General features: G+C 37.1%; 7 protein-coding genes across 12 annotated transcripts in view; 4 read left to right on the forward strand and 3 right to left on the reverse strand.

Annotated features, from left to right (window-relative positions):
• Positions 1-970: 970 nt before the first annotated feature.
• On the forward strand, positions 971-1884 carry LOC133716814 (DNA topoisomerase 6 subunit A-like). Its single transcript, XM_062143470.1, has 2 exons — positions 971-1203; positions 1428-1884. Exons 1-2 carry the CDS (start codon positions 971-973, stop codon positions 1882-1884), a joined length of 690 nt encoding a protein of 229 aa, XP_061999454.1.
• Positions 1885-6942: 5058 nt separating this feature from the next.
• On the reverse strand, positions 6943-7849 carry LOC133716815 (F-box/LRR-repeat protein At3g26922-like). The gene is made up of 2 exons (XM_062143471.1): positions 7820-7849; positions 6943-7722 (listed from the first exon to the last, which is right to left on the reverse strand). The coding sequence occupies exons 1-2, from the start codon at positions 7847-7849 to the stop codon at positions 6943-6945; spliced, it is 810 nt and encodes a 269-aa protein (XP_061999455.1).
• A 767-nt stretch (positions 7850-8616) lies between these two features.
• Positions 8617-12865, reverse strand: LOC133713646 (BTB/POZ domain-containing protein At5g03250-like). Its single transcript, XM_062139681.1, has 4 exons — positions 12505-12865; positions 11263-11332; positions 9705-10928; positions 8617-9171 (listed from the first exon to the last, which is right to left on the reverse strand). The coding sequence occupies exons 1-4, from the start codon at positions 12561-12563 to the stop codon at positions 8626-8628; spliced, it is 1899 nt and encodes a 632-aa protein (XP_061995665.1). The 5' UTR covers positions 12564-12865; the 3' UTR covers positions 8617-8625.
• Positions 12866-14712: 1847 nt separating this feature from the next.
• LOC133717316 (dolichyl-diphosphooligosaccharide--protein glycosyltransferase subunit 1B) lies at positions 14713-19637 on the forward strand. Of its 2 annotated transcripts, none has more exons than XM_062144002.1 (9): positions 14713-14924; positions 15016-15060; positions 16015-16646; positions 16853-16994; positions 17226-17405; positions 17523-17591; positions 17771-17860; positions 19123-19270; positions 19368-19637. In XM_062144002.1, exons 1-8 carry the CDS (start codon positions 14805-14807, stop codon positions 19243-19245), a joined length of 1401 nt encoding a protein of 466 aa, XP_061999986.1. In that variant the 5' UTR covers positions 14713-14804; the 3' UTR covers positions 19246-19270; positions 19368-19637. The 2 variants fall into 2 exon arrangements, with proteins under 2 accessions (XP_061999986.1, XP_061999987.1); XM_062144003.1 differs by having other exon boundaries at positions 19373-19637.
• A 2308-nt stretch (positions 19638-21945) lies between these two features.
• LOC133715896 (protein ENHANCED DISEASE RESISTANCE 2-like) lies at positions 21946-28215 on the forward strand. The gene is made up of 21 exons (XM_062142586.1): positions 21946-22441; positions 22809-22883; positions 22999-23052; positions 23132-23197; positions 23280-23344; positions 23971-24098; positions 24171-24217; positions 24303-24403; positions 24872-24967; positions 25042-25106; positions 25199-25270; positions 25497-25643; positions 25738-26048; positions 26316-26379; positions 26474-26649; positions 26865-26966; positions 27088-27138; positions 27245-27388; positions 27476-27571; positions 27654-27755; positions 27920-28215. Exons 1-21 carry the CDS (start codon positions 22289-22291, stop codon positions 28010-28012), a joined length of 2208 nt encoding a protein of 735 aa, XP_061998570.1. The 5' UTR covers positions 21946-22288; the 3' UTR covers positions 28013-28215.
• A 21902-nt stretch (positions 28216-50117) lies between these two features.
• On the forward strand, positions 50118-53464 carry LOC133714389 (GATA transcription factor 8). Of its 2 annotated transcripts, none has more exons than XM_062140497.1 (3): positions 50118-50238; positions 51324-51569; positions 52228-53464. In XM_062140497.1, exons 1-3 carry the CDS (start codon positions 50188-50190, stop codon positions 53029-53031), a joined length of 1101 nt encoding a protein of 366 aa, XP_061996481.1. In that variant the 5' UTR covers positions 50118-50187; the 3' UTR covers positions 53032-53464. The 2 variants fall into 2 exon arrangements, with proteins under 2 accessions (XP_061996481.1, XP_061996482.1); XM_062140498.1 differs by lacking the exon at positions 50118-50238 and adding an exon at positions 50530-50764.
• Positions 53465-69598: 16134 nt separating this feature from the next.
• The window catches only part of LOC133715664 (uncharacterized), a 3698-nt gene continuing 2702 nt past the window's right edge, over positions 69599-70594 (reverse strand). For 3 of the 4 annotated variants that reach the window (XM_062142267.1, XM_062142266.1, XM_062142265.1), the window contains one exon: positions 70050-70239. The gene's annotated coding sequence lies outside the window, so the exon portion shown is untranslated. The other variant, XR_009849153.1, reaches the window with a different exon arrangement.

Consider the following 70594-nt stretch of genomic DNA (forward strand, 5'->3'; position numbering starts at 1 on the left):
TAAATTACATTATTACTTGAGAAAGACTAATGGTTTGCTTGATTCCCTTGTTTTTCAAAGCGTAATGAGTCTTGCATGTTAAATTTATATCTGAGAAGGATAAACTGCATAGTTAGGATATAAGATCTTTACCCGAGAGGGAGAGCATCATACACTTAAGGAAAACTATGGTCTAGAGTACCTGAGAAGGACTTAGATACGAGAATTATCATCTAGAGAAACAAAAGAATATGTTAATTGCATTGAAACATAAATAGGATTGTTAGTGGTTGATTCGAAAACCCTAGGTTTATCATTATTTGTTTGTTTCTTTAATTCTCAAATTATTTGTTTATTGAAAAAACCCAAAAATCAATATCTTCTTTAGTTTGATTGTTTATGTGTTTTTGTGTTTGGATTAATTAGGTTAGGATTTAAATTGATTATCAATCCTCAGTTGGAACGACCTCGTACTTGCACACTATACTAACGACGATTCGTGCGCTTGCGAGTTTTAATTAAAATTTCACAACATTTAGGTATTCTGCTGGAGTAGAATTTTAACCTAAAATTAGCTAAATATTAAATTTATTTTGAAATAAGTAGTTTGTTGGAGATGCCCTTATGGCTAAGAAAACATTCAAAGATTCACATATAAGTGATTAACCCATTTTTTTTATTCCAAATAGTACCTCAAGTATTGCGTTGTTACCAAATATAATACTTATGTTCTTCTCAAAAAAAAAAAAAATATAATACTTATGTTACTTTCCCATTAAAATCATCTGCGTTACATGTATTTTTTTTTTATAAAAACTCCAAATTATACCCAACTATTGCAAAATGTTATTTTTGATACTCATAATTTTTTTGTTATTATTATTATTATTATTTTTACCCAAATGGTACCTCAAGGAGAGTTAAACGAGTTACCCCGCCCCTCTCCCTCTGTCATTCTTAGATCTTGGAAGCCAACATGTTGGCCGGAGACATGGAGAGGTTGTACCTATCTGACGGCGAATCTTACGAAGGAGTCGAAGACGATGAAGATGGCATGGAGTCTGACACTGAATCTTTCGACGAAGTCGAAGACAGTCATGGAGGCGCGCGTGCACGCAGTAGTATGGAGGCTACCATTCAGAAAATTAAAAACGACAAAGAACAAGCCTATGCTCTTAAGGAGAGTCTTGATTCTGATGAGGCCATTATTGGAAGGCTCAACAAGTTTGCTGCTTCTCCCTCCTAACTACCAAGCCAGATCTCGTGTGATGGCACCTCCTTTGGTACTGTATATGGGAGGCTTGATTTCGTATATGATGGGATGAAGATGAATTGTCGGACATCTAGGGTTACCATCCCCCACGACCTTAATATGGTTAGTGAAATAAATAGTGATGCATTGTTCATCTTGTTGATTGACCATCCTCTAATGCTTATATACTGGAAAGAGAGGCTCGGTTTGCAGAGCGCTTTCCATGCATCATTGTGTTTATCAATCAAGTACATGGACAGCCTGCTAACACTACGGGGCTTTTCTTGATGGAGATGAAGATGAAGTTTCCGAACATGCCGATGCTGGCTCTTGTTAATTCTAGTCCAGAAGGAGTGAAGATGTTACCTTCACTCGAGGGACATGTCAAGTGGTTAGGAATCAGAAGGGACGATTTTGCCAAATATAAAATACCTACCAATGTCGACACGCCACTGACTGAAGTTGACATCAAGTTGGCGAGACATCTCTTGCAGGAAGAACGTGTCCAAAAGAATCCGGTATTGCGTGATGAGCTGAATCACATGGTAGCCACGGAGAGTATGGTAGAATCTGATGCTGTGCTAGCTTTGGGGGCACCCTTCTTGTATCAGGTTTATTTACCACTCAAACTTCAGTATATGGATTGGCAATGAGTTAACGTATTTGAGGTAAGTCACCCCCACATTCTATATCTCCGGCTATCATATATTAGGCTTAAGAATTGATTGCTTAGACTTTTTGGCTAATACTCTTCAGAATTGATCGCTTTTATTTGCCTTGTTCTTGTTTTGTATGGAGCAAATACAATGGGAAAAATTGAAAAACTATAGTTTCTTGTTTCCTAAAGCTGTGATTGTCTACAAGTACACAAGAAAGTGTCTTTTATATATGTACCCTGCTTGATTTTCCAATCTTCGTCCTTACGAATTAAACACGAGTGTTCTTTAGGAATGATATGAAACACTGCATATCCTAATTCTAAAAACTTGTCTTTGTGTCCACCAAGGTTCCTTTTTTTTTATTTTTTTATTTTCCTATTCTCTCTTTATTATGTTAAAGCAGTTAAGTTTGATTGACAATTGTGTTCAAACATTGCGATGGATGCCTAATTATTTGCATGGAACAATAGATTGATACTAGTGCTGATAAGATCCTCTGGTCCAGTGTTTTCTGTTTTCTTAGTTTTGGAACTACAGATTGTGTCATAATGCATATCTAATATACTAAGATACAAATTTATAGATAGATGGATAATGTACATTGATATCCGGATTCACCGAGGACAAGGAGTTTGCTGTTGAATGAAGAATGTCTCAATACAATAGGAGAACACAATATTTCATTATCTCAGAAAACATTCGCTTCTGCCATTCTGCTAGTAACAAAAACACACACGGGCAAGAATAAAGTTATTTAGACCACTCAATTTCTCATTATGTCATCTTTAAGTATTCTGTCTTTGGCTTGTTTGAATTTGTTAGTATTCTGTGTATGTGGTATTGGACATCTAAATCTTTTCTTTAATTAGAAGAAATATATGAGGTCTAGTCTATGAGGTTGAACGGGGTTAAAGATAAAACTATACCCTGGGGGTTCTGATTTGCAAGCTAGACGAGCTTTTAACACTGAAAGAATGCTTTGACATAATTTCAAGACCAAGGTTTCTTGCAGTTTGATTGCCTCGCCTGTTCTGAGCTCACATTCTGGTTTATGTTCAGTAGTTTTGTCTCTAATACTTTTGAAGGATTGTATTGCTCAAGTTTACCCTATGCTTGTAAAGTACACTCCTCTGTCTTTGGCTTGGCTGGACATTGATTGATTATTCTCAAATTTAAAACATAACTCTCCAGAAAGTTCCTCAAATTGGGCGTTTGAGAGTTAAAATTTGATATACATTTGGTATATCGTCTCTATCAGAGATTTAGTACACACTAGGCATTAGATTTGCCAAATGAATATCCATGGGTGCCGATTAGTATTGTTAACTAATCGGAAGAAACCCTTTATGGCTCTGTCCCTCCTCCTAGGGAGAAAACAATGGAAGATTGATAGTAACTGGGTAATCGTCCTATTGTTTAGGTTATGGTGGCCAATCCCCCAAGAATGTGTAATGTTGTCTAACAAATTGAACATGCAAGCACTTGATTCTTTCAATAAGGTGCAATATTGTAGCTTAGAGCTCCCCTAATATGCTAGTATGCAGATTGCTGATGCAAGAATTTGTAATAGATGATAGTTTACTTTGGAATTTAGTATAGAAAAAACCACTTAAGGTGCTTGAATGATCATGCGATTGGTTTCCTTAAGTTATAGCTTCCTAATTAGCTAGCTATATTCTAAAATTACGAACATTTTTAAAACCTAGTCTTTCATGAAACATTGTGTGTTGCAGAAAACTATTCATACTGTTTGACATGCTGTTGAATGAAGAATGTCTTGACTCTTGATACAATAGGAGAACACAATAATTCATTATCTCAGAAAACACTCTGCTAGTTATAAACACACAGACGGCAAAAATAGTCATTTAGACAACCCAGTTTCTCATTGTGTCGTATTGATATATCAGCAGGAGTAAACTATCTTCTATTACAATTTACAAACTCAATTTTTGCATCAGTATTCTCCACACTAGCATGGAGTCACAGAGGACGTTATTCCAAAAAGTAGACATATTAAGGACTCGCTTGGCTTGCTCTAAGCCATCGCATTGCACCTAAAGTGATTGCACATTGGTAACTTGTGCTTCACAACAAAACCAATTAGTATTGGTTCTAGTGACACAAATCCTTAACAAACACACAAGAAAGGTCACTTTCCTGCAGAGATTTAGATTTTGATACCATGATAAACTGATAAAGGAATCTAAGCTTTACAAGAAAAACTAATTGATAATGGTTGGAGTTGCCCAAATCCTTATAAAAATATTTGCAAGGTGTGGGATTCACATTCTCAACATATGCAACATTACACATTCTTCCAAAACAAGATAGTTATCAAAGACGATTATTAGAGCATGAACCCTTACAAGTTACAACATCCAGCCAAGCCATGGAGGCTGTGCTGAAAGCTTGTGTAGCTTTTCAGTAAGAACCCCCAGATTATACATACATAGCTTGACTAGACCTCATAGATTTCTTCCAAAGAAAAGATTTAGGTGTCCAATACCACATACACAGAATACTAACAATTTCAATGAGTACACATAACAATAACAGATCAAGAAGTTCATCATTTACCCTCACCAGATTATATCTCTGTCATCTAATCTCATCACAACTCGTCCTCCTCCTTGTTGGACTTTCCTCACTCTCCGTCTTCCTCCTCCGACATGCAAGACTAGTCGCCCTCCAGACAAGATCCTTTGCCCTCCTCCTCCTCCTCCCTGTCCAACTCTAGAACCCTCACACATAAACCTAGGAATACTAGCAGCAAGCTCGGCTATTTCCTCATCCCCCTCATCGAAACCACTAGACTCCCTAACATCCAAAAGTTGAAGGTCCTTGCAGCCTTGCAATATAGTAACAAGGCCCTGCCTGCCAATTCTGGCCATCCTCAACCACAAGTACTTAATATTCGGCACAAACTTGACAATGGCCGATGCCGCCTTCTTCCCAATATCGGCATCACAGACATTCAACCCACAGAAACTCTTGCATTTCTTACTCACATGTTCAAGTACTTGTTCTAAAGCATAAGACTGATAAGAGCCGGTAGGCAGCTTAAGAAACTTGACGTTTCCCATGCTACGATCAATCACAAACTTGAAAAAACTAGCGGTGGAGAAATCCCGCAAATCAAGTTGAAATTCAATTGCAAATCTTTTTCTTACGAAGTACTCAAATCTATCCTCTTCATCTTCAACATCATAACCGGAAAGATCATCAGTCGCATTAACGTCGAAAGAATCCGTACCTGGGACATCGTCTGGTACAATGAGGCGTTGCCAGCAAGCTGGATCGCGGCTCGATCTGTACCATGACTTGCAGACGAAAGGGACAGAGACTAGAAGTGACCCAGTTCCCACTCTTTCGAAAACGTTGACCAAACAGTCCGGGTTCAAGTCCTCCCATCTAATTCGATCATCACCGCTGATCCTCTGGGGATTGGAACTGAGATCTTCTCCGTCTGATTCCATGGTGGGGTTTTGGTCTTCCGGGGGGGGGTTTGCAGACATAGCTAAGCCCATCTCCAATAAGAGAAGAGGAGGGGCCAAAATCAGATCTCTAGCTCTTTTTATGAACACTCCAAGAACAAAATGGGTCAGGTCCAAAATGGCACCCCACACCCACAGAAGCTTTCCTTTCTGAGTCTCTCTCTTTGAAAAAGGAAACTCTCATTGTGGTCAATAAAAGCTCCTGTTCCTGTCTGATTATTTTGGTCAGTAAACTACAATCTTACCCTACCCTTGAGGGCCTTAACCACACTATATATAAACCCCAATATAAATTTACAAAAAAAAAAAAAGCAATCTTCTGACAAAATATACATCACATGAACAGTTGTTATCCAAATACTTGGCATCAGATTCCGTTACATGTCAATCACGGTTGGGAATGTGAGGCTAGTATATGTGTTCGGCTTTGAGCCTAACTTGTATCACCTTTTTCGGTGGCCATTTGGTCGTGTGCTTCCGGTGTTTGTGCCCAATATGCATATGGTATGAACAGCATAGTTGGTTGAACAAAATGTTTTTAACTAGATTGACAGTTTTGCATCAAAATCTAATCGGGTCATTTTTTTAGAGTTGTTTCCATGAGGTATCAATATATATTATTTTCAGTGGCAGTAGACAAGTTAGTTTACAACAACATGGAGTAAGATCAACTCTGTCTGTTGGGAGCTAGATTATAATAGAGAGTTGGCTAATATAGTGATGCATCAATGCATTATGGAGTAATACATGATTAGCAGCTGTTGCATCTTAATTATTTATTGGTCAAGATGCTGGATTTTATGAATGTGGCTGGTATGAAGTGACCGAAAATTAGGCATGTTGCATCTTAAAGATCCTAACTATTTCATTTTGAACGAGTCTTCTTGCGATGCATTTGCTAGTTTTGGTCAGTAATTTGGACAAAAAAGCAGCACCAAATACCAAGGCAAAACTCTAACCACGAAGGTCTATTGTCACAAACTCAAAATCTCTAGTTATAGTTCCTATCAAAATGGAATCAGCTTAAGTGATGAAATGGAACAGCATTTGAATCAATGAATTGGTCAGAGATTACCCTATTTCTATGAAATTATCAGTACATGCACAGCCAACAATATGCTTGTAAAGAACAGTTACCATCGCCACTGTGTCATCCAATTTACATGATTATAAGATGATGAGCATTACCAAATGCTCCGGCTAAGAATGTAAAAAGGTTGCCATTTATCCAGATTTATAGACATAATTACAATCAGCATGACGTATAGAAATAGCTGTGATCAATTGGCCAAAGCCGCAAAACACCATTTACATATATCTCAGGAAGATTAGATATAGGCATGATGAAGATACTATCTACACATTATGTCTTGTATCAAATCAAATTGAGTATCTGAGTCTAAGACCTCGGTCTAATAAAAAGTTCCACACCTATAATCTGACTTAGACTTACTTGGTCCTGGGGGAAGGGTACTTCACAACTGTCCTCTCAGTCAAAAACAGTAGTTTTAAAGCCATCAACACTAGGCCTTCTGCCCTTTGAGCAAATCTTCACTCATATAGAATATAATAGATCAAGATTTTCAAGCTTTGGGGCATCAACATATAACTGAGGCCCCGGAGTATTATCTGATACTATTTTCAACCGCTTCAGCTCAGGCGCAGAGACCTTGAAATTAAACGCAGCAACTCCTAAAATATGTACGCGCAGATTAACAAGCTTAGGGCAGAAAGAAAAGAGCTTTTCCATTTCGTGCTCAACAGGATCTCTAACTGTAATTTTGAGGGACTCGAGACTGGGGAAACACCCGGATGTAGGAGGATCAAAAGTAATATACCTACCAATGAAGCGCAAAGTCAAAATCCGCAGTGTTTTGCATGTAAAAACACTTCGAGGCATTTGAATACTAGTCCCCGCTATATATTCAAGTCGGAGTGCAACCACATTGCGCCTAACAGCAGTGCAAATCCAATCGGCAGTGCTAGGATTATGACGAAAATGAGCCTTGTTAAAAAGAAGAGTGAACTTCTGGATATCTGATGAGTCTCGAGAAAGAAGTACACGATTAACAAACCTGGTAAACCGATCACGGTCACTGTGAGCAGTCCTAAAATAATCGTTACCCTCATCAAAGTCTAAATTTTGAATAGAAGTCCACTGGTTGTTCCATCTTCTAGACAAAACGGTGGTCCTCACGGCATCTAATGTTGGAAGTGAGGAAAGTATGTGACTAATAAGTGCATCTGGCAATGCACTGATGCTATCGACATATAACTGAGGCCCCGGAGTATTATCTGATACTATTTTCAACCGCTTCAGCTCAGGCGCAGAGACCTTGAAATTTGAATTGGATGGACAAAACTGATTACTTGGTCAGAATATATAGGGGATTAATTTCAGAGATAATTCTAAGCTTAGTAACTGCACGTACATGCATTATATCGAAAACCCCAAGAGTCATACGGGTGATCAATAAACATTAACCATATGCATGTGATAAATACCAAGTACATGAATCTAATAAAAGTATATGCTTATTATTCCAACATCCCTTAAGATTTAAGAATAACTCATGCATCTACAAAATTGTATATGGCTTTCTCATTTTTATAGTTATTCACATTTGACAATAATAACAAACTAGGAATTGGACGGATGATCTTTTATATACATAGAGGCTAAACTGTTTTTTAACTTCATCACCATTTTCTCACCAGCACAATACCTTTTACCTTTGACTTTGTGCCTTTACGTTTCCCCCTACCTAGGTTTTTGGTCAGTAATATACGCTCTTACGACCAAGCTGTATAATCCCCATTAATCCATTATGAAGTTACAAAGAACAAAGCTCAGGAGAAAATATTGACATTCATTTCAAGAAAATGAAGATACTAATTAACTTATAAATATTATGTCTTGTGTCACATTGGATTGGTTGGGTGTATAGCCCCTAGTCAGAATTTTGCTGTGCAAGGAGAAAATCACCTAGAGTAACCTAGTCATAATTCAATTGAAAGATGAAGTTCCCGGGGTGACCTGTGCAACAGATACAATCTGGATGATAAAGACCGGTGCAACTCGTAAGGAATTCGTTACGACTTACGAGAGAGGTGATAAAATAACCATTTATGATATAATCACAACTTCACAAGACAGCCTACAGCAGCGTTAACTAGGTTCTCAAAGGAAACCAAAGAGGGTAAGAAAAATGGAAATGAACAAGAGCTGGGAAGGTTTCTAATCTCTTAATTCTTTATTTTCGTAATTTTCTTTTCCATTCATAAGTGGCCCTATTGATGTTGGTAATTCTTCTGAACCATTGCAGCTAGGCTTTGATGGTTTCTTAGCATCAGGCTTTGACTTGAGCCTCAAACCAAACTTTTTCAAGAAGGAATTCCAACTCCCTTTTGTCTTCACCAGCTTCTCAATCTCTTGTTTCATGCTCAAGCATTCCTTCTCAAGCTCAGAAACCCGCTCTTTCATGTCCTCAACTGCTACAACACGATCCAGTCGTCTGGTGCCAGCTTGAGCAGGTGCTTCATTTCTAACAAGCGCAAGATTTCCACTCAGATTCTGTGAGTTCTCAAGGTTGTCAGATACAAAGAACCAACCGGCAACTGAAGTCCGTAACCGAAGCTGTTCAAAGAATAGAACTTGGACAATGACACGGAGTGGTAACCTCTCATTCTGGGCTGCATGTGTGCTGGCTTCCAATGAGAGCTTCTGGCAGTTCATGAGCCTGCAGATTTGCTCCTTCTCAGAGTCTGTTAGCCAGGGATGGGCCTGAACTTGATCGACAATGCAAGCATTGAAACTTTAAATCAGAACTCGATGTTTTAAGTGATGAAGAAATATGACAAATTCTAATGGCCGCAATATCTATAATGCAATTATCTTATTGAGAACTCTTGATTATTTAGGAAAGTTTCAAGCTTTCTGTAGCTTTCTGACCAGATGGTTTCTTTTTCCAAGTGTTTTGACTAATGTATATCAATTAGTAACTACAGTGATATTTTTATTGCCGCTTCTCTAAGACTTGCATAAAACTGTGCAAGTGGATATAGCTTTTGACAATCCTAAATATTAGTAGGTTAGAAAAATTCAAAAAACAAGCAAGAGAAAGAACTATCAAATACTATAGGGTGATTCTCATCCATATTCTGGAATATAGATCATTTCAACTGTGTTACCTTGTAGGACTCTGAGGCACTACTATATTATAGGAAATGCTTCCAAGTTGCAGAAGCAAGTCCTTTAACCAGATATTCCATAATCATGATCATAAAAAAAGGAAAGATTAGTAGGGAAATATTTACCTTGAGGTATATGTCGATAGAACGGTAAAGTCCATCGTCTAATGGTCTTGCATATTCAGGGATAAGAGCAGCTAGTGACTGAAACTTCTGTAACTTCAAGTTAACATCAGGTGCCACCTCAGCAAGATAGCCATCCACAAGATGAGCCACCATCGTCATTCGAGTCAGCGCATGAGACCCATCACTCAACTGGCCTTCATCAACTATACAGTTAGAAGAATAATCAATTGAATCGCGATCCATTAGCATGAAGTGATCGAGAATCCGCTGAACACAATCAATATCATAGAGGGTCTCCACTGTGTAACCCATGTTTGGTATCAGGAGATCTTCAAGAGCTGCTTGTTCCAACTGGGCCCCAACTCGCTTTTCCAAATTCTCTCGACATGATGGGCTAGCATGCAAAATCATAGATGTCCGCAGAAGCCTAAGCAGGAAGTTGGTTGATGTAACGCCCTTCTGATCAGGTAGTAATTCCACTATCTCCTCAAGAAGATTCCTTTGATCTACATCAGATGGGGCAGAAACAGTTGATGCTGGGGCAGCACGGTTTCCATTTAGGAAACTAGATTGCCTGCCCAACAAGGAAAGATGCTTCTTTGCATAGTGCATAATTGAACCAGCAACCTTCTCTAGATTCATACCACCTGATTCAACAGCCCGAATCAGCCTTTTATAAAAAGGCAATTTCAGGAAGGAGACTTCCTCAAACCACCAATCTTCATTAACTGGATGTGGTTTGGCAGTAGTGCTTATTCCATTCCAGAATGCCACGCCTTCTGGGCTCTTCACTGCACCTTTACCCGACATAGGCCAACTGAATAAACTCGGATCAGCACTAGCTGTCATTGCCAATGAATTGATGCATCTTGAAACAATATGAAGCTCTTCTGCATGAGGCAAGACTTCTTCACAGGTTTCAAGTACTTTAATTGAGTCAGTCCAATTGCCAAGTATATCATTTAGAAAATCTTCTGCTTGCCTGATGAGATTTCCTTCTCCATAGTCTTCATTCATGCGAAGATACTCAGCTGCACACCTCACAATAACTACATTCAGGGCATTGAGTTCAAATCTTACACCATAACAGAATTTGGCAACAAGCAAGAAGGCTTTGGCTCCACCAGGAATGTCGTGCAGTTGCAAACTACATTTGTACTCATCCTCACTAGGAAATTCTGCAATAATGTCTTCTAATAATCCACTTCTTGATAGCAATGGAAACTGGTAGATATATAGAAAAGATGTGAAAAAAGAAAAGGGTAAATAAATATATAAATCAGATGAGAGAGAGTGAGAGTTATAACAAATCATTGAGCAGCGACAAAAATACAACTAAATAAATGGTCAGGCATAATATATTAGTTGCGAAGCAGATGACAAGCACTCTGTTTGTTTGCCTCTCTACACAGTAGAGTAGTGAGCTATTTACTTCACACTTCACCAAACATTGTGTGCCTTACTGCTTCTCAGATCATACTGTCCACATATTTGTGTCGAGTTCATTGTGAGAAACAAAATAACAACACAATTTTAAGCTTGACAAAGTAAAGTTCACCTTGTGGAGATGGAAGGACGTCTCCTCAACTTCAACAATGACATCACTTGAAAGTCCAGTTGAGCAAAGCCTGCCAAAGAGAATATCAATTGTTCCACGATACAAACCAAAATTTCTTTCTTAAGACACTTGGTATATTAAATGTAAGTGTACGACAAGGAATGTGCAAACATTGACATCGTTAAATTTACAACAATCAAAGTTGTCTAGCAAGATAGCTTTTATGTTTTCACATCAGTCTTGTAGCAAATCAGCAGAATACAGATTTTCTTATCTGTTCTCACTTTCGTTAAATTTTGAGAGATCTCTTTCTCTGCATGGTAGTTAATTTTATGATTCGAGGATAGTCCATCTCACCATGTAGCTCGATGAATACCTGAAGTTCATTTGTATCCAAAGGGCTACACATTTTACTCGGAAAACCAAAGGAAGGTCATTAAGGGTCCCAAAAGTAAAAAAGAGGACAACTTGGGTGTACAGATTTTCATGAAACATATCACTTCATGAGGCGGCAGAAGTCGCAACAGGATGTGAGCAATCTTTTACAGCACAGGGCGCACAATTGATTACCTCGAAAGCAATCATGCCACAAAACCCTTTAACAGTTTAACTAAAGTCCAATCCAAACCAGATCAAAGAATCAGTTGAAAGTACATTATGAGTGACTATCCTCTTAAGATGAACAGTTTCCGATGTTCCTTGATTTGAAAGTTTGTGGGAAGATACTATACACCAAAATATGAGTACATAAAGAACTGACAACACAGACACTTTCTTGTTCCATGGATATAAGTTGCAATGTGGAACTCTACGTAGCTCTTCAGTTCATAAACTATGTATTGCATACTAAACACCAACAAGAATACAAAAAATCATCAAATGAATGGCAGTTCAAAATGTCTCTCTATGAACTAAATCATAAACACACGTCTCTTATGATCTTATCCACATTGCATCATTGATATTCTACTATGTGCCCAGATCATATCAGTTAATCATTCACACTGCAACTTCTTATAAGAAATTAAGTAAAGAAATAAGGCTTTCCAGATGATCCATAGGTAAAGACTAAGACCCAATTGAGTAATCTCCTAAACAAACTAAACCAAGAAACCACAATCCAAAAGTGAACATTCAAAACAAACCCTTTTACTCTCTTCCCAATTACATGATAAACCCAACATTCCAAAATCACAATGTAAATCATTGCAAGCATAAATCATTGTAAGCAAAATTACTCACCAAGTTTGGCCATCAAGATGAAAGACCTCGGATTTCGATCCCAGCTTCAGGCACGCCATTTCTAACTCTCTCGCTCACTCAGTCTCTGTCATCCAATATCATTTCAGCTTGAAACGTATGATGAAATGTACGAGAAAGAAACTGACTAAATAGATAGCCAGAAAATTGTGATAAAGATGAGAAAGGCAGTGACTGAGAAATGGGCTCTCTCTCTCTCTCTCTCTCTCTCTCTCTCTCTCTCTCTGTGGTCCCGAGTCCAAAGGAGAAGAAGATCTAATTCAGTTCCTGCTGTTACGCAAACAGCCTCTTTGTTTGGTGATTCCTCTAGAAACTTTATATTTTTCTCATATATTTACTTTTTCGTAACTTCCAACGTTTGACGAACAGAGAGATCAGTCAGTACTATATAGCCGACTTTATGAACTCAATTTAATAACGTTATATGGTGCTTGAAATTCTCTTTGTCAGTTTGTTGTGTGTACTTTAGGGGACGGCATACAACGTGACTAGTCTCTTTGCCTTTGTACTTAGGGTGACGAAGTTTCTAACATTAAATTGTGATTGTGATGTGTTTCTTGATTACTAAATTTGTGAGGGACTTTTCCCATGCCTCAAAGGATTGGAATGTGTTGCTATCAAGGAAAAAGAAAATCTTGTTATGAATTTGATGTGGATGGAGACATGAAGTCCCTCTCCAATAATTATGTTGTAGAGCTCTTCCTAGATATGCATATAGAGGCACACTATATATGTTTATATATCATTGCTAGAACAATATTCTGGTTGGACCCAAATCTAGTGTTGTAAACAGGTCTTTACCTAATTGAATCCCATTATTCAAAGCTAGCTAGAGACTCACATCTTTATCACCCTTTATCTTAATAAAGAATTTCGAGACAAGTCTAGCTTTACATAAAGCTTATTCTTTACAATGGAGACTCTGTAATCTTAGTGGCCAAGTACATTTTGAAGGCCATGACACAAACTCATTCCTAATTTATGAATCCTCTTACTCAAAGCGTCACTTGTCATTTGTCAAAGGAGTTTTGTTATCATAGGACTAAGACAACATCTTCGACTCGATCTTGAGCTACCATAATCCTAATCCATTTTACACACATTGGAAAATGTTAATAACACCATTTATTCAGAGCGCAACTATCTTTTCTTTTTGGGTAAGCCTCTCCAATGTCGTTTTACTTTATTACTACCTGTCACATGGTATTACTCAAATTGTCGATGTGACCTTGATTTTGAGCTTAGTAGTAAAAGTAGAAAAATGAAAAAGGTATCCAAAAAAAATCTAATCTTGTTGGATAATCATATATGTAATCTCCATGACTTTTTTCTCCAACATTTATTATTTATCATTCCCCTAAAAGTTATGGAAATTACAAGATTAATTTTTCTACATTTTATCGAAACATGGCAGACCTTATCAACACTCTTTTTTATTGAAATAATCTCATGTTTGAGTGTCCCTTTTTTTTTTTTTTTTTTGAATCAATCCATCAATGATTGCATTACTCAAGCCAGAATGGTCATTACATACCCCTCCGCTACCATTCAAAGATAGACAAGAGGTTGTGGAGGTAACACACGGTACATAAAACTTAATAGTTTTGTATTTTCTTAGATAGGTTCTACCCAGATTTTCTTGCCGAATTTCTTATTTGAGTGTATGTAGATTCTGGTCTAGCTACTGATTCTAATGATATCAATTTCTATTAAAAAAAATGAAAAATTTAGTTTTTTTTTTTTTTATCAGATAAACAACTCAAATGCTACAACTAGTCTTTCGTGAGTCGAACTCACAACCTCCCACTTATGAAGGGGAGACTATGGTACTGGGCAAAAATTTAGTAGTTTTTAATAACTTTTTGATATTGGGTTCACTTGTATATCAATTCACTTATGTTAGTAAGCGCAAAAGAAATCTTATATCGAAAGCCATCTTCCATACTCTCATAAGTTGTATTTCATGTAAGTAAACGTGTCATGTAACTACCGACCAAGTTTTCCCAGCTAAACCACAAACACTTCAAAACAGTGAAGGAAAGTCAGAAGAAACGATCGGTGAGAATGTGTAACAAGCAAATTGGAAGAGTCCACATTTGAACTCTCACACAGTTAAAAAAAAACACATCAATCCCATAAACAAAAGCCCCTACAAACCCAAAAGGCCCAAACCCGAATGATCCCCAAAGGTCAGAACTTTGAATAAGAGGGAGTGAGCCTTCACCAAAACACAGACACACACACAGCTCAGTCGTCGCAGAGGTCAAGCTCTCCCTTTCGCCATGGAAGCTCTGCCAAGCTTAGCTCGATTACTCCTAGCCTTGACGATCTTCTCCAGTCTCTCACTTCTTGCTTGCTCCTCTTCGCTTCAGGACCTCCAGATCGCCAACGCCGAGCGCAGAGTAAGCTTTTTCCCGTTCCTCATTCCCGATTCAAATTTCTCATTCCCATTGGGATTGTGTGTAATCTTTGTTTGTTAATTTTTGGCTGCAGATTGACGTGACCTCTCATATCATCAAGGTTTTCTTGACGTTAAAGGTAAATTCTTTGTGTTTGATTGGTTGTTTGGTTGCATCCATTAAACTCGTTGTGGAGAAAATTGAACCCAATTTGTGGAAATTGAGAAATTTTGATGGGTTAGGAATAAAGTCTGCATCTTTAACATGGTTTACGATTTTGTGTACATGGTTCATTTTTCATTTGCGGGGTGAATGTAGATGATTGAGCTTAGGTTTGATTTTCAGAGGCTTTGATTTTAAGCCGTAAAGGCCATTTTGTTGACAAATTAACATTGCATTTTGGGCCGGAATCAGGGTTAATGTGGATGATTGAATTTCAGTTAATTTTGGATATCACAGCGTTGGAAGTTATAGTCTTGATGTATTGGCACTAGACAAGAGTTATCTGTGGTCTTTTGGCATTGTTCATTTTGGTACAGTCATGTCATTCTACTATACTGGTCGTTGAGCTTAGGTTCAGTCTTCAGTGTATTAGAAAGTTGAACCTAATTTGTGAATAATTGAAAATTTTGATGCGTCAGGAATCAAGTCCACATCTCTATTCTTTACCATGGTTTACGATTTTGTAGATGTTTTCATTACTCATTTGCCACATAACTGGGTTTAGGTTGGATTTTCAATCTGCAATGTATTGGATTTGACACTGTAGTCTTAAGAAGGGTCATTCTTTTTCAAAAATTAGCCTTGCATAAGGGCCGATATTGATCATAATGTGGGTAGTTGAGTTTCAGTTTATTTTTGAATATCAGAAACTTGAACGTTACAGTCTTGAGTGTCATTATGTTTCCAAATTGGCATGCCATCCTGAAAATTCGGGTGTGCAATGCACCTCGGGTGATATACTTGTAACCTTGACCGGCATGGAACTATTATGGGAATACTTTGTGGTCATATAGCATTAGTTGTTGTAGAAATAGTTTGTCTTTCTATTCCACTGGGATGTGCATTGGAACTTATTTTGGCTGTCTTTCAGGTGGAAAATACTGGCACTTCTCCTGTTTCAGAAGTGCTTCTTGCTTTCCCACCTACACAGGTTGATCACATAGCATCACTCAAAGCAGCTGTTACCATTGGAAAGAAGAAAAAGAAAAGTTATGTGCCTCTTGAAGTGAATCCTACTGAACTACCTGATGCACCAAATGGGACTAAGTACTTTAAAATATTGTTGCTCAACCCATTGAGTGCTGGTGAAACTGCAACACTAGAAGTGCTTTATATATTGACACATTCTCTGGAGCCTTTCCCAGCAGAAATAAGCCAATCGGAGTCACAGTTGGTCTATTACCGGGATAGTGCAATAATATTGTCTCCTTATTATATTAAGCAACAGACTACTTTTATAAGAACTCCTAGTACTAAGGTGGAGTCATTTACTAGAGTAGAACCCACTACACGTGCTGGTACTGAACTGAAGTATGGACCGTACAAGGATCGCCCTGCATACTCATATTCTCCAGTTCTTGTTCATTTTGAGAATAACAGTCCATTTGCTGTTGTTGAGGAACTTGTACGTGAGGTGGAAATATCTCACTGGGGAAGTCTTCAGATCACGGAACATTACACTCTAGCACATGCTGGTGCTCGACACAAAGGTGTTTTTTCGAGGTAGGTTCTCCTGCTGGTCTTATCATCTCTAATTGATTGTAACAATGGAAAAGACAACCTCTACTAATTTTATTCTTGCAATATAAAAGAATGGAAAAGAATAAATTGTATGTTATGCCTAAGAAAAACTTTTCTGTTAAATCCCATATAGAATTTGTATGTTGCTTAGTTCTTAGTACTAATCTTTCGAAGCTTTGTTTTGACAGGGTTGATTATCAAGGTCGGTCTAGTGGTGTCTCTTCATTCAAACATCTCCTAGCAAGACTACCTCCTAGGGTCCATTCAGTCTTCTACCGAGATCAAATTGGGAACATCTCGTCATCACATTTGCGTACAGATTATCGAAGGGTAAATTCTCTCTTGACAATAGAACATTTATATCAAGATGTTTTCCGTTTACATATCTTTTAGCTCTTCAGTGCCATCCTTGTGGAATCTCTCCTTATAGTTGAATTGGAAGCATGATATCAGGATTGTGGCAACTGGGAAAACTATGTAGAATAATATCTCTGCCTTTGCAAATAGATGCTGATTTTGTATATAATAATCATGTCTCTTTCACTACTTCCCTTTTTCCAGTCAGATCTTGAAATTGAACCAAGGTATCCTTTATTTGGAGGTTGGAAAGCTACTTTTTTAATCGGGTATGGACTACCATTGCAAGACTTCCTTTTTGAGTCACCTGATGGCAGGCGATACCTCAATTTCACCTTTGGTTGTCCTCTTGCTGAGACGGTGGTAGACAAGTTAACCCTCAAAGTGCGTGTAGTACCATGTCTTTGCTTTCATACAACTATCTTTGAATTTCTTCAGCTCATTTTGCCCCCCCAGACATAGGAGAATTAGTTTATTGATTCTGGAACCGTTATATTTCAGGTTGTGCTACCAGAGGGATCGAAAGATCCATCTGCTGTGGTTCCTTTTACAGTTGAGCAACATCTAGAGGTATCCCAATTGTAACATTTTTTTCATTCTGCCAGACTATATGATTATGCTGAGCAATTTAGTTCTCCTTGATGCTGCTGATTAATTGCCATAAAAGCAAATAACAAGACTGTGCAGATATAATATTCTTCTATAGTGGTATTGATGCTTGGTTATATTTCATTTCATTCCTTTTGCAGACCAAATACTCATACCTTGATATCGTTGGGAGGACAGTGGTCGTTCTTGAGAAGAAAAATGTAGTTCCGGAGCATAATTCTCCTTTCCAGGTATCACAAACATTGTTTGAGTACTTATATTTTCTCTACTTTAAAACATTGAAGGCAATGAGCTTCTCTAGTCTATAAATTTAGGACTGTTGACTTTGCATAGACAGCTAAGCAAATCATGTCGTTATAATTGATGTTGATCTGACCACTTGGAGAGTTGGAGATGAGCTTGTAATGCAGCAGCCACAACTTGGTTAGAAAAGAAATATCCTCTTTGGAAGCCTAAGACTAAGCCTAGCCTTTTTTGGTCCAAAGGAAAGTCTCCATGGTAGTTTAAGGGTCTTGCCAGATAAATTTTCAGTTTTATGAAGAATAAATATGAGCCTAGTGCTTTTAAGAGTCTATTAAAGTCTTTAAGAGTCTGTACTCAAGGGTCTCGAGTCTTTATTTCTATTAAAGTCTTTAAGTATTCAAGGGTCTTATTATTAATGTGTCTTTAGTAGAGTCTTCTGGTGTTCTAGGAGTAAGGGTTATGTTTTTAAGCCTATAAATATGGGTACCTATTGTAAACCCAAATCAGATTGGAATGAATTAAAATTGAATTTTATTGAAGGCTTGGTGCCCTGGTTTCTCTTCTCCTACCCTATTCTCTGTTCTCTCTCCTAACCTCCCTCATTCCATTTCTCCCTTCTACAGCTAGAAAAACCTCTGTTTCTTCTAAAATCATTCTGCTTTCTTAATCTCTCAACACTCCCAAACCCACCTTAATCATACTCTCACCAACTGTTGCTCTTTGCTGCATCAGCTTGTGCAGTTCTTCCTTTAAATTAATTGAAACTATAATGGGCTTCAGTTTGTTAATTTGTTACCAGCATGGAGTATTTTTGGGATCAGTAATGCTCTCCTGATAACCTCACAATAGACACATGCCACAGAGGTTGGCATATATTTTAGTAGTGCATTCCTGGTATATATTCTAAGAGAAATGTACATCCAATAAGATTAGGGTTTGTTGACCAAGTATTGAACCATCTTAGAGTCCTGTATAGTGAAGGAATTGTACGCTTAATATTTGTATGCATCTCTCTATACCAGGCATGCATCTACATCTCCCTTTATGTTGTGCATTCCTGGTATATATTTTAAGAGAAATGTACATCCAATAAGATTAGGGTTTGTTGACCAAGTATTGAACCATCTTAGAGTCCTGTATAGTGAAGGAATTGTACGCTTAATATTTGTATGCATCTCTCTATACCAGGCATGCATCTACATCTCCCTTTATGGTGACTGAGCCCTCTTTCTGCTTACTTATTTGGCAGGTCTACTACAGCTTCAACCCAGTTTTCATGCTGGCAGAACCGCTGATGTTGATATCTGTATTCTTCTTCCTTTTCATGGCTAGTGTAGCTTACCTACACGTAGATTTTTCTATCAGCAAGTGATATAGTATCTCCTGAATTATCAAAGGTATGGTGTCAACTTTCAAGTATCTGTAAGCAAGCTTGGAATTACTCTACTCTCAAAAAAATAAAATAAAATCTTATGATTCTGTTTTGCTTTGTAGCTTAGATGACCAAGTGGAGCAGTGCAACCAGGACTCTTGAGTGCCAGTCATTTTGGATTTTACTTATTTCAGTCAATCAGATATATGATGTAGCTTACTATGAGAAAATTTTGTTGTGCATTGCCCCGCTTGCTTTATGAAACTGAACCTAAACCCCACACACTATATTGTTGTCTTAGTTTTAGAAACAGAAGGATACTGATGTGTTTTGATAGTGAAACTATGATGTTATAAATGTATCTACATAATATGACAGAGGACTTGAAAGCTCGTTTTGATGTGGCCTAGAAGTGGATGAATAGAACTGCAAAGCTGCAGTTATTATATCTAGAGCATTTCTTGTTCCAGATTGCAGAAGAGAAACTTACCGCAATTCTCCCTTGAGAGAAGCAAGCCTCAATCAACAAAGAGTTCTCATTCTTTCATTAGTACCCAATACCGAAACACAATTTACTTGTACAAAGACAGTGCACAGAACTTGCATTGCTGAATGCTGTGTTATATAACAACACTCCTTTTTGCAGCGTGCATCAAGCTGAGGAAAGAGTTGGCTTCTATTATAGTATCATCCAAATCAAAACAAGCATATCCAAACTGTAACAGTAGGGGTGGGTGGTGTTGATTTACTACAAGGTTGACACTTGAAAATGAAATGCGACAAGCTTTTAATGAATGTTTTGGTTCTGTGAATGTATAACATATCCAGGATACAGATACGCCAAATAGTCAAAAGCTTTCTGTAGAACCTTGTTTGAATCTTAAATCCCACCACCAAGTCAACAACCCAGATAGATAAATCCCAAATTATTGAAGCCAATGTTGAATTGCAACCTCTGCCCATGAAGAAACATCAATTTGTGTTGCTCCTATATTCCAAGTCTTCACCAGCCAACCAACCAACCCCATCTTAAAACTACTAAATGTTTTTATGAGGAAGCATTGCCATAATGAAACCCATAACTTGTGATGATGAGAGCATGGCAAATAACCTATATAAGAGCCTCGGTCATTGTCAAGGTATTAAAATTGTATAAGATCTGGCACTAGAAAAGGGAAAACAGCTTGCATATGCAAATTAGATAGGCTTTGGTTTTTGATAGGACTCATGGGGATGAGGATGGCAATGAAATATCTTTGTATAGGAATAGAAAAGTATTTCATTTTAGGATCTGACATTGAGTTTTAGACTTGCACTATGGATAGGTAGTCAACAAAGATCAACAAAAGACTATGACATCGATGATGTTAAAACTCAAAATTGGGGGGCAAAAGGATGAAATTGAGGACAAGAAAAGGAAATTAGTTATCATAGCATCAGACAGGCTTAGGATAGACTCATATGACTTATGAATTATGATTAATTCCATGCTTAAAGCTAATCTGCAATTATAAGTTTCTTGTCAAAGGGTTCATCATGTGGAGTGAAATCCTCCCATAAATGCATTATTGGGGTTGATAAAATTAAGACACACTTTGCCGACGTATATACAATTGTTAAAATCCTCCATAAAAAAAAATTAGAAAGGTACATAATTTTCGCCAACGAAATATTTGTAAAGATTAAAAAAAAAAATAACATACTTCTGCTAACAAGTATATAATTGTAAAGATTTTCCAAAAAAAAAAAAATTAAGGGGTCAGATTTTTGCCAGTGAGCCAAGGAGAAAGAAGTCGCTTAAAGTATTCTATAAGAAATTAAAATGAAACAGGTCACACCTATATAGACAAAAGTCTCCCATAAAAAAAAAAAAATCGAAAAACGCATAAATGCATCAAGTTGGATATTGATTATAGATGAGATTGAGCATTATTATAGAAATGAAATGATGATATGATTGTTCTATCTACTCTAATACTCTTGTGGCTAGACTTCGAAGTTCATAAAAAGACATAGAGAGAGGATGTTTTTCCTTTTCTTTGCATTTAAAATTGATACAAAGCCAGATTTTGTCAATGCAGTTTGACTTGGTAAAAGAACAAGAAGAAGGAACCAGAGAAGCACAGCATGGATTTTGGCAATCCATGGAAGGACTAGGAATCCATTCATGGGACACCATCCAGTTGGATATGTTTGCCTAAACTGCCCATTCCTATTTTAAGCAAACAACACAAGCATCCTCTTTTCTCTTTGAGCCATATGCTATGGTAGTTATGTTTGTATCCCCAACCAACAACCACCAAAGTTCACATTCTTATGTTCTTCAAAATTCCACATGTTAACCTTAATTATTAGAAGTTAAAGCCTAACAAAGTGGGTGACACATCTACTTAGAACCTTCATTATCAAAGATAGTGATCAAATTTTCCTCATTTTACCTTCTTGCCCTCTAGTTTTCTCAAATACCCACTGATTTCTTTAAAGGGGATGGTACTATTTAATATTTATCTTTGAGAATCAAATGTTACATATATAGTAAACCTCTAATTATGAGAAACATCCATTACAACTCTCTACAACTATGAATATTATAAACTCTATATATGATTGTGATTGATCATCAATCAAGCTTGGGGAAAATAAAGGGGGCAATATGATAATTCCACCCTCAAACCCAGACAGGTATAAATACACCAGAGTCAGTTAATTTAAAACCGGGAGGAGGAGGAACACAGAGACAGAGAGAGAGAGAGAGAGAAAAAAGAGAGAACAAGAGAGAGGATTCATCATCTTCTTTGATTCTCTCAAACCCAGAAACTGAAAACTCCTGTGATTTGATTCTCTGATTCCCTCCAAAGGGATCAGAGGATCATCTTTCCTGCCCCAAGTAGCATGCAGGTTGGGTTCTTCATCATTATGGTAACAAAAGGCTTAAACTTTTGAAACAAGAAACTCAATCACAAACTGTGATTTTGATAAAGAAGACTCTGACTTTTGGGCCTGGAAAGATTAGAAACTTGGGTATTCTGTAACTTTTCTGGAAATGGGTGCCTCACAAAATGATGGTAAAATGGAGGGTTGGCTTTATCTGATGAGGATGAACCGGCTTGGCATGCAATACTCTCGCAAAATGTACTTTATTCTTCAGGGGAATTTCCTCAGGAGCTTCAAATCCATACCCACTTCTGAATACCAGGTATATTTGGATACCCTTTTAGTCTCATTGTGATTTTGCAATCTCTAGAATGCGTAGCATGTGTAAGAAATCAATGTGGCTTGTTCAAGTTTTGATTTTGGATCTGGAATTGGGATTTTTGTAGGCTTTGTTGTTAAAGGAGTAATGGGTTTGTATTCATATTTACTTTTGTGTTTGGCGTACAACTATGCTGACTGTGCTGGCTTTGATGCATAAGTCTTTATAATTAACTTTGCATTTGTTTGTATAATCAACTTTGTCTAGGTTCCTCTCTGCATTCCTTGATGTTGGAATTTTTGAAATGATTGTGATGATATTACTAAAATAAGGTAGAAAATTTGCTCAATGAAAGCTGTTCTTTGGTCAGGAACCGGTTAGGAGTGCCATAATAGACAGCTGCATTCGGGTCACGGATAATGGAAAGGCTAGTGTTCATAGAAAAGTAAGGCTTCAACACACCTATGTTTTTTTTCAAAATCTATGGATCAATGTTTGTTGAACATCAGAGAGATACCGTTTTGAGCAGTTCTATTCATGATGATTTTTGCAACATACAGGTGTTCTTTTCCTTTACGCTTTATAACTCTTCCAATGCCAATGATCAGCTCAAGGTGGGTTGCATTCAAAGCCATATGTCATTAGTTCTGTTTTACAGTATATTGGTGTATAACCAGAATTGAACTTTTATAGTTGGGAGCAAGTAGCCCAGAAGAAGCAGCAAAATGGATTCGTTCATTGCAGGATGCTGCATTAAAGGTTTCAAGCTTTAAATCACAACTAGGCTTCAAGAAAGTAGTTTTTGTTTATGATAAGTACCTAATGTTTTATATATTTTCAGGAATTGCCTAATCCAGCAAAGGATTTTGTGGCTTGTTCTTCCGGGAAGAGGTGGTCACCCTTAAGGTAAATATCAGTTCCAGACCGACATATTTCATTTTGGTTTCCCCTCTCTTTGTATCAGGACTCAGGAGGATGACTGCACACAATTCTTTGACTTATCTGAAGATTACAATTCCTAATTAGTTTCACAAATTGAATAATCCCGGTGGATGGTCAAGAGCTTGAACACATATGCTTGCACAAAAGTCATCATCGCACATGCCTGTATTGTTACATATCTTTTCAGGCTTTTGGATCTTAATCATAAAAGCTATAATTAAAACTCGCAGATATGACAACGGAACCACAATTGCTTGTCTTTTATTTTCTCTCCCCATTCAGTGCTCCCATTCTTATTCATATAATTGTGTAAACCTGAGGTAAAACCTTGTCTATAGTGATTGAATTCTATGCAGTTTTGTATATCACATATCTTGTGAAAACCAAATTTCTGATAAACTAAGAAACAAATCATCATTTTCTGATAAAACTGATGTGGCAGGTAGTAGTGATTAGTGAGTAAAATTAGCATGCTCGTCTCTTAGATCTGAAGCATTCAGCTGAACTTATTTAAGTTAGACTGTCATATATCTATTCCAAATCTGCAGCATTTGCGCTGTTTATCTACATTTTTTCTGTTTTATTGACAGACTGGGTGGTTCCAGAAGCGCCTTGAGAAGTTCTGTTGACTGGACCTTTTGCCCATTGATTCACACTGAAGTAATGACAAATGACGTTATTGCTCCTTCACCCTGGAAAATATTTGGTTGTCAGAATGGTAAGACATTTAGTGCTTATATGCATTTCGAGCAAGGAATGTGTATGTGTTGAAAGCTCATTTCTTACGCAGGATTACGGCTCTTTAAAGAAGCAAAAGATGGGGATTCCCGTGGAAGGGTGAGGTGCTCTTTTGGCAAGCTAATTCTTGATTTTTATTGTTTCTTCTCTTCTCTTTTAAGCTTAATGATGTTTCTAATATCAGCATTGGGATGACCATCCGGCAATAATGGCAGTAGGAGTGCTTGATGGAACTTCAGAGGCCATCTTCGGGACTCTTTTATCTCTTGGTCCATCGAGATCAGAGTAAGATTGGTGACATGTTATTAATCTATTTTAGAAAAGTAGAGCTTTATAATGAAGGCCTCATTGTATTGGTTTATTTATTGGTAGAATAGTCTTGCCTTTTAACTAATAACTGCAGTTTCTTATCAATGTAAGTACTACAATCAGGTAACGAGAAACTTTCTTAACAATAACCATGGCAGCGAGTTACTTCCTGTGCTACAACATTTATGAGTCAAGACATGCAAGTGCTTAATTCACTTGAAAATCTCCTTATATACTAGAAGCTGATTTGGTTTTCCTATATGCAGCTTAACTTGCAGTTGTTGTACTTTTCTTTTTTCTTTTTTTTTCAAAAGTTTTTAAAACTAGTAGCAAAAACAACCAAGTCCTTATTGTAATTTCTTTCTTTGAATATATTATCATGACCTCTTTTCCTGATAATGGATTGTTCCAACTCCAGAGGTTGAATTACCAAGTGTCTTGCAGATGGGACTTCTGTTTTTACCGGGGTACTGTGGTTGAGAACCTAGATGGCCATACTGATATTGTTCACCAGCAGTTATACAGTGATTGGCTACCTTGGTTAGATTTGGAACCTCATTAAGATATAAATTTTTTATATAGATATGCTGTCGTTGACACACAGTGATTTTCAGGGGGATGAAACGAAGAGATCTACTGCTGCGTCGCTATTGGAGAAGAGAGGAAGATGGCACATATGGTATGAAATTCCTCCGGTAAATATTACACATAATACAAAGCTAGAGCCAGAATCAGCTTGCCCCTAACTTTCTTAACCTGGTTTTGTCACAGTTATCCTATACCACTCTGTGTCTCACAAGAAGTGTCCACCAAAAAGAGGATACGTGCGTGCTTGCCTTAAAAGTAATGTACGCTTTGAGCTGGAGATTATTGATTGACTTTCTCATAGGACATGATATATGGAAAATACATGAGAATTATCTATATTACTTCGCGCCAACTATTTTCTACTACTGAATAAATATGGTTATGCATAGTAATTCATTTTTCTTCTTTCTGACTTTGTCCATGTTGCTTTGAATTTGGATGTGAATATGTCCTCTTTCTCCTTGTGTTCTCACATATGCAGGTGGAGGATATGTTATAACTCCCGTGAACCATGGGAAACAATCACTTGTTAGACACATGCTTGCTATTGATTGGAAATTCTGGAAGTTATATCTCCGTCCATCATCTGCAAGATCCATTACCATCAGGATGCTTGAGAGAATTGCTGGTACCGCTTCATTGCTTGCTTAGAATTGAAATCTTTGTTCCCATTCTATGTCCAAATTTTTTGTTCACAGAACCTTCATTATCCTTTATTTCAGCACTAAGAGAGCTGTACGGAACGAAAGCTGGAAATTATTCCACTGCATTCAGATCCGGAGAGTTTTCAAGAGATATTGGATTAGCTCATAGTGAAAAGGAGATTACCAAGACAGAATTTCACAGCCCTTTAGAAGTCAAAAAGAAAGAAGAGGTTAATCCCATGGAAGATGAGGTGGAAAAACCAGGACGTGCTAGTTTAAAGGGAATGCATGATTCTGCAGACGAATTCTTTGATGTTCCTGAACCAACAGATTATGACCAGTTTGAGAATGAGTGGTCTTCAGAGTTTATCATGGAGCAGCATCCCACGGTACTTCACTGATCACCAAGACTGATATCTTTATATACCATATAGTTTAACCTAATGTTGAGTCTGAGTCTTTGCTTCAATTGCTTCTTCTATCATGTTTTATGCGCTCTCATGTAGATGAGATAGATGGACTTCATTTGTGTGGACCTTATTGAAGTTCCAATGGCATATATGCATATTCATGTTATATATGTACTCAAAGAAGTTGTGAAACTCGCGAATCATTCTTAATTTTTTACAATCTTCTCAAACACTTTGGATGTGCAGAACACACACCAGCCCAGAATGTCTAACAGCAGCCGATTTGTGAAGAAATTTCATGAACTTAGAGGTCAGTTTCTGATGTCCCCGTAAATTGCACTTCAGGGATGGGATGTGTACCTGTATATTTCAGTTATATTCTCATCAATCTCTTTATGCTACAGTTCAGAAGAAGGGTTATTTGGACTTACAAGAGGTGGCTAAGGAAGATAACATGTCATGTGCATATGGATCAACTCTTCAAAAGGACCCAAATTGTGCTTTACCTTGTAGCTGGGGAGCAGCTGATCCTTCTTCGTTTTTAATACGTGGGCCAAATTATTTACGAGATCATGAGAAGGTATTTTGTTTTCAGCTGTTGCTACTATTGATCAAGAGACTGAAGTACAAGTAGATTCCTCAAAAGTGCTCAAACATGTGTTGTAAATTTGACTTGCATAGGAAGTGTATAGTTGAATTAAAAATCACGGGTTTATATAGCATTTCCTATTTTTTAGGGAGTGAAAATTTGATGTTTATTATTTCTCATTTCTCAAACGAGCATCTTTTTACCAGATCAAGGCAAAAGACACCTTGATGCAACTGGTTGGGGTAGATTGGCTAAGATGTGACGAGCGAATAGATGATCTTAGCAGCCGTTTTGGTGGGATCGTTCAGGTTTGATCTATCATTTCACATAGTACTTTCAATTTGTAGAAATGATCATTTTGAAAATCTGAATCTACTACATATTTTGAGTGATAAAAAAACGTAATAACAAGCTATTGGATGCATGCAGAAATATGCAGAACTAGGTGGGCCAGAATTCTTCTTTGTTGTTAACATACAAGTAAGTCTCATTCAAATTACATCAATCGAGTAATATCATCAGTATCATCAGAAATTCAGAATCATCAAGATGCAGATTTCTTAGTACATACATGTCCATGAATCAGATCCCCGGCACAACCATATATACCTTGGCATTTTATTACATGTTGAACACTCCTTTGGAGGAAAACCCTTTACTACATAGCTTTGTCAATGGAGATGACGCCTATAGGAATTCGAGGTTCAAGCTAATACCTTACATTTCTAAGGTTAGTAGCAAGCCATTTTGATATACTTATATGTAGATTAAGTACTTATGTGTTTTGTACTTGACATTGCTCGAGTTGTTTTCTCAGGGCTCATGGATAGTCAAGCAGAGTGTTGGAAAGAAAGCCTGCTTAGTAAGTCAAGCACTTGAGGTAAAATATTTCCGTGGGAAGAACTATTTGGAGGTAAGTTACTAAATCCTTTATCATGTTAAGTGAGAGTTTCAACTGCTTACTACGGTTCTAACCTGTGAATTTCTAATGTTAGCTTATGATCGACGTTGGGTCTTCAACTATAGCAAGGGGGGTTGTCAATCTTGTTCTTGGATACCTAAACAATTTGGTCATTGAAATGGCATTTCTGATACAGGTAACAATTTAAATGTCATGAGTTATAGGTACACAGAAGATATGTTGATTATGAGCATAAGAAAAGTAGTTTGAAAGTGTTCGAGTGGATTGCTTGCTAATATAGTGTCAATTTACTTCATGAAACAGTTGTGGATATCAATCTAACTAAGAAAACTTTTGCAGGCCAACACAGAAGAGGAACTTCCAGAAGTCCTCCTTGGAACATGTAGAATTAACCATTTGGATGCATCCAAATCAGTCCAGGTAAAACCATGATTTTCACCCAGAAAATCAGGCCAAAAAAGAAAAGAGCCAAAAAATCTCATATAAGTTCATCAGGTAGATACCCATTTGCTCCCCAGCAAGGAACCAAAAATGATGTAAAGATTCTACCAAAATAGAAAAGAGAAAAAGATGTAAAGAGAGGTGCTCCATGTTCTGGTATCCAAGTGTTTATAGTCATTTTTTTTCCCCATCCAGTCAAAATTAGTTTTTTTTTTTTTTTTTTTTTTTAACAATTCATTGTGCTTCATTCTTCAATTTATCCTTCTGGTTGTCTAGGTTACATCATCACATAATGAATTAGCAGCATTTCGTTTGTAAACCTAAAATAAAAAAAGAGAAAACAAAAAATCATCAACGTAACATTGGTTTATTCTTTTATAGTACAAAATAGATTCATTACTCTGGATCAAAACTGTGACCAATATTTTTGTCAAAACCATCATCGTCGTCGTCCATCACACCACTCTCTATCAATCTGGCCTCGAGTACTGCATTTTGCTTCATGCAGCACAACTCCCTGTGATCATTCAATACCCTTATATAATTTCTATTGCATTGAATTTTCCGTATGCATAGGCCATTGGTTAGAAGACTCAGTTATGTTTGACCAACTCTGAAGGCTCTTCAATATTTGGGGGGGGGGGGGGGGGGGGGGGTGTCTGAGATTACTGTACGTGATTGCATACATTTCCAGAAATAGCATTTTAGGCTTGCAATTTTGGACACGCAACATAATTAGTGGGTTGGGAACTTGGGATGCCATAATTTTGACACGAAAACTGCGAATTTGACACAAATACTCTAGTTAGGTTAATGTCAATAAAGAATGATCAACTTACTTGATAGACACACTTAACTAGAATCGTACAAAGAGATATCAGTTTTGTTCATATCATGACTAATTGATGTATAACTGCGAAGTTTGGTTTAGAAACCAAGAAGATGGACACCAGAAATTGTCGGTTTATAGAATAAACAAGCAGCTCGAACATGAAACTACTATAGACGGGTTGGTTTGGTGTCCGTTGTTCATGCAAGTTGGATATGAAGTAGTGTTTCCACTCGCGGACGGATGAGTAAAGCGTAAGAACAATCTCGAGCACACACAATGGAGCCGTAGACAATCAAGTGAAATCCAATCCATGAAATAAAATTACGATCAATATCGTTGGAGTAAAGGTCGTAATGCCTTTTCATAGGGTGAAAAGAAGAGCAGGAGCCGCATAAAGATCGATTCATGTTAGACCCAATGTAGATCCAACTTTTTATTCACTCATGGGATTATGAGCATTTCTGATTAGTGAATTAGAAAATTGTTACGAGTCCTAACTATTAGTTCTTACCCAATAAGGAACTCTTGAAAGGCGTTTTATTTGCTCGCAGTTCGCGTTTGATAAGATAAAGTAAATCTTAGTTTTCGTTTTCATTTTCCTTTTGATTGATTAATTAAATTAATCACATTGCATTTGACTAATACTTAAGCTAAAACACGAAATGACACGATACAAACATAACTCTACTATGAAAATATTGCCGATAAACACGACGTACTAACTCACAACATACATGAATAACTGATCAATAACACAACTTGAATGCATTACCGACATGGGGTGGAAACAACTTACAGAAAAGCAAGATTGATCGACATGATTGACGTTAGTGAATCAATCATATGGGAAGAAGAGTAGGGTTTCCAAGATATGTCATTTCACAGTTTCACACACAAAACCATTTTGTTTTTCCTTCAAACAAAATCCTTGAATCACCAATCCAGCCAATCATACCAGAGCTCAAACCCAGGTTGAGTTACCATAACTAAAGAGAATTCATTGTCTACTACAGAAACTTGCCGACATGTTTAGGAATCTCATTACAGTCGACACAAAGAGAAAGGGAAAATATGATATATGAAATGGCTGTCTTAGCCTCACTTAGTCACTTACACAAAAACAATGATATACGAATGAATTTAAGCTACCATTTGTGCTCAGAAATGACCAACAAAATAAGCATGCCCTTAAATTCTGTGGGGAACCAATTCCATGCTTTGTATAATACTAGTGGAGCTTGATAGTTGATAGGTACACTGCTCCATATCAATGGCCAGTGAGCAATTAAGTAGAAGCGTGGGATGCCGCTCTCTTTTATTAGAGTTTTAGACACCCTTTTCAGTTGTGGACTGGAATTCAAGTATGTTCCATGCATTCTGATTCTCGAATGTCAATCTCAACCTATCATATTTGTCCGAAAAGGACTGCTAATTGAGATTTGCTACAGGAAGTGTCACATGTAATGTCCGCAAACACAATCTACTATATGAAAATTTAGAGTTTGCTCTCATTTGACTTCAGAAATAATCGAAAAAAATATTATAAATCTTTAAGCACGAGCAACATAGACAACGTATACAGAATCAGCAAACGCAATTGTTATTCTCTAATGTAGAATGTCATCCAAAATGTTTGGAAGAGACTTAAACACACTTGAATGTGAGCAGTGTATAGAGATCATTGAGTTTAAAGTAAGAAGCTATAGCAAAAACAAATGATGAATCAACACATTAAGTGTGCAAGCTTGTCGGTAAACCGTGGCATGTTGGTTTGCTAGCCTAACTAACACTATAGAGGTCACGGGTTCAAATCTCACTGACATCAGGGATGGGATGGGGTGGAGTGAGGAGTTACATTGTCGTCCGAAGAGTAAAATGCGAGATGTAGCATGCTCTAGAGATTAAAATATGGTTAAAAAACCAAAATTAATGATTAAATAACTACCCAAGAACATTAGGGCTGATAAAATGATTAAAATCACCCAACGCAGTCCCCACGTAGTGTCAACCAATTGAGGCACCCACGTGGCACGTGGCAACAATCAACGACTTAATTTTAACCCTTTTTTTTTCTGATTTCTAACTATTTTTGGCGGATATTTTCAAATTTAACTATTCATTAAATTTTCTAATTTTTTTTTTTCTGATAAAAAAGGCTCTCACATGTAAGCATCGCTTTCATGTCTCTGTTCCCGGCGCGTATAACGCTCACCATATTATTTTCCCCGGTCACCATCACCCCCATCACGGCGTTAATTAATATTCCCAAAAACTAATTTATTTTCATAGATATTTCATTCAACGAAATAATTATAATATGACCATTGAAATAGAAAAAATGGGCCTAATTCCACCTAATTTCATCAAATTAGACCAGTTAATATGATATCGTGATTCACCAGAATGTCGGTAACTCTGCTACATTTGCGAAAGATATGCGAGGAACGAAAATGCATTTAATCGAGACATACGGTGCTTCATTCAGTCCAATCTAAATTGTCATACCACCAAATTTTTTGTTCTCGTTGAATTTGAATTGGTTAGAATGTTAGACTAAGTATGGGGCATAATTTGAATTGGTTAGAGTGTTAAACTAAGTTTAGAGCATAATCAGTCAATTCTCTTTCAGATGTAAACAAAATAAGAAAGAAAATATATACAAATCGAGAATTTCATATGTTCATGTAGCCACGTGATAAGAGCCCATGTGGCTGATTTATTCCATATTCCAGCACATACTTAATTGATGTTTTGAATCAGTATATGACAGCATCCATGTTGTTGCTAGTAGCTAGCTAGAATATTTAGATCGATCGGGCCCTGAATTATTGGCCTATTATTTTAGGGTTAGATTGATCTGCAATTCGTTGGTTTTGTTGTATATATTAATCTGACAAAAATGTCTATAACTTGGCAATGACTCCATCATAATATGACAAAATGAGTGTGTTTATATTGTGAGACTTGTGAGGCAGTGGAGTGAGCGAGTGAGAAGAGGCAGCACACCACTCTCTTTCGAATTGTCGTGCCACTGGCTTTCGTTTAAGGTTTGTCAATGTGCTATCGTGATCTACAAGTCCCATTGACTTGGTTCTTTACTCTTGGATGTTGGTGTTCTATAGTACATTATCCTATTGAGTAATGGAAGAGTTGTGTGAGAGGTTAAAATACAGAACACCCACCACGATATTGTCCTAAATAGGTTGTATTTTAAACGATATTATGGTTATTGAGGATCCTAATTGAAGAAAACAATATATATATATATATATATCAGTCCTTTTTGGCTAAGGACATCCTTACCTAAGCTTAGGTACGGATTTCCAGTTTTTGGCAACTTTTCGATCATATATTCACATCTTAACCATTCAGTTAGGTCCTAATGTATAGATCATCTCTACAAAATTTCAGCCAAATTGATGATCGTTAAGGCATTTACAACTGCAATTTACAACAATGTACATGAACGGTTCCGGTTTGACAGATTCGGTTCGTTCGTGTAAATTGCAGTTTTGGATGCCTTAACGATCATCAACTTGGCTGAAATTTTGCAAAAGTGATCTATACATTAGGACCTAAAAACTGAACGGTTAAGATGTGAATATGTGATCGAAAAGTGGCTAAAAACTGAAAATCCGTTCCATAAGCTTAGGTAAGGATATCCTTACCCGAGAAAAGTTATATATATATATATATATTTTTTTTTTTTTTTTTTGAGGAGCAAAACAAAAATTACAACCGGAAGCCTCTAGGTCAACCGAAACTAAAAGAATCGAAATTGAAAGCTGAAAGGGCCGAAATGGGGAGTTTCCCTTTCCAAGTAGCAGGAGTCTTCAAATGGTGTCCTTGATTCGCCATCGCATCCGCCACAATATATATTGATCAATGTAAGATGACATTTTATGGTCCGATATGATCAGTTTTTAAGTATTATTCAATGATCATCTCTAATGCATGGCTCATCCGGAATATCATTTTAGTTTCAACACCATGACTATACCGACTTATTCATAATATGTTTGACTTATTACGTTGATTATATACTTAATATGGGAAAGAAAAAAGTTCAAACTTATAATACGTGTTTTCTCTTTTCAATTATCATTCTCTCTTCATAAGTTATGGATCTTCCATAGTCCTACGCAATTTGAACTAATTTTTAATGATGATTTTATTGACAAAAGTTGGTTTGGTTCGTAGAACTGATAGTGCAATTATTAAGTGTTTAAATTTCAAATTTAAAAACACGCTCGCTCATATGTCTAATAAAAAGAACGAAATAATAAAATTGAAACTTCCACCATTATTAGAGAGATGATCACAACACATTCAATCATCTAATTCAAATAGTTTTGTTCAATTCACTAAACAGTTTAAACTAGACAAAGTGAGAGATTGTTCTTGTGTGCCAAGAAAGACAGATACTTATTATTTCAGTGAGTTAAATAAAATATATTTTACTGTTAGTAAAACACCAAAAACAACCGAAAACCGTTAGTGTGTGGGTTATCACCAGTGTCAAAAATAAACGCACCGACGCGTTTGAGGATCGCCGTGTATGGGTTTCCGGTCCAGTTACCTTCCTTATCCGGTAACACAAACCCCGTTAGGCCCCGCCACCTTCCACACCCGGTCACCCAGCTTCTATTCCCCACTGTCGGCACCGACACGCCACATTCATTCCCGGTAATTTAAATTTAAATATATTCTTCCTTATTTATTTTTTAATTAAAAAATAGAAACATGTCCGGATGAGGGTACCACTGTGCCTTCGTTTTCGTTAGTTTCTGAAAATCGTACGACTTACAGAGAGTCACAGAGATGATGAGAGAGATGGAACTTTTCTTGGGATTCGAGCTAGGGATACAAGTACAAGGATTATAGTTCTGTGCGGTTCGGTGTAGGGTAATACGGTGGGTGCGGGTAATTAATGCATTGATTGGTGGTGTGTGGGGGACCATGATTCCGCACGTGACGTACAGCCAAAGAAAAGGGACATGCACTTTTGTATTCTTTTTGGGGGGCTTCAAGAAGGAAACAAAATGAGGGAAAATGTTCTTCTACGGTGCTACTGCAAAGATTGCTTCTTTACAAGAAAAGTGAGGATAGAGTGGCTTCACCACATTGTTGCTGGTTTTAAGAAATTCAACTCTAGTTTTGTTTAATTCAATCGACCTTATCCCGCATATAGTCTGTAACGAGTTGATAATTTTAAAATCTAAATAATTATTGAAATTTTTTATTCTAAATCTCCACTTAATGCTCATAAATCTCATCCCGAAACAACTAAATTAAAGTGATTTAGGTAAAGACTCATAAGCGTAGCATTGCAATCTTGTTTGTATTCAAGCTCACCATGTCAATTTATTGGCATCAGTCCTTGTTTATTAGAATAGTGTGTTTCTATTTGTGTCGGCTATGGAAATTGGAAAGAGTGTTGTTTTCATAGCATGTATATTGATTTTTGCTATTGTGATCACAACTCTTGTCAGCATTTTTGAAATGAAATAATATTCCTTTCTGATAGAGATTGTGAAACATAATGACTATTTTCATTAATTTCTTTATTGTAGAATGCAGGCACCATTGGAATAACGAATCAAAACATGCCCCTGGTTGGATAAATAAGAAAGAAAAAAAAAAACATTTTCAGAATCCTATTTATTTATTTTTGGGAAAATATTATAATTCTTCAAGATTGTGCACTGATTCTTGGACATGGTGGCCCTCGTCGCATTTAGTCCTCGTCAAAAATTATCTCAATATTGTAAAAAAAAAAAAAAAAAAAAAAAAAAGAGGAAATAAAATATTCCAATGTGGACGCTTTTCAGTGAGATCGTGCAACGTGGCGGGAGGCTATTAGTCCAAGTAAGCCAAAGTAAGTGAGTGTAAGTGAAATCGAATCCCGAGGCAGAGTCACGTGACCTCCGCCCCCACCTTCTCGTGCTCTTCCTTCCGTTTGATCCCTCCAGCTGGCGTCTAGTGGTTGATTCGCTGTGTGGGATCCACGTAACTCAGTCAATAACGGGGCGCCACGTCATCTGCGTAATTTGGCGGTGCAACGTGAGAGGTGGGTCCACTGTAACATGCTCGCACGCACGTCGCATATGACCATTTTAGAACATGATGGCTCCCTCCCCCGCCTGTCGCGCCGGGCACCGCCACGTCAGTCCAGGTGAGGAGGCTTTTACGTTATTGTCCCTCTTGAAGGGTCGGGCGCAGCGGAGAAGGTGAGGGTATATGTGTCAGAAGAGAGTGGGAAGGTTACGCAGTCTTTTCGTTAATCAACTCCAGGCAATTGACAACTAACATCTTTTTAACACTAGTAAACTATGAGTCGTTAGCGCGTCATGGACACGTTCTAGAAGAAAATGGCAGCTGCACAGCTAGAGTTAGTGAGTGACCGACTACACAATGCACAGCGCGCAATTGGAAATTAGAATTAAGTTATTGTCAAGCTTGGTAATTAAGCAGTGTATTAAAGTAATTGGTGATTTAAGATGCAGCGATTTTGATTTGTAGTCCATATCGGTGAGTACTGAGTAGTACTAAACACGTCTCACTCTCAGGTTAGCAGGAACTTCAATATTCTCACTCACGTGAGTAGCGTCAATGAGTGAGTAGCAAATCAAGTTTACGAAATTAAAGTCATTGCATCAATTTTTATTTTTTGTTAATGTAGAAGGCCAAAAGATGGAGGATTTTTGCAAACATTGTTACCCTGAAAAGAGTTGGCACTAAGCTCGACAGTTTAGGTTGATATTTCTCATTATAAAACGTGTTATTCTTCTTATAATTTGTATAAAAGGTTAGGTTAATCTTATTTTGTCCAAAACTTAATTAAAAAATATGAAGCAAATTTGTATTTACAATTTTGCATTCATGATGTTCGGATAAAATATGTCAATGTGCGCGTTCAGTAAACCGAAACCCTAATCGATTCAATGCAGCTCTCGGCCATTGTCAATGCCAAGCAATTCGTCCGACGCAATCTATAAACTTAGTCTTTGTTCGAGCTAAGCAAAGATCGGCGTTCTTTGTAGGGATTATGTTGCTAATCAAAGCTACAAGATCACAATGACACGAACTATTCCTGCATCTGATAACGTAGCTAAGTCACTCCTTCTCAGTACTATCGGGGCGCAACGCCATGTGCATGGCTGCAGCTCTGCCTGCTCCTTTCTCTCAGTATCTTCTTACCGACACTATCAGACGATTAATTAGATCAACTAGTCTCTCTCTGTGATTAAATTATCTATCTCATTATTGAATCAATCCAACAATTATAAATTTCGCCCAATCTAAGATTAAATACGACAATGACAGATGATCAAGGTCCAAATTAACTCGACCTTCCCCGACCATTAATTTCAAACACAGCCCTATTTTATACGCTACTCTCGCAATCGATCGATCAGCTCGGCACGACGTCGTGCCGGGAGAAAATCATTTGTGGTCAAATCAGATGATTAGGTCTTCTGGGCCAATCGCATGCTCGTTTGCTCATTATATAAAACCCTAATCCATGCAACTTCGTCGGTGCCACTCTTTGGGAACTCTAATCGGATACAGACACGGGACGTACTTGAAATATACTTGGTGTTTCCTTTTCTTTGAAGGAAAGAGATCATGTGTCAATCAGAGTCAGTTTCTTTATATGCTTGGATGTGATATCACGGTTTGCTATGTCCCTGGACGATGTCACTTTGTGAATTGTTTAGACATTGATTAGGAAAGGTGTTGGTGTGTGTCATTTTATTTAAAGATGAGATCTCCAAAAGCTTTCAGGTTTTTAAGATTTGGGATTTCATTCCCAGAACATGTTTAATACTTTAAATTTGCATTAAATTTGTATTATGACATCACTTTTTGAAGCGAAACTCTCAAATAGATACTCTTTACTGGTATATATACAGGTTATAACTAGTGTATCATTTTGTTGAAATGTCGTTTTTTTAATCTTGATTTTTAGATTTTGGTATTGCTATTGTAACGAGTTTTATAAAATGCTTTGCGTCTAGATATTGTTGTTTCCGCTTGAGTAGCACTAGACTGAAGTACTAGATGACCTTCATGGTGCAAGAAGCCTAAATCTTGACTGGCCAAATGGGAGAAATGGGATTTAACCAAATTTACTTTTTGAAAATGAAAAAGTCTTTCAGAAGGAATTGATGGTGATACAAAGAGTGTAAACCAAGTTAGTCAAAAGGTAAAAGGGTTCACAGCCCTCTTTTTTTTTTTTTCCTCTTTATTTAAAAACAAAATCCATTATTAATTTTAGCATGGAGCACAACCCCCTTTCTATACTGGATTTCAGAGACAGAGTATTTTGTAAGGGATTGATGCAAAGAGTAGACCTCAAGTTAGTAAAAAAAAGAGGATTGCTATTGCAAAGAGTAAGTGAAACAAATCATTGCAATAGGCCCAAATGACACATGCATCTGTTGTGGAGTCCCTTTTCTTAAACCTTTCTTCCCAATATAAAAAAACCAACTCCTATCATATTTAATTGAAAGATTAACACTTTGATTTGCTGGTAAAGTCATTCCAAATTTAGCAAAACACTTGTGGAGCACTACGGGTAGGATTTTTCTTTCATGATTCTGGCCAAATTACCCAAATGGGTTTTTAGGCTAATGCCTAAGTTAGAGAAAAATGGGTCAGCACTCCCCACTTTGCATAAAGTCCATGGCTCCCATACCCCTAATGCCATTCAACCAGATAGCTACAGTGTGTGACCATTTTGGTATATGGTAGAGACAATCCCATTACCACCAAAAATGGGTCAGAGGGTCCCCAAAACATATAATGTTCTTCATTTTCAACCCTGTGGACCGAAACTATGAAACAAACAAATCTTTCACTGTTTGTTTTACCAGAAGAGGACTGAGGTAAAATTAATGTTACAGCATTATTTTGGGTCTGATTTCTGTAACCTCTGCTGCCTTTAAGGTACAACATTTTTCAATTTTGGGTGAAGAACATCAGAGAAACTATGTTCAGTGTGTATGGATTTTGTTTGCATGGGATATAAGTGATAAGTCACATTGACTCGTAGTGACATAGCAAACAATTTAAAGGATTCCAATTTTAATTGGATGAGAAAAGGGTAAGGCATTGACACAGTGTACAAGGCATATGGAGTACTTCAATGTTGGTTAATAGGCATGGGCTCCAATTCTGCTATCTGTTACTTTGAAATATAATGAGGGGGATGATCTTTAGGTAGAAATTCCCTTAATGTGGCACTTTTTTCTGTTGAGTGTGAATGTAAATTAAGAACCATAATGGCAATGGGATAGATTGGGAAGAAATATGTTGGTTAAGCCAACTTCTAATGATGAGGAAATTGAACGTGTAGGGAGTAATAAGTTTGAGGTACTATATTTAAGAGCCATTGCACATGTAGAACAGTTTATCAAGGGTGCCTTTGGATTTAAAATTTATGTGTTATTTGTTTAATTAAACCTAATGGATAGTGAACTAGCTAAATTGGTTGATTCCTCATTTTGTGTATCATATGAATTAAAATTAAGTCCAACATCATAGTTCAAATTTCTATGGTTCAAACTATGTATGAAGAATGTGATACTTCAAGTCATTCAACTACGTAAAAATCTTGCAGGGGCTCCTTTTTGGATCTGCCTTGAACTAAATACGTTGGGCTAGGGTTTTTTTCCCTAGGCTCATCCCTATGTTAATTAGTTTGTCTAATTACAATAATTTCCTTGGTTTTAGGAACCTACGCACTTTTGTGCACCCTATGTCTCTTTAGCGTCTCTGGAGTAGTACCGAAGGAGGATATCCGCTATTTCTACGTATTTAAATGTACAATGAGTAGGACTATATGTATGTACCACTTGTGGGTACTATGACTAGTTTCTTGTCTGTCTATAGATGACAGCGGAATGGTATGTAACGGCCTATTCTGCCTTGTGATGAATATATTTGAACCCGATTTGGGCTAAATACAAATGACTACCCTGTGGTTTAGGTCCAAAATCAATTCAGTCCTTGAACTTCTAATTTCATCAAAAACACCCCTGCACTTTCAATTTTGATATAATAGGTCCAATTTGTTAGTTTTCCGACAATTGAGTTATTTAACTTGTTAATGTGGATCATATATGGCCTATGTTTTATGATGTGGTGTCAATGTGGTCTGCATTGTCAATTTATGAGTGAGTCCTACTATTAAAAATAAATAGTTTTTCAACAAATAATCCAACTATTTGAAAGAATATTAACGAATTGGACCTATTAGATCAAAATTGAAAGTGCAGGGGTGTTTTTGATGAAATTAGAAGTCTAGGGACTGAATTGATTTTGGACCTAAACCACAGGGTACTAACTAGTATTTAGCCCTAACTTATTTTAGGATAGAATACATAAATATTGTGGAGAATCTTGGTATTATTTCAGGATGTTCTCTTTATACTTATTGTAATCTAGGGTTCAGGCTCTACATCCCTCTCATGTATTCTGCAATTTCATTAATAAAGACTTGAGGGCAGCCGCACCAACCCCATTTCAAAAAAAAAAAAAGAGCTTATTTTAATAATAAGAGAAATATCGATGGTGGATGGTCATTGTATTTTACTTTCAGGATGAGAAGTATTACGTATAGGAATACCTCGTTTAGTTGCACAAAAATTTGGTACATTACCTCACATGTGTCTAACACACGTGTCCAACGTTACCTCACACGTGTCCAACGTCTATGAAGTGTGTATGATACTTGAAGTTATTCTTCAATAGTATGTAGCCTTGATTCGTATATACCATATCTGTATATTAAATAGTCGTATTGTTTAAAGTATTTAATTTTAAGTGAACTTTAATAATGAACGAAATGATCAATGTTGAATAATCATTATACGTTATCTGGTTGTTTCATTTTCTGGAAAAATTGCTAGGTTACTGATACGCTCAAAGCAAGCGCATAATTTAACCCTGAAAACATCGTTAGTAGTATAAGCAAATAGGGATCGTTCTATTCCGGGGATTGAGGGTACACCTGTCATTGTCAAAAAAAAACAAATAAAGAATTAAAATAATAAAGTAAAAAGTATTATGTACAAAAATAAAATAAAGAATAAAAATATATACAAGTTAATATAAAAAGGGGGGTTTTGAGATTATAGAATTGGAATTAAAATTAAATGAAATAAAGAAAGTGTAAAAACACATATACAAGGGTGGAACACAAGAAACAAAGATCAAAACTACAATCATATGAATGAAATCCAATTACAATTCCTATAGTTGATTATCTATGTCATGAGAAATAAGTTGACCATGTGAAACATTCGAAGCAAATGATTTCCCATATTTTACTTTCCTTGAATATTTAATCTAAGTGAAAGCACCTAAATTAAACCTATTGAACATGCAATCATAGTCTAGAAAACTAGCTAATCAAGAACACATTCAATGCATGAAGAACAAAGAAATGATGTCAACCAAAGTGCACAACCTAGTATGAAAAAGTCCATCTATTTGCAATCCTCCTTAATTGATTTCGACTTTTGTCCAAAGCCTTTACTACTTAAATCTAGCACCAATTACATGCATATATCCTAAGTTGGCCATCAAAGAACACGTACATATAAAAGTTTTCCGTAATCCAAAATCAATTAAGCAATCTCACATAAGCAACATAAAAATCAACATAAAGAAATCACAATTTTTATTCAAACATAGAAATTGGGCTTAAACTTTGCCCTTAATGTTATTGGTAACTAGAAACAAATTCCTACGAAATTAAATAAGGAAAAAGAATGAATTACACCGTGAGTTGGAGATGGAGATGGAGTGCTTGAAACGTTGAAATCTTGAATCTTGGAAGCAAGCCTTCAAGGTGGACGATGGAGGATATGATATTCCCGGCTCCTTCTTCTTCTTCTTCTTCTTACTTGAAAACGCAGAATTTTGCAACTAGAGAATGGAGAGAAAAATGGAATGGAAATGGAGAGACAAAGAAGATGAAATGGATGAAGGAATGTGTTTAGAGTGAGAGGAGAAGGTGTTTATATAGGGAAGAAAAAGAAGAGTGAAATGATAAATGGAAGAAAAATAATGAAAGTGGTTTGTAAAATATGGAAAAGATGGAGTAATGATGAAATGAAAGCAAGGCATGAAGGTGTAGAAGTATGGAAGTGATGATGATCTATTGGAGCAGAAAAATATATCCAAGGAAAAAGAGAAAAGCATCTAGCTTTCTTCATGTGGGTAGGAAACTTGAACATGTGGTGTTGAGCTGTTTTTAGATCAGTTTCTGCCCCTTTATTCCTTCAATTATTTCTCCAACAAGCATTCCCAATTTCACTATGACCTCTTCATAAAAAATGTTCCATTATGAGTGTAGATCACCCTGGTAAAATTTCAGATTTTTATTCCATGTGGTTGGGCCGAAAATGCTGCTGGACTCCTTACGGGTCCAGTTTTCCAGTTTTGCTTCTGCAGGAAATTGGGCTGACTGTTTGAAGGCCTTCCACTCAATTCTAGCTCTGGCACTCTTCATAAGAAACGATCCTTAGGATGTCTAGAATGGATCTGGAAAGTTTCAGCTCATTTGAAGTTCATTTGGTCCGGCGGCCGCTCCTTCTTCCTTGCTTGGCTTGGTTTCTCCTAGCCGGAGTAGGAAAATGTGTAAAATTGACCTTTTAGTACATTTCCAATTTTCTCCATCATTTATAGGTAATTATGGACCTAATGCTCATTTCATCATCATCTACTCCAATGTACCTAAAAAAATAGAAATTAAGTTAAAAATCGATTCGTTAAGGAATTAACTAAGCAAAATGTGAGGAATTAACTATTAAAATACCACATTAAAATGCTCCTATCAAATTCCCCCACACTTAGCTTTTGCTAGTCCCTTAGCAAAATCAAAAACTAACAAACCAAAAAGACTATGACACAAAACAAAGAAACCAACGAAAAAAATGACTAAGTATGGAAACAAAAACACAAAGACTCAAAGAAACCAAAAACGTAAAACACAAAGCAAAACACAAAGAAAAAAAATGTCACACATAAAAGAGTAAATTCAAAGACAAAGACCAAGATGTTGACATCACAAAGACCTCTATTGCCCTTTAACATATTGTCTCAGAAATCTCATACTTTCACAACACCAAGATTAGCACTCAATCAAGAATCAATGTTAAGCATTCGAGAGTTAATTAAAACATATGATCCACACATACACAAGTAGGACTTGGTTGTAATAATGGTGATTGGGGTTTAGCTTAGCATGCTTCAGACAAGTATGATTCATATCCTCACAAGGTATATCCACTCTTTCTTCTCTCAGATCAAGGCAATGCTTAAAAGCTTATAATCACTCATTTATATGTGAGAGAACATATTTTAAGGCAGTCAAATAGCTCACATATATAAGAAACGAAAAGCACTTTGTGAATATAATTTTTTTCAAAAGATCTCATGAAGGATATCAACTACTTGCACGAATGGACCCAAGCCATAGGTTCAACTCTTGTAACTCATCTCCACATCAAAGGCTGTCCCATCTTAAGGATCAAGAAGGTCCTCTCAAAGGTTGTAATGGGGCTAAGGCTCAAGGTTTAAAGAAATGAAAGGTAAGGATTATCAAAGTGTCCTAAAAACCTAGTAGAGCTCATATGAATGTAGAGATCTCGAAATATTTCACCAAGGCATTGCAAAAACGTCACTTCTCCATAGAGGTAATATAAGAGGGCCAAATGTCTTCATGTTGGGCCCAATCTTCAATATAAACTTCCCTTGAACTCTAGTGAAATGGACAAAGGCCAAATTTTTCTGTAGTGGGCCTTCAATTCAAAGCAAACTCCAAAATCACTAAGTATGGGGGATGAAAGTCCATAAACATATATATTTTTTTTTTTTCTTTTTCTTTTTTAGCCGTACACAATTTTTCTCTTTTCTTTTCATTTTTTCACGGCTTCAACATATCTTTTTCTTTATGGACAAGTCTATCCCCACACTTGAACTTTCACCTCTTCTCAATCTTCATCCTTAGCACCAAACCCATGTAGTATGTCTCAAAAGATAGCTCCACTAAGTTTTTAGAACAAAGGGTAGGATTATCACTATACTAAGGTTCAGGGGTTAAGGATTTTTAGGGTGATGAAAGAAAAGGCTTAATGTAGGCTCAAAGGGGTTTATCTAGGGGGGTCCCACGATGGGCACAAATGGGGACACAAGTTTATTTAGCAATGGTGGTAATTCCTAGAGAACCTCTATCCCTTCCAGAATCAGGGCCATGTATTGATATCACGTCTCAACAAGCACAAGAGCGAATTCTAGCATTCTCTAGTCAATTAAACTTAATCTATGGCAAGCAGTCAATCAAGATGAAAGAATAATGAGATCATCAAAACATCGCCAAGAAATTAAGAATATATTTTTCATTTCACTCCAAGAAAAAGGGACATGGTTCAATTATCTCACATGGATTTTATGAATCACAACTCATCTTAACATGCTCATATTCTGTACCAAGGTCATGCAATCCATATCCACTACAAGTGCATACATTTTTCATATATCTCAATTAACCAAAGAATACCATGTTAAAATCATCTCAATGTTGTGATCCTCTTTTAGCCTTAATTTCAGAGATATAAGCTCATCCTAGACAGTTAAAAGGGCATCCTATGACTCAAAAATAAAAACAAAGGACTAAGACTCAATAAATAAAATCAACGAAATTTTTTTAATTTTTGACATTTTTCGATTTTTTTGTATTTTCCAATATATATGACTCAAAATAAAAGACTCAAATATAAATCCCTTCCCCCACACTTAAATATTGCATTGTCCTCAATGTAATCAATCATAAGCATGCAATGAAACAAATAAGCATAGATAGAAGACATTTATGAAAATAAATCCTAAAATAAAAACAAAAGAGAAAAAATTAAAAAATAAAAAGAGATAGGGAAAGAGAAAGCAAATCTGTGTAGGCGGCTCCTCCACAGCTACGGTTGAAATGGGTTGCCTCCCATGCAGCGCTTAATGTTTAAAGTCTTTCAGCCTAGACTTGTACCTCCATTTACTCCTTTGGAGGAGCGGTATGCGGGCGAGTGGCAGCCTTCTTGCTGGTTTCAGCCTTCGGAGGAGGGTTCTGATGGAGTGACATAAATAAAAAAAAAAACGGGGGAGGCAAGGTTCGAAACCTTAACCTGCTACACGAAACCTTTGTCCCCAACCACTGGAGCACAAGCTGTGCTTAATATAATGTGTACAAATTTTATACTTATTATGTCATAAACGAACATAATAAAAATAAACGAGAGGCGAGGTTCGAACCTCAGACCTCTTGTACACGAACTTTACACTCAACCACTCGAGCACGGCTGCTCACGTTATTATCCATACCAATCCTTTTATTTAAACCAACTGTTTCAACTGTTTCAACAATTCGGCACAAAACATCCAAGACTGTTGCAGAAACCCAGCCCAACTCATCCAAAACTGTTTCAGAAACTCGGCCCATCATGTCCAAAACTGTTTCTGAAACTCGGCCCATCAGGCCTCCACCCACAGCTACAGTGATGCCTTGATCCGAGACAGGCCCAAGTACGGCCCACTTGTGTCACGGCTTATCCCTTCCGTGATTTACGGCAGTCAAATCTGCTTTCGGCTACAGCTGTCTGCCACAGCGCCTCGAGATTCCCTCGGTCCCCTTACACGCTCTCCACGCGCCAACAACTTTTCCGGGTTTCAGGGCGACTTTAATCCAACGCGTAGAATGAATCACAGGAATCGTTCATCCAACGGTGGAGATCTGCTCACCTCGCTCTATAAATAGGTGCATTCTGAGGGCGCAACTGTTCACTCCAAAGGAACGAAAATCTCTCCTGAGTTCCAGCCCCTCTCTCCCAACTCTTCAGCTTTCCTCTTCTTTCAAAACTCAAAATATTTCTTCTTCGATTCAATCCTTCTCTTCTGATCTTCTCTCCCATCTAGTTGATTCAATCCCATCTTTCCTCCGAACTTTCAGATCTCCAACACACCATCATCATCCTTAATCCCTTTAACAACAACTCCTTCAAACACTCGACAACTTTACTCTTCGATCTTCACATCCCCTCAACCCATCACCATGGAACCACGAACTCTGCAACTGATGGAGCTACAAACCCAGCAACAAATCGAGGATGGAGGAAACAACCAAGCAGCCGGGAGTAGTGCCAACACAGATTTCTGGCGAAGCCGTGCCAGGTGGGTTCCTACTCCAGATCAAATAAGGATCCTCAAGGATCTTTACTACGACAAGGGAGTTAAGCGCCCAACTACAGAGCATATTCACGAGATCTGTCTCCAGCTGAACCAGTATGGACATGTTGAGGGCAAGAACATTTATTTTTGGTTCCAGAATGTCAGGGCTCGAGAGAAGCAGATGAAGAGGTGCAATCAGGCTGCTCAAGTGCCCATGGGAACTAGTTCTCCTGGTACTGGTGGATCCATTGATCTCAATTTTGGGTCCACTGGTTCTACTGGTGCTGGTGGATCCATCGACATCAATTTTGGGCCAGCTGGTGGATCCACCGATTCTACTGGTAATGAATGATTTCTTGATTTAAAATTTGTTTCATATTCTTCCTCACACTTCAACACTAATACCAGTACAACTCTTTTGGCACAACAGGAGGACAAACATCCCAGCAACAACGAGGAGGAGATCACCAGGAGATTGAAACTCTTCCATTGTTCCCCATGCATGGTGAGGACATCTTGGGCATCATGAAGACTACTTCCGAGGGAGGTAGCGGTTATGGCGGTGGCTCTCACATTTCCCTTGAGCTCAGCCTCAACTCCTACAGAGATGCAGACATGGCTTAGTATAGAGTATTATTATTATTATTATTATTATTATTATTTTTTTTTTTTTTTTGTAAATAGCTGAAATTAATAAGACTGAATGAATGCATTTTTTTTTTTTTTTTTTTATTTTTTTTTTTTTAAAATTTTTTTTTTTTATTATTATTTTTTTTTTTTTGTAAAAAGCTGAATTTAATAAGACTGAATGAATGCATTTTATTTTATTTTTATTTTTATTTTTATTTTATTTTTATTTTATTTTTATTATTATTAAAAAATATAGGACTCAAAAATATTTATAGGACACAAAATGAAAGACAAAAATATTTATAGGATTCAAAATGAAAGACAAAAATATAAATCCCTTCCCCCACACTTAAATATTGCATTATCCTCAATGTAATCAATTAAAAGCATGCAATGAAATAAGTAAGCATATAGGGATGGAATTTACGAAAATAACTACTAAAACAAAAAGAAAATGGAGGAGTAAAAGGGGAAGAGAAAGCAAATCTGATTATATTCTGAATTGGGTTGCCTCCCAAGCAGCGCTTGTATTTTACGTCTTGCAGCCAGACGGTACCTACATTAAATAAAGTTAGTAACTTAATATTAACAAAGAAATACAAAAAAAATATAAACAAGTAACTATGAATTACAAACTACAAGTATAATTAACAAGTATTTTGTACACAAGACACAAGTTAGGTACACAAGTGAGTAAAAAAAAAACATGAAAAATATTTACACAAATGTTTTTTTTTTTTTTTTTTTTTTTTACCTTAGTGTATCACAACATTTTGTTACATTTTCTTTTGTCATAAATATTATTGATATCAAATCTAATTCCAAGCGGTAAATCAAGTGGACATGCGGCCCAAGTATAGTCGCCTAGACACAAAGTCCCTCCTACATCCGTTGGGCAACCTTACTGAAATGGCCAGGTAGGGGAGGACGAACACGAGAGGAAAAATCCATTTTGGCATGAGCTAGGCCCATTTGTAAGCACTTCTGGATTCAAAAACCCGTCATGAACGTTGTCCCCTTCCTAGACACCATCTCACATAGGATATTCTTACTAGGATGTAAAAGGTCCTAAGTGTGTTAGACAGTTCAATGAATGTTAATAAAGGCCGCCCTCAACCTTAAGGGACCTGAACTAGGTACCAATAAGGGGTTTAGGCCAATATTAATAAACACGACTTCACCTATTCCTTCTTTAATTTACAACTCACAATTAAACTCGTATTCAACAATATAAAAAAAACAACCTAGTTAATTTAAACTAAGTTTCAAACAGTTTATATACAATAATTATAAACAAAAACAAGTGATTTTTCAATTCCCCGGCAACGGCGCCAAAAATTGATACGCTCAAAGCAAGCGCATAATTTAACCCTGAAAACATCGTTAGTAGTATAAGCAAATAGGGATCGTTCTATTCCGGGGATTGAGGGTACACCTGTCATTGTCAAAAAAAAACAAATAAAGAATTAAAATAATAAAGTAAAAAGTATTATGTACAAAAATAAAATAAAGAATAAAAATATATACAAGTTAATATAAAAAGGGGGGTTTTGAGATTATAGAATTGGAATTAAAATTAAATGAAATAAAGAAAGTGTAAAAACACATATACAAGGGTGGAACACAAGAAACAAAGATCAAAACTACAATCATATGAATGAAATCCAATTACAATTCCTATAGTTGATTATCTATGTCATGAGAAATAAGTTGACCATGTGAAACATTCGAAGCAAATGATTTCCCATATTTTACTTTCCTTGAATATTTAATCTAAGTGAAAGCACCTAAATTAAACCTATTGAACATGCAATCATAGTCTAGAAAACTAGCTAATCAAGAACACATTCAATGCATGAAGAACAAAGAAATGATGTCAACCAAAGTGCACAACCTAGTATGAAAAAGTCCATCTATTTGCAATCCTCCTTAATTGATTTCGACTTTTGTCCAAAGCCTTTACTACTTAAATCTAGCACCAATTACATGCATATATCCTAAGTTGGCCATCAAAGAACACGTACATATAAAAGTTTTCCGTAATCCAAAATCAATTAAGCAATCTCACATAAGCAACATAAAAATCAACATAAAGAAATCACAATTTTTATTCAAACATAGAAATTGGGCTTAAACTTTGCCCTTAATGTTATTGGTAACTAGAAACAAATTCCTACGAAATTAAATAAGGAAAAAGAATGAATTACACCGTGAGTTGGAGATGGAGATGGAGTGCTTGAAACGTTGAAATCTTGAATCTTGGAAGCAAGCCTTCAAGGTGGACGATGGAGGATATGATATTCCCGGCTCCTTCTTCTTCTTCTTCTTCTTACTTGAAAACGCAGAATTTTGCAACTAGAGAATGGAGAGAAAAATGGAATGGAAATGGAGAGACAAAGAAGATGAAATGGATGAAGGAATGTGTTTAGAGTGAGAGGAGAAGGTGTTTATATAGGGAAGAAAAAGAAGAGTGAAATGATAAATGGAAGAAAAATAATGAAAGTGGTTTGTAAAATATGGAAAAGATGGAGTAATGATGAAATGAAAGCAAGGCATGAAGGTGTAGAAGTATGGAAGTGATGATGATCTATTGGAGCAGAAAAATATATCCAAGGAAAAAGAGAAAAGCATCTAGCTTTCTTCATGTGGGTAGGAAACTTGAACATGTGGTGTTGAGCTGTTTTTAGATCAGTTTCTGCCCCTTTATTCCTTCAATTATTTCTCCAACAAGCATTCCCAATTTCACTATGACCTCTTCATAAAAAATGTTCCATTATGAGTGTAGATCACCCTGGTAAAATTTCAGATTTTTATTCCATGTGGTTGGGCCGAAAATGCTGCTGGACTCCTTACGGGTCCAGTTTTCCAGTTTTGCTTCTGCAGGAAATTGGGCTGACTGTTTGAAGGCCTTCCACTCAATTCTAGCTCTGGCACTCTTCATAAGAAACGATCCTTAGGATGTCTAGAATGGATCTGGAAAGTTTCAGCTCATTTGAAGTTCATTTGGTCCGGCGGCCGCTCCTTCTTCCTTGCTTGGCTTGGTTTCTCCTAGCCGGAGTAGGAAAATGTGTAAAATTGACCTTTTAGTACATTTCCAATTTTCTCCATCATTTATAGGTAATTATGGACCTAATGCTCATTTCATCATCATCTACTCCAATGTACCTAAAAAAATAGAAATTAAGTTAAAAATCGATTCGTTAAGGAATTAACTAAGCAAAATGTGAGGAATTAACTATTAAAATACCACATTAAAATGCTCCTATCAGTTACCCATGCGCTTATCAACGAGCATCCAGTGTATATAAAGTGTATGATTCTTCAAGTACTTAGTATCAATTCGTATATCCCATATTCAATGCACAAAGGACCGGGGATTTGAAGTTTTTTATGGTAACTTTGATAGTGAATGAGATAATCACTATACGTTATCTGTTTATCATACTTTCTGGAAAGAAATATTGATGACGTACATAAGGACGTGATTCATTCACTCGCTTATATACGCGCTACATACTTCAAGTTGTTCAAAAATAGTATTGATTCTTACATCCTATATTGCACATTAAATAATATCGGATGGTTTAAAGTGTTTTTGATAACTTTTATTCTATCTCACTATCTCGAAAAGAAAGTATAACGCACTAGTTCACTCACATAAAAATTGTTACGTTACGTCACCCGCGTGTCCACCGCACGATAAAATTATTACATTGCCTCACGCTCACATCTTTGCGCGTCCAGAGTATATGCGATATACTGTGTTTTTTTTTTTTTTTTTTTTTTAATAAATAACTCACGAGTTTAGAGTTACATACATCTAAACCCAAGTGAACTGACATCTCTTAATTTTGCTAACTCCCCTTATGTCAACATATTATAGATGTACATATGATTCTAATAACTCATTACTAAATCAAGACGGATAGAATTTACTTGCCTAACCAAATTAAAAAACTATAGTCATTGATTGTTACATCCTAGCAGTAATATGTGAATGTAAATAATTTACCAAACCTGGCCAAAACCATCTCGACCCAGAAAGAAAATCTCTAAATCATATTAATCATTTTCAAATACGAGTAATTAAAGAATTACGATGATTTTCCAAATAAACCCGAACCGAATTCTGACCAAAAACCCTATCCAATTTCAAAAGGTTCCCCTCTCAAACGAATTGCATGAGTTGTGATTGATATAATGCCAAAAAAGCCTCTCTGGTTTTAATTGCCCCATTCAACAGCACCAAGTTTTTTCCATGTATAACAGCCCAAACGCGTTTTTGTAAAAGAGAATAGTCGCTGTTTTGGGGAAAAACAGAGGGCAAGAGTGCGCGTGGGATAAGCGCGTGTGATTACTCATTTATTAGATGAAAAAAAGAAAATCCATAAAAAGAAAAAAAAGGAAAGAAAAAAGTGCCCCCGTTGGTGCTATAAGTAATTCCCCTTCCCCAAACACTCCTCATCACACAACAAAAATGAGCTCTCCTGATATGAAAAACTCTAAGCAAAATTCTGAGCGAGAAGAGGTAAACACTAAACACTTCTGTTTCAAACCACTGCTTTAAAGTTTCAATACTCTGAAGCATTACAAGAGCATCGCATTCTTAAATTTATTTCTTCTTCTTCGTTTTTCGCTGTGTGTTTAATTTTATGCGTTTTAATGGGGGAGGAATTGAAAAAGGTGTGAGAGGGAGCGGTGAGGGGGGCGTGGGACCCGTGAGCCCAATGAGAGAGAAGGGGAGAGAGAGAGAGAGATAGAGAAGTCTTCAACATCACGATAGTAAAAGACAGCTAGCAATGAAGGTTGAGGCTCACCTACCATTTACACCCCTTCTCCTTCCTTTTTAGCCTTTCTCCTTCTCCTCTCTCCTCTTTCAAACCTCACTCCTCACCTTCAAAAACTCAACCCCCTTCTCTCTCTCTCTCTCTGAACAGGGTTTTAGTTCAGTAGCACTAGCTAGATAACACCAAAGCCTCAAAATTTCCCAGAGACTTCATTTGTCTCTTTTAGGCGGGAGAGTCTTGGTTCATCCACTGGTTCATTTCCCAAAGGTTTGCCCTCCTCTGCATTTTTCTCTCATTATTTCCCTGTCGGCGTTCTCAATTCTCCTCACTCCGTTTGGTTTCTCGGAAAATGACGTGGAAATCTCAAAATTTCCTTTCTTTCCGGCTCTCGGTTTCCGAGGAATTATTGCTCGGAAATTCGAACCCTGGTTAATTTTGTTTTCTGCCGGAATTCGGAACCCAGAAAATTCTCAATTTTGATTTTTTCCGGGTACCAAATAATTGAAAATTCCTTTTTCCGGGAAAGCGAAAGTTTGAGTTTCGGGGACCAGCTGGCCTGGTTCTGGATTCCCATACGCCATGTGTGATTGTTTTCTCCTTTACTGAAAGCTCCATTTCGAAAACCATGATTTTCGCCTTAATTTAATCCCCAACCTTTACTCTTTTTCTCTCTTTTCACCCCAATAAACAGTGTGAATTACGCAAAGTAAATAAACCCCTCTATTCACCTTTACGTTAATCACGGTTCGCATTGTCAAAATTTAACCAAAGACGCTGATTTTGACTCTTCTCTCTCTCTCTCTTTTTTTTTTTCTTTGTTTTTCAGGACAAAATGATCACACCCAACTTCGTCGACGAGATTGACTGCGGAAGCTTCTTCGATAACATCGACGACCTCATGGAGGACGTCGACTCCGTCCTCGGCCCCGCCCCCGACTGCAACTCCGCCTTCCCTTCCTCCCTCTCCCTCTGGGACGGCCACTCCTCCGCCGCCCCGCCTCTCCCGCCTCCCGACGCCGCCGTATTCTCCGGCAACGGCGACTCCGACTTCTCCTCCGAGCTCCCCGTTCCGGTGAGTCACTCACTTTCGCTTTGCTTACGTGGCAGTCCTCAGTGTCGGTTTTCACGGGATTGCCGTGAATGGCGACGTCATAAAGTTGAATTTTCAAGGATAGATTTTTTTTTCTTTTCCGTTTTTGTTTTTTATTTATTTTTAAAATTTTTTGGTAAAAAGTTAGAATTGGACGTGCCAGGCTGGCAGTCCCCGCGTAAAGGTGGTTTGTATGGTATGGTCTGCATGTGTGGTATCATGTGGTGGTTGTTTGTCTTGGGATCATTGAGGTTCGAGGATATTTTTGTCTTTTCGAATGATTGGGTGAAGAAAAGGTGAAACGGTAAAAAAAAAGAAAAAGAAGAAAACAATTGAAATCAAATCCCTCCTTTGCGAGGGTATTTTAGTCATTACACGACACCATTTTGAATGTCGGTGGGGTACGTAAATAATTGGGGGGTGTCGTCAGTCACGTGACTTGTCATGTGTCATACATCATCACCTTGATGTTAAGTTGTTAACCATAGATATTAATTGAGTTGTACTCAACTGAAATTGTGACTCAGTTTTATTTGATTAATTAAAGAATTATTTTACTTTCGAAATGAGGTTTGATTAATTAATGAGGTCAAGTTTGATTGTGTGTTGGGTACGAGTTTCTGATTGTATTGTGTTGCAGTATGAAGAGATGGTTCATTTGGAATGGCTGTCCAACTTTGTTGAGAATTCCGAGTACTCTGGCGGAAACCTCACCATCAACAAGCAACAGGAGTCTTCCCTGGTCAACAAGGAGTCTTCCCACCAACAGTTCCAGACCTCCAGCCCCATTTCTGTGCTTGACAGCAGCAGCTCCTGCTCGGGCGAGAAGAATGTGCTTGAAGGATCGATTGCTCCTGGCAGGCGGGGACGTGCTAGAAGCAAGCGTCCACGCCCTGCCACCTTCAATCCTCGCTCGGCAATTCAACTGATTTCCCCTGCTTCCTCTGTTTCGGAGATTGACAACCCTCTGCAGCAGCATTCGTTGTTTGCCCCTAAGGTGTTTTCGGACTCTGAGAACTTTGCAGAGTCTCGTCCTGTGGTGAAGATGCCCAAACAAGCTTCCGGGGAGCAGAAGAAGAAGAAGAGAATCAAGTTGCCCCCTCCCCCTAAGGTTCCAGGGGAGCTGAATGAGGATACCCCAGTGCAGGGATCGGTCAGGAAGTGCTTGCATTGTGAGATTACCAAGACACCCCAGTGGAGGGCAGGCCCAATGGGGCCGAAAACCCTTTGCAATGCCTGTGGAGTGCGCTACAAGTCAGGCAGGCTCTTCCCTGAGTACCGTCCTGCAGCTAGTCCGACTTTTGTTCCGGCCTTGCACTCCAATTCCCACAAGAAGGTTATCGAGATGAGAACCAAGGGTGGCGAGATGGCTGCTGTTCCCGATAACAGCATCCCAGAACTCATTCCGAATAACAACAGCAGCATTTCGCTGGATTACATGTGAGGGGAGGAAAGGCAAGACTTAGAGGATAATGTTGCTTAGTTTGGAGACTTCTCTCTCGTCCTCAGTTATGTTATTTGTCTTTCGTTGTCATTTCATTTCTTTGTTCATTGGTTTTTGTACAGGGATGGGAATGGGGGGAGAATAGGAGCCATAGATGACCATATATTTAGCTAGTAGAGGAGAGAGAGACCTGAAAACAAAAAAGGGGTAGAGAAAGTGATGCAAGCTTAATGGTAGAAGAGAAAAAGAGCCTTTAGGTTTAGTGACGATGATGGCGTAGTAGGTTCTTAAGGTTATATTAGGTGTTGTTGAGAGTCTAGTCTGTCTTGTCTCCTTTTGAATTCTTTTTCCTTTTTCTTCCTTTGCAAGGGAATTCTTTTTGCAGTTCATTTGTAGTTGGAACAATTCTGAAATGAGTACCTGGAATTTGAGATTTCCTTTGCACTTATTTTTTTCGGTTTTTTGATTAGCCTAAAATCTATCTATTTGTTCAAATGTTGCTGGTTTGAAAGTATCTGTATTATAACAGTGCTTTCTGAACAAAATTTCCCAAAAGGTTTTGGTACATTCCTATCAAGATTTGGTACACATTTCAAATTTCAAAGAGGGCCATGAACAACTGAGGAGGATTGAGAACAATTAATGTAAATAATACAAGGCACATGGTTCCTTGGGATGGTGACAAAGCAAAGCAAATGGGGAATGGTTGGAGTCTGGTTGGCTTTGGAAATTAGTACCTAAAGTCCAATAAACTCTATCACAGCACTTGAGCCACCACCCCTCTTGTTCATAGGGAGCCACCACCCCTCTTGTTCATAGGGACCCAAAAGTCATCTAAATGAGTGTGACAGATGGTCCTGGATGAAATGGCTAAATGCTCGTAGCTCATCTATTCATCTAAGGCAAGAATGAAAGGTGCAAAAGGAAAAGTTTTCAGGTCCATTTGCTCCGCAAATTTTGGGAGGCTTTTCGATTCCTTTTAGGGTTTTGGTTTAGGGGTTGGAAGCTTCATACTCTATGTGCTGCCGTTGGTTTGGATGTGATTAGCTCTGAGTTTGGCACTTGCGTAATGTTTTCTCAACAGATTAACTATGATTTTTAGGCCCCATATGATGCTAGGATTCATGACTCATGAGCTAATATATAATGGTAGGCTCCGGTTGCTTCAAGGTTAGTCAACCACTAAATGATCAAAACAAGAACGGCCTCTTGTTTTTTTTTTGTACGTAGCTGGTAGCAGATAAATGAAAGAACGAGTTTGATCAGACAAAACCCTTTAGGTCATTCTATAATGGATGGATTAAGCAAGCTTCACATGCCCATCTGACATAACAAACTCATCAAGTTAGGAGTTGGGACTTTATCACTTTAGTAACTGGCAATTAGTATTGGCAGGTTGAGACCCACAAAATAAAAGAAACATAATATCCTCTCACTATGCTAGGGTTACTGATGAGGAGTGCATTTGGCTAGAGGGGAGACCTAATAAGTAATAAGGAATGTTTCTATCGAGGATTGTTGTACTTCTTCATTGGGTTTAGATACTGCGTTCCTTGTTGCGCTTTCTTTGAACTTAAATATTGGCGTGGCGCTAAACCTAAACTCTCCCGGCTTGACTAGGTTCCGATATGACCAAGGGATTTTGGGGAGGGTTAAAACTCATAATTGAAAATTGTAGCTGAGGGTTAAATGTCAAGGGCTTTGGCAACACGTCTCAATCTGACCAAACGCAACCAAATGAAAGATAAAGATGAGCTTTTAATCACCAGCAATGATAGAATTTAGCACATATCAATCATTCCAGTTAATTGCTTTCATTTTCTTAATAAGCTATTGACTCGATGTCTAATCATATGAAATGATATCCAACTCAGTCTCAAAATACATGTTTTAAGTTATGCTCGATTAAGGGAACGTTTTGATAGGACGATTGAATAGGCAAAACACAAAAACAATTTGTGTGAAAAATGAGAATGTGGTCTATTCTCACTTCTCCATCTAGAATGAAACGCCTGGCCAACCTAATAATTTCTGGATTTAAATAAATGGGGGATGTGGTGGTTAAACCTAATTGGGATGAGTTTTTGGGTTTTCAGTGTAAGAAATGCTACTGGCATTTCAGCTTCAATGATGGGTATTTTGCAGAAAATATGGCCAAATTTATGGGATTGATTTAATGTGCAAAATCAACCCCGTAAAATTGACTTCGTGGTAATGAAGGAATATGATGACCCAAAATTGAACTAAAAATGCTTTCAGACTGTCCAAATTGGCCATAGGTAGGGTTGGACTATGCAAGGATATAATAGGATGCTGCATTTTCAGCCTTATGAATTCATGTCAATTGAAATGTGTAATTGATTGAAAACAAAATGAAGAAATGTGCACAATCATATCAACAATAATGACACTGAGATGGTCCATCTCAATGTTGAAATTTAAACTTATTCAGTACCACTAGTACTAGGGAAGTTTTTGTGTTCTTTTTAACTATGCAAGGTTGTGGTAGGACATCTAAAAGAACATAAAAGGCTAATAGGGATTGGATCTCTCTTTGTAATCATCGTGCTAAGCTAAATTTTGATGGTTCAGTTTGTTGATTTTGTTCTTAGAGATTATGGTGATAAAATTTTAGGTGTTAGTTCTATTTCGATCAACTGGTTATACTTTTGTCTTATAAAAATTAGGTCTTAAATATGGTTTGATGCGGACTACCAGATTGCATTTGTCTTCTTCATAAGTAGAATGTGATTTCGGTTTGATTAAGATGTTAAACGAGGAACCACTATTCGTCTAAGACATTCATCATATGAGCTCTAAGGTTCATCAATTCAAGTTCTCTCATGTATCTTGGGAAGCCAATATGCTTGCTTGTAGTGTTTGCAAATAGGTCATAAACATCAGAAATCTTGCATTTGGTTTTCAAATTTTGCTAGGAAGGTAAAGATACAACTCTTTTAATGCTTGGATGGTTAAGATCTCTCAAAGATATAAACTATAACATCATCGTTGGGCATCCTAGCTTGGTGAACCCTTCCTTTTTCTCTTTATTGGGTCCAATGGTGAAGCCTTCCTTGTAATATCAAAACAATTTGGTCTCATATAGTAGAGAAATAAATAAAGATCCATTCATTGTCTTAGTGCTTTAGGTTTTGAAGACATATAGAAGAATTATTCTCTTAAGGGGGTCTTAGAATTTGGCCTACCAAGGTGTGTATTAAGTAGAAGTTTAACTTTCCAAGTCTAGGCCGAGGTGTAGAGATCATATTCTTGATATTATTAAAATCCTCTTGTTAGTTTTCCAAGTCCAGACTGGTAATTAGGCTGGACCCCTTGGGCCTAATTCTATTGCTAATCCCAATTTTAGTTGGGGCTAGAAGGTTGGGTTATACACTACTTATACTACTCTTGAATATTGAAGTAGGGCTGTTAATGGGGTTGTGTCGGGTTGAGTTTGTATTGAGTCAAGGTATTTGACGTGTCACAAGATACAAACCCAAACCCAACCTATTTAATAATCGTGTCAAAAATTTAAATCCAAACCCAACCTATTTATTAATCAGGTTACCTGTTTCCAACCCGCTTAACCCATTTAATAAATAGGTCATGTCGTGTTAGACAAAAATGACTCATTTAAGGGTTAACAATGCGACCCATTTAACTAAAAAAATGCACAAATTGATTAAATTCACTAAAAACTCCACAAGACGAAGAATATAAATAATTATATATAATTCATAAATAATTAAATCCAATAATTATAAAGCAAAATATTTCAAATTGTCTAATCTTATGATCATATACTCCAAACATGCAAAATTTCAAGAAGAAGTATAGCATAATCGGGTTAATTTCGTGTTGGCGGGTTGACTTGTGGCCAACCCATTTATTAAATGGGTCATGGCGGGTTGACCCACGGCCGACCCGCTTTTTAATCGTGCGGGTTCAACCCGCTTTATTTCGTGCGGGTCTCGAGTCGTGTTATCGGATCGTGTTAGAATTGACATCCTTATATTCAAGGATCGTCTATGAGATTGTCATTATGATATGCATCTTACATATCTCTCCATCAGATCGCAGGCACATCTTTTGCGCTAAAGCTTAAAGACTTAAAATGACAACATGAACCAGAATAACCCAAGTTCCTTATTGTAGGACTTTGGGGAACACCTTTTGACGGCCAATTAGTCACTCTAAAATTCATTCCAAATAGAATTACGGTCAAGCTATGCTCCTTCGTCTTTGAGACTCAAACGCCGTGGACCTTGGCGGCGCTGTGCTAAAAACTATATCTCTCGTACGTCATCGATTTCCGAAAAAGTTCTTGTTCCATGTGTGTTGATGTCTGTTTGTGCATTGTGCTAGTTCTCTTGTTGGTTTTGGTCTAATAATAACCTAGCTTGTTTCTTGTCATAAAGGTGAGAAGTTGCATTGAACTTGTGATGATCTTAGACCATCTAACAAATAAGAACCAAATCTGAAACTAGCTATGGACTTCGCCTCTTGATTACCATGTAATATTTGTGACTTGTGATTTAGATCGAGATCCTAATTAACACAGTAGAGTTTAGAGCATCTCCAATGGAGATGTCTTTTGCCACATGACAAGTCCAACAATTACTTTTGACATATTAGGTTTCTCCAACCTATATCTATATGTCAATTCTAAGATGACAAAAGACATTTCCTTTCAGATGTCAAATTTGACCATTCTATTTCCCAATATCAATTCACTATTCACCGAGAGAAAGAAAAAAAAATTGAACAAATTTTTTGACATGATGGTTGGAGCTAAGATTAGCCAAAATGTCAAATTTAAAACAAGTCAATTTCGCCAAGTTATATGTCAAATTAAATTTGACACAAGCCAAAAGAATCTCAATTAGAGATGCTCTAGGCCCAATATGTAATTATGGTCAAATGTATTTTTCCCTAATGAAACCTCCCAAAGTCTGTATTGTACCTAGTTCTTCATCCCACTGTGGGGAGGCCTCCGAGTTTTGCTGAGCGACCTCGATGGGCTAAACCTAGGTTTCGTGGAGTGGCGGCGGCGCTCTTCCCTCAGGCAAGGCGACGACCGTGGGAGTGACGAGGTACAGCGATGGCGCGGGGCTGGTTCTAGGCGACGATCGTGGGGTGCGGCGGGAGTTTTTTCGATCGGAGGTTTTTCTGGTCGGAGGCTTCTCTGATCGTTTTTCGAAATCGATCCACCATTCGGCGACGACGGATTGTTGTTTCGATCTGGGCTGCGTTCGGGTTTTGAGGATCAGAATCTGAGCGAGACGGCGTCTGTTTGCGGCGGGCTTCCGGGTGCTTTGAGGCGGTGAGCTTGTAGTTGAGGGGACCAGGTTGCGTCGGAAAAGGGAGGCGGCGTCTGCTTGCTAAGGCAGGTCGGGGTCGGGGTCGGGCTTCTCTTTCGAACGATGATGGTGGAGGAGCGAGGCCGGCTGCCGGAGTGATGGGTGGACGGCTGTTTCTCGATGGCCGGTGCTAGGCCGATCTGCGGGGTGGAGTGGAGTGGGTGGGTTTGGGCTCTGGGTGTTGGGCCTTGGGCCTCAACCTGCCTAGGTTTAGGGTTTAGGCTTGGGCTTGGGATGGGTTGTTGAGGAGTGACTTTGTCCGATACTATCTTAGCTTGAAGTGGGTTTCTGTGTTGGTTGCTGCGATGTACACCATGGAGGTCTTAGGCGTCAAAAGTTTCCAAAACAGAGCTTTGATCTAAGGTTGTGTAGGCGTAGGTTTTTGTTGTTGTTTTCTTTTTTGAATAAGTGAGCTTTGCTCACCTTTTTTTCCTTGCAGTTCCTTTAGGTTTTGTAGTTTTTGGTTAGGAGTTTCTTTGGCTGCTCTGACAGTCTGTATTGTGCTTGAACCTGTATTATGAGTGGTTTCTTGATTTCTTGAAACCCTCAAGCTTGACACAGTGACATTGTTATTTAATGGAACCTGATTCCGTTCTCTTCAAAAAAAAAAAAGTCTGTATTGTACCTAATTAGTACAAGGAGACCCAAGTTAAACCTGTATTAATCCGTTTAATAATTAGGCTCTTTTTGAAGAAGCCGGCGCCTTTTACTTCTTCTCTATTGTGGTGTCTCAGATGCTGAAAATCAAAATTCATAAACATTAGTAACAAAATGCGGGATGAAAAATAAGCAAGTGTTTTTTTTTTTTAACAAAATGTAATTAATAAAACAGTAATTACCAGTAATATATTGTACACTATGTTCAGCACTGATAGAAGTAGAAGCAGCTGCAACCTCAATCGCACTATTATCACCAATCCTTTGCTCGAATTTGATGAATTAGATTGAGCAATTACAGAAACAGAAGGATAATGAACAATTTTTTCATTGCAGAGAGACATATTTCTTTTACTTTTTCTTTATCGTAATGCCATATCTGAACATAAAATATGAATTATTAATATAATAGTAATGTATTCATATTTATTGTAACCATGGTATAAATTATGTATACTTGTTATTAAGAATTTGATGCTGAAATGATTTCGCTTAATTGTAAATGTCCCTGAGCAAGGAACATATTTTTTAGATGTAATATATCAAATTTGATAGATAAGTCTTGTTATAGATGAACAGTCCTCTTGAGAAGACTACCTAAACACAGGTACCATGTGTATTTGGGCAGAGATGCGCATATTGAGTGCACAATTTTTTATTATCAAACAATAAATGCAATCTAGTTATTCAAGAATTTGTGGATTTCAAGGCTTGAGGTAGGCCTCATCATTTAGCCCTTTGGCCCTAAGCCTGCCCTAAACCAGCTCGGCCCGTAGGGCCGAAGCCCGACCCGGCCCTTGCATTAGGGCGGGCCGGCCCTACCCTTTCTCAAATAGGGTAGGGTAAGGGTCATGCAAATGAAACCCGGCCCTACCCTACGGCCCGGCCCGTTTGAGCCCGTTAGGGCCAAGCCCGACTCGGCCCTTTAAGCCTGCCGAATTAAGCCCTAATAATTTTCTATTTTTTCTATTTTTTAAATATGTTTCTCTTTAGTCTATAACATACAACTTATCTCTTTTTTGTAATTGATTTCCTAAGCTTTATTTTCTTTAATTTTTGTTTCCTTTGTTAAACAACAATTAATTTTGGGAGATTTAGAGAGATAGTTAATTGAATATAGGGTCCGGATCAAGGGACACATAAATTTACACAATTTTTGACACTGCTTATAGACCATTGGATTTTAAATCTTTTAATGGCTAAGATTAATGGTGTGAACGATGTCAACATATCAGAAAATGACAGGGCATATGACATGGCATCAATTTAATTTTACAATAATGAAATTGGATTAGACTTTATTTCAAAAAAGAAAACAAAATTAAATTACATTACATTAAATTTTTCTTTTTATAAATAGAAAATGAACATAAGTATTACAACTAACAAGTTAATTGAGTAGATGTACAGAAGAACACAATTAAAAAAGAAGAAAAGGAAAAAAAAAACACATGAACAAGAACGCCCAGATGAAGAACCGTACCCTATCTCTATCTCAATTAGTAATTAAACTAGTTTAATCCATGAATTTGTCAGTATCAATTTGGTATTAAAACTAGTTGAATCTTGTTTTGTTTCCCACGCTACATAACAAAATTTCAGTTTTGATAGTTTGATTAGCCCATAAACATTGTCAGCAAGAGGCTAGGTTCTGTTAGAAAGTATATATGAGAACTTGATCAAATCCTCTTGAAGAAAAAGAAAAACACATCTCATTAGGAACTTAAGAGAAGAAACACCTCCAGACCTATATAGTTGAAGTCCCTAATCCTTATGAAGAGAAGTGAATGGAGGCTAACAATATGATAATTAATATATCAATGAGAGGAGTAGTTGAAATAAGAAGTTTATTAAAAGAAAGGAGAAGAACGACTAATAGCTTCTTTGACTAATTGTATAAGATGAAATTGGGCAAGGGAAACAGAATCCAATCCATACTTTTGATACCAGCTTGGAGAAGACGATAGAGATATACAAGAGCTAGGGTTCTTTGTTTGTTTGTTTTTTTTTTTTTTTTTTTTTGAATTAATGATATCTCATTTATAATCGCATGCCAAGAAGGCCATTACATACCCACCCGCTGTCACATAACAATGGACAAGACAAGGATTCGTGGGAGAGCCACAGTGGTACATAGGATAGACCAACTATATTCGAACTTATCGCACAACTTATTCAAAGCAAGCCTATAACCATGGAGAAATTCTAGACCATAGTAAATAGGCATAGTTCCTTGAAAAAAACTAAATCTTCTCCTTGCCTTCCAAGAGGGGACTAGGAGGTTTGGTTGTGTCCATCCTCTTGGATCCCAAATCCGAAACCCTAGGGAGCCAGAGTCCATTAGCTTGGTCCGCACTTGGGCACAACTCCAATTCCAGCCAGCTGTGGACCCCCAGAACAATTGAGGCAGCCCAATATATTTGGGCCCCAATACTGATTTGGACACCCAAACCAATTTTGGCACCCAACCCGTTCTGTCATCCGCTCTGCCGCCGGTGAACAACGCCGCTCCGGCCTTCATCCTCTGCAAGAGCCTCAATGCCAGGACAGTTCGGACTGCCGATCCAGCAGATCGGAGAGCAGTAAAAAGAGCAAAAGCCCGGAGCCCCGCTCCCACCATTCTTCTAAGGGATGCAGAAACCATTGTTGTCGTCAGTTCATGCCGGAAAACAGAAAATCCAGCCTGAAAACCTGGCTTTAGCCACCGGTCAACAGCAATTCCAGAAGCCTTGAGACGTGCTCTTCGCGGTCGGGCTCTACCCACCACCGCTTGTGTTGGTTCCCTCGACCACTCGGCACCGATGACACCCCCATCTCCTCTGACGTCGCCTTGGTTTGGCGTGGTGAAAGAGAGAGTTTGATATACCGCCTCAACAAAGGGGGATCTTCGTTGGGGAGTTGTCAAAAACAATTGACATTGATTTGTCTCCAGGAGATTGCAAGAGGCAGAGAGTGAAGCCTTGCTTGCCGTTAACGTCAGCGCCGTGCGCCTCCGATGGGGCCCCAGGCCAAAGTGGCGGCTAGGGTTTAGAAAACGGACTGGGAGGCGGAGAGCCATTCCATAACTCATATTGTACTGCCAATTGTGCTAGGGTTCTTTGTTTGTTGTTTATGTTTTTCTGGGAGGTATTCATCTAATTGCATTTTTTTTTTTTAAAGAAAAATTCAATCTAATCTAATTTTTTTTTTTCCTGAAAGGTTATTCTAATCCAATTTCGTTATTGTGAAATTAAATTGATGCCATGTCATATGCCCTGTCATTTTCTGATATGTTGACATCATTCACACAATTAATCTTAGCCATTAAAAGATTTAAAATCCAATGGTCTATAAGAAGTGTCAAAAATTGTGTAAATTTATGTGTCCCTTGATTCGGACCCTTGAATATAACCATCTTAACTAATATTTATAAATGTTAACCACTGCAAGTGGCCTAGTGGTTCTTGCCTAGTTGGGCCGGCCCTAACCCGGCCCATGATGACCCTAAGCCCTAAAATTTAGGGTAGGGCCGGCCCTAACCCGGCCCATGATGACCCCTAGCTTGAGGGCAGCCGCACCAGCCAATTTCAAAAAAAAAAAAAAAGAATTTGTGGATTGTGTGGAAATAGTTTTTCTATTGGAACCTCCAAATTTACTCACTTGACTTCTATGCTTTTTACACATCTTATCAAATTTTCAAATACTAAATTTACTCATTAAACCTCACTAAACTTCCTCAAATAACATCACTCATATAATTAATTTGCAAACAAATTATTATCTTTAAAATAACAAATGTAGTCATTTCAATAATTTAATCACTCTACAAATCTTAACTAAATATACATTTCTTAATCAAACTTGAGTTTCAAAAATTAATGTGTAATCAATAAGAAAATACCATGAACTATTATGTTTTTTTTTAATTTTTTTTTTCTATTTTAACTGTGCAAAAAAAAAAATGAAGAAATCATTTGTTTTTATTCTCAAAAAAAAAAATCATTCGGTTTTTAATGTTTATTTTTTTCTGTATTTTTTGTACCACATGATTAATTATTTAAATATTTTTTTATTTTTTTTTATTTTTTTGCAAATATAATGGATTGACTTAGATTTAGGTCATAAATCATAAGAGGATTTATTTTGTTTTCCCTCACCAATATGCATTCAACATATATATCATACATTTTTATGTCACATGATCTTAATCATATTTTTAATTCTTATTAAATATATATATGAATGCTTTAATGAGTATGTAGTGAAATTGGAAAATGAAAATAGATAAGGAAAATAATAAGGAATACAATCTAATATTATTGAATTGGAAAGTCTACATAAAATAAATATAATATTTTTTTGGTATAATTATTGTCCTTAATAGTCATTTTATAGTAGGTTATATATGTCATTTAATAATTCATAATAGAGTGAGGTCAAGTGAGCAGATTTGGAGGTCCCAATAGAAACTCTCGTGTGGAAATATTGATGTCAGACCAATATTATATTGATAACCCAAGCGTTCATGAGACTCATAACATAAATGCCAACTGCAATTTGGTAAAAACTAACAACACAGTCACTTCATAATACATATTCCAATTTATTATTTTATACACAGATAAACAATTAAACTGCTCACTGCTATAAATACATAACATTGCATAACAAAATCTTCATGCAAACCAACCAGCAAAAAACTGAACACCGGCCAATTGTTTTTGCTGAAATTTGCAAACCTAGTTTGATTTGAACTTATTGGTTGTGGGGGAGAAATTCATGTAACATGCTTTAAACTAGTAGCCGAAGAATTCAAAAAGGGTATCTGATCTCCAAGGGTACTGTAAAGACAGGTACAACATAATGAGCTTGAGATTCAATTGGTCAAAACACAGGTTGAAGTTATGTCCTAATTGAATCTCAGGCTTATTCTGGTGTAGCTGTCTTTACAGTAGTCTTGGAGATCAGACACCCCTTTTGAATTCTTCGGCTACGGGATTAAAACACGATACCTGGATTTCTCACCACAATCAATAAGTTCAAACCCTTATATGACCGGATTACAATGATTAAATATTAGGATGTTCAGGCTTATTCAGAAAAGAGCAAACAACCCTTGTTCACACTTTTAACCTTGTTAAGAAGTTTGTGTTCACTTCCTGTTTTGTCCAAATAAATCAGCAATATAATGCAAGTAATACCACATATATATGCAGGAAACTGTTTCAGATCTTGTTTCTGGAGACAACTTCGTTGAAAGCTTGACCTGCATGGAATAAGTAAAGAATAACAAAGGGTGAGGATTTGTGATAGTACTTTTCAAAACAACCGAACTTTAGCATGATAGTTCTATGCTTTATATATATTTCAATTTCTCTGCGCGCAAGATAGAGATGGTAGCTGATCAAAATTTATTTTCTCACATAGAAATGTCAAGATGTTGTCCCTACAATCTAAGTCTAAGCACTTCACCAAAGTGTAGATTACTACAAACAAAACCTCTTTCAATGTGTGTTATAACAAAACAGAAACCCATAACACCAGTCTATGAAGTGCAGAAAAAGTCTTGGTATCGTCTCTCCTAATGCTCATACATTAAGATCATACAATCAATCATCCCAAAAACCATGCAAACACAGCAAACCCAAAAACTCAAAGGAAAAAAAAAAGGAAACTCGAACTCCGATCAGACCTAGAGGGACAGAACCCGTCCGGCTGCACGCGCCAGACGCAGACGAGGCCGAAGGCCCACACCGACGCAAGTGCGCCGCTGGACGAGAGAAGATGTCAACGAGAAAGAAACCCTAGATGAGTAGAGAGAAACGAGAGCGGCTGTTTTACTTGTGGCTCTGTTGATACTAACTAAGGGGGGTGTATTCAATCAGGAGTCTATTGGATTGTTTTGTATTTTAAAAGTCTTTTAAAATCATGTGGTATTCAATCAAGATTTTAAAAAGTCCTTATAAATCTGGTGGTATTCAATTAAGATTTAAAAAAATTCTTCTAAATCTGGTGGTATTCAAAAGACCAACGATTTTGAAGGATTGTATTAGTAACTGGATTGTGAAGGATTCTGAAGTGCTTGGTATAAATACCAAACCCTATTAGAAATCCAGTCTCTATAGGTGAGATTTTGACGTCTTTTTCTCTCTCACTCTGAAGATGAAACCCGAGTGGAAGATGAACCGACAACGACATCCACCTTGTGTAGAGCGTCTCCAATTGATTGAAACTGGGAATTGGTCATTTGGGCACTCCCATTTTCCTGACACGTAATCACATCAAGGCTCCAATCTCTGTCCGATTTGACGGCCTCCAGGAATTGGTCTCTGGTGATCTGATGCTGAGCGCTTCCTCATGGTGAAAAGAGTTCTCAAGCAAGCTTGTATCTTTACTTATCGAACACCGTGTGCCGTAGCCGGGTTCTTCAACAAAAATTCAATTCTATTCAAGTTTTCGAGTTGGGTGGTAATCATGCACCGAGTTGCTCGAGAGTTCTCTATCAATGGAGGAATTGGATATTACAGGTATGGGCTTTTAACTCGAATTCATCATGTCAAAGTGGTATGAGCGAATTGAACGAAATGAAAGCAGAATTATCATTGATCATAAGTTATTCTTTTAATTCTTATACCTGGTGCATTCAACTTCGTTTGAAAAACTAGAACTTGATTACGTCCTCCAGGTTGATCTATTTGTTCCCTTTTTAGCTTTCTCAGATGAGTTGTAAGAGTTCTTTCTGTTCAAAATCCTCTATGTTAAGGGTGGTAATGTGAACTTGAATTATCCAAACTCATGTAATGCCCTAATGTGTGAGAGATTCAAGTTTTTGAGTGGCAGGAAAGGGGCATTGTTTTGGCGAGAGGTGTTGTGCTGGTTGTGTTTTGGGTGGTTAGGATGTAGAGGAACAAACGATACCATCTACCTATATGTATCATTGATTATCGTAATATATATGTTTTGCAGATGTGTTGTGGCTTATATATGCTTCAGATTTGATATTCTCTGGTGTAAGTTTGAATCCGTAGAAGAGGACATAAAACAAGTCTAAGTTAGTTTGGACCATGCGTAAGTCTTCTTTGTTATCTGTTTTTTATGTTCTTCCTTACATTTTGAATAGTAATCACTATGGTCTGTGTTACTATGCCAATCTATTTCTGGTAGTCATCTGATATAAGAAACAAAATGTGGCAAATATATCTGATGTCATTAAGATAAAGTATTGGTGGCTGGAGTGGTACCTATAAAAGTCACATACATGACTGTAAAATCACTAGATGCACGTATAACCAAATGAAGACTAGTTGTACAAAATAAATGATCATTAAGCTGGTTAAAACTTATATAGGAAGAAGTTATATGCATTTTAGCATAAAACAATAAAAATATGTTCAATAGAGACACTGTGCACTAGCACTACTCTGTGCCTTTCAAAGGTTGTTTGTCATGTGTTTCTAACCAAGTCTGTAAACTTTGTTGTAATCTTCTTACAGTTAACATACTGATTTAGCCAATTATTGAGGGATCAGTTTGTTGTTAGTATTATGCTCAGTGGTATTCCTGTAGCTCATAACTGTAGGCTTGTTATTTCAACTAAGGCTGCACCCTATCTATAGCTATATCTAGTTTCATCAGACAATGAAAGAGTCATATCACATGCATTTACCTTGTGTATATTGCAGCCTATTTCTTTCCATTAATCATTGTGCTTATATTTATAGTCCTCCATAGCATTAATTTGAGACATACTGGAACATATATATAGGTAATGATTCAACACCCTTGAGCTGACTTTGATATTAAACATGGAAACTGTGTTTCCTCCCTCTTGTTCTCCTTTTCTATATTTTGCTCCACCCTAATTTCCCTAGGTATCATGTAATCACGAACTATAACTGTGTGTTCAATCTTACTGATTTACTGCATATACAATCACATTATGTATTGTTCCTCTTCACAGAAGAAAGAGAAAAGTGTAATTTTTTTGAAACCATGATTTTGCATTGTTCAAACTTCAAATCATCAGTGTTTGGATTTACTGTTCTCCAAAATGTTAACATTAATTGTTTAACCAAGTCTATTATGGATAAGTTCTGACCATCGTTTATTCATATTAGGGGGGAAGAATGGAGGAGGATTCACCAAATCCTCCAGTTTCATTGCGTGCCTGGATTTCTGCCCTGAAGACAGTGGCTTAGGAAGAATATAAAAGCAAGCCAATCTCATATTGGATTCTTCTACTTCTAAGCAGTGTGACAATGCTCGTAGCGTTTCCTGCATCAAGCCTTCTATCTCGTATCTATTTTGCCAATGACAGCACTAGCTTGTGGATCATTTCTTAGGTGGCTGTTGCAGAGTGGTCTCTAAGACTCTAACTGCTTTGATCTTACTGCCTACATACTTCTTCTGCAAAAAGTCTCCTACCCCTGTGAATTAGCACATACATTATCTTATGTTGTGCTTAGGTTTCCTAAGTGCTGCTGACAATCTTATCTATGCATATTTTGCTTATATTTGTTTGAAAGGCCATAGATTATGCATGTTTATAATCGTTTTCTACTTCTTCTGATATTGATAAGTGTATTAAGTACTTACAATGCCATCTTCAGATATATCAATCAGCTGGTAATCAGTACGATTCACATAAGGAGCTTGCAATCAAGATAATAAACAAATAAATAACTACAACATAGCACAAAACAAAACAATCCATGCACTTATTAAAATCCACACAAATGTTGCTAATACAATACATTAGAATCTGTTCAAATCTATATGGAATTAAAACAATCCGTAGATTCTGCAGAATCCATGAGAATCCACGGATTATAAAAAGTCACGCAAAATCATTTAAAATCTAGATTGAATACACCCCCCTAAGATTGATTGAGTTGGATTTAGTACTTACATTTTATCCTGCGTATGTATGATTGGATAACACAATTAGAATCAATCTCTTTTTTGTTGTCACTTGCGGACACTATCTGTTCTCTCTCAATTAAAAATTAACGTATTTTAGATCTTAATCTCAACCTAAATTTATTTGAAATAGTCGGAAGGTCAAAGTCAAAACAAGTCTACAATTTTCACTTTCAGAGTGTACAGTATTTTCAGTCCAATTTGAGTCACTAACCAAATGTAATATTTTAATTTAAAATTCGAGTGTTTTGAGTGAATTTTTCTTTGTAAATCATTGCAATATGACACATAGTTTTGAACTTTTCTTACCAACCCATACGTCCCCAAAAAAAAGGTCTCATAGATGATCAATTTTTTTTTTTTTTGGTAATATAGATGATCAATTGTTTAAAAATGTAACATTTTGCTTCCATAAATAAAGAAAAGGAAAATTCCCCATAAGTATCATTTTTCCCATAAATTTAATCCTTATTATCAATTTTCCCTAGAAGTCTAATATAAGCCAAAAGTTTTTTCCATAAGGATGAAATTATTGTCCAATGTTTTTTTTAAGACCAATTTACCCTTTAATTAGATTAAAAGAAGTAAAGAACAGGTTTTTCAGAATTGTTAGACAAAAATTTTGTTTGAGGGTCAGGAAAAAATTGAGGGTCACGAACTGTTTCGTTGTGTTTCGCTTCGAGTTCCTTCTTATTCTTTCTCTTGGGAATTATAAAACTCGTGCATTATAATTGTTGATTAACCTAACCAATGCATTTTCTTTCTCCCTCTGCTAATCTGCTATGCTTGCTGCTTGTGGTATTTGTAATGATATATGGATACCTTTTCATGGTGGTATTTCAATTGTATTGTAGGGGGCCTGGGATGAACCGATATGACATCAGTGAAGAGGAAACAACAAAAGCACTTGATGCATTGTACCAACTACCATCTTCAGAAAGTCTAGTCTAACTAACCCGCATGCTAATGGAACATCATCTGTAGTACCTTCGGGTCATGCTCAACATCTTGATCAAAATTACCAAAATCTTAGTTCTAATGGCATGTCTAATAGGGTGAAGAATAGACATGGTGTGAAGGAAACATGGAATGCAGGTAGTGGTGATGGTGTCTTGAAATCTTACCTGCAAGAATCTGTGAAGTGTACAAGCTTAAATGACATCAACCAGCCTCCTTTAGAATCAATCCAATGAAGAAATCCAGCATAAAATGTTTGTACTGACTTCTATATATACAAAGCCCCTGTTTTGAAGTTGCATTATGATTTCACTCTTACATTCAGTTTAGGCTTATCTTGGAATTAATATCCAAAACACTGATACTTTAGGGGTCAAATATGAATGCCTTAATATTCAGAACTTCTGTCAAGATGTTTGGCTTGGTGAAATGATTTTGATGACAACAATTTTAATTTGCTGGTACCAACGCATAGGTTGTAGTACATGAATATCTAAAAACTAGGAGAAAAAACCTTTCTGATATCCTTGTTTTAAGTTATTCTCTTTGGCATTCCAGAAATGAACTTATTTTCAGAAATGTTCAAAGATAAAAATCATACTCAAGTTCTTCATTTGACAGCCAACATGACTAATCAATATTAGAAAACTTCAGGTGGATTCCTCCTCAGGCTAATCATATTAAGCTGAATTTTGATGGCTCAGTACGTTATAATCAGAATGGTGCTTCCGGTTTTCAGTAACTTTGGACTCGTCAAATCTATTCATATGGAAGAAAGAGCCAAGAAATCACACTATGCATTCGTTGTCTTTCATTTTGCTTCTTCTGTTGCTGCAGTCCACATAAATGATTTAAGTGAAGGAAAGATGGTCAAATTCCTTGTAAATCATAAGGTGGTTGTTGCCACGAAAGGGCACGATCTCTAAAAACTATACCACCGAAATCTTTGAAAACAACAATGAATGTGTGTAACTTTTGATTCTCTTTTTGTCTTGAATGTTACAAAAATTTTGAGTTTCGTGGTAAATATTAAAATTTCTAGTTTCTCAGATAGATCGATGTTCTACATCACTGCTACGTTAGAAAAGAAAAAAAGAAGAAGCCAAGTTACAGATATGTGATTTCTTCAATGAACACTGCAATATGGAGGGTCGAAATTGTCAGAAAGGCAGCAATATATCAGAAAAACTGTATGTTTTTTCCATGACAAGAATAATAGAAACTACAAAACTTCAAATGGAATGAAGCAATTGTTTAATATGATCAAGGTCACCTCTCAATTGTGTCCTACTTGGAAGTATTTCTCAAAAACTATCCTGCATATATTATCTTCTTCCTGCAGAGTCACAAGAATACAGTTTCAACTGTTAATGTAGCAAACTTAAGTCCACATAAAGTTGTGGAGTACCCTAGTATAATAAGCACAACTAAATCACAAATATAGGCTGAGCTACAAAAAAAGACAGTCTCATAAAATAAGATTTGAAGTCATGTTATACTTTATTCCTGCCAGGCAAATTCAAGCTGTGACCTCATATAGACAGATTATAATGCTCTCAGATATCATTCAACTTTTGGACAAAACGATATTAGTTCAAATCACTCAATTATGCAAAATAGGCCAACCAAAAAGAACAAAATCTGTGACGTATATTATTGTGATTGGTTGAATCAAAACAGTGCAGATGACA

The sequence above is a fragment of the Rosa rugosa genome, chromosome 6 (assembly GCF_958449725.1).
Source record: "Rosa rugosa chromosome 6, drRosRugo1.1, whole genome shotgun sequence".
Taxonomy (NCBI): Eukaryota; Viridiplantae; Streptophyta; class Magnoliopsida; order Rosales; family Rosaceae; genus Rosa; species Rosa rugosa.

What these genes read in the sequence shown, in the direction of transcription:
- LOC133716814 (XM_062143470.1), top strand. Translation starts at nt 971, where the DNA reads ATGGAGAGGTTGTACCTATCTGACGGCGAATCTTACGAAGGAGTCGAA. An exon ending in ATTATTGGAAGGCTCAACAA is followed by an intron (nt 1,204 to 1,427) that starts GTTTGCTGCTTC and finishes TATACTGGAAAG; the next exon opens with AGAGGCTCGGTTTGCAGAGC.
- LOC133716815 (XM_062143471.1), bottom strand. Translation starts at nt 7,849, where the DNA reads ATGACTCTTGGGGTTTTCGATATAATGCAT. An exon ending in GGGTTTTCGATATAATGCAT is followed by an intron (nt 7,723 to 7,819) that starts GTACGTGCAGTT and finishes TCAAATTTCAAG; the next exon opens with GTCTCTGCGCCTGAGCTGAA.
- LOC133713646 (XM_062139681.1), bottom strand. Translation starts at nt 12,563, where the DNA reads ATGGCGTGCCTGAAGCTGGGATCGAAATCCGAGGTCTTTCATCTTGAT. An exon ending in CGTCCTTCCATCTCCACAAG is followed by an intron (nt 10,929 to 11,262) that starts GTGAACTTTACT and finishes TATATCTACCAG; the next exon opens with TTTCCATTGCTATCAAGAAG. An exon ending in CTATCGACATATACCTCAAG is followed by an intron (nt 9,172 to 9,704) that starts GTAAATATTTCC and finishes GATCAAGTTCAG; the next exon opens with GCCCATCCCTGGCTAACAGA.
- LOC133717316 (XM_062144002.1), top strand. Translation starts at nt 14,805, where the DNA reads ATGGAAGCTCTGCCAAGCTTAGCTCGATTACTCCTAGCCTTGACGATC. An exon ending in AGGTTTTCTTGACGTTAAAG is followed by an intron (nt 15,061 to 16,014) that starts GTAAATTCTTTG and finishes GCTGTCTTTCAG; the next exon opens with GTGGAAAATACTGGCACTTC. An exon ending in TAGACAAGTTAACCCTCAAA is followed by an intron (nt 17,406 to 17,522) that starts GTGCGTGTAGTA and finishes GTTATATTTCAG; the next exon opens with GTTGTGCTACCAGAGGGATC.
- LOC133715896 (XM_062142586.1), top strand. Translation starts at nt 22,289, where the DNA reads ATGGGTGCCTCACAAAATGATGGTAAAATGGAGGGTTGGCTTTATCTG. An exon ending in GATGCTTGAGAGAATTGCTG is followed by an intron (nt 25,644 to 25,737) that starts GTACCGCTTCAT and finishes CCTTTATTTCAG; the next exon opens with CACTAAGAGAGCTGTACGGA. An exon ending in TCATGGAGCAGCATCCCACG is followed by an intron (nt 26,049 to 26,315) that starts GTACTTCACTGA and finishes TTGGATGTGCAG; the next exon opens with AACACACACCAGCCCAGAAT.
- LOC133714389 (XM_062140497.1), top strand. Translation starts at nt 50,188, where the DNA reads ATGAGCTCTCCTGATATGAAAAACTCTAAGCAAAATTCTGAGCGAGAA. An exon ending in AAAATTCTGAGCGAGAAGAG is followed by an intron (nt 50,239 to 51,323) that starts GTAAACACTAAA and finishes TTTGTTTTTCAG; the next exon opens with GACAAAATGATCACACCCAA. An exon ending in CCTCCGAGCTCCCCGTTCCG is followed by an intron (nt 51,570 to 52,227) that starts GTGAGTCACTCA and finishes ATTGTGTTGCAG; the next exon opens with TATGAAGAGATGGTTCATTT.